Source organism: Ananas comosus, linkage group 15 (assembly GCF_001540865.1).
Source record: "Ananas comosus cultivar F153 linkage group 15, ASM154086v1, whole genome shotgun sequence".
Lineage (NCBI taxonomy): Eukaryota > Viridiplantae > Streptophyta > Magnoliopsida > Poales > Bromeliaceae > Ananas > Ananas comosus.
The window spans coordinates 5,180,095-5,241,616 of NC_033635.1; the positions used below are offsets into that span (position 1 = coordinate 5,180,095).

Genomic DNA, 61,522 nt, shown 5'->3' on the forward strand with positions numbered 1-61,522 from the left:
AAGGGACTGTCGTGCAAGGTGCACCAACTGGTAGGGAGCTGGGTCGAAATTGATCAACTTCGGGGGTTCTTCCGCGAGTTTACTCTACCTTTATATAGGAAGATCTAGGGTTTCGAGAGGAAACCCTAACCCTAATCCGCCCCCAGCTGACCCAGACCACCCTAGCCGCCCCACCTGAGCCCTGCCCTGTCTGTGCACGCGCCCCGGCCGCCGGTGTGCTGCTCCGGCCACCGGAAACCCTCCTGCAGCCTCCTCGGTCCACCCTCTCGGCCACCCTTTTCCCCTCCTTGGCCGAGAGCAGGTGGGGCAACTACACCACCACTGGAAGGAAGCCCCGGCCGTGATCCACCTCCAGCGCGTTTTTCTCCCAGCTCCGGCCATCCCCGGACGTTGCCGGAGCTGCCTGAGGGAGCTGCAGCCAGCCCGGGGTCAGCCCAGGCCGAGCCGGGCCAACCTCGAGCTGCGGGCGCCGCCTCCACCTTCCTTCGGCCGCGCCGTCTCCCAGCCGACCCCGGTGACCTCCTGCGTGCTTCCCCCGTCGTCCCCGCACGCCGCCGGCCGCCGCTGGGAACCTCCGCAGCCACCCAGACCTGTGCGGGCCGATCTTGGAGCCGCGCTGCTCCCAAGTGCTGCCACCGGCCACCGTAGGGTGCACGGCCTTCCTCTCGACCTCCGGCGCCGAACCATCGCCGCCCCGACCTCCTCCGGCGGCGCGGCGGCTGAGAATCGGTTGACGTTCTTTTGCAGTCAGGAGACAGGCGCGACAGTTGTACAGGTGGGTACTTCGATCCGACGTCGGTACAGTGGTGCACGTTCGGTGATGNACGGTCCCCTTCCACGCCGGTCACGCCCCTCTGGTCCCGCGCGCAGCCGGCTGCTGCCCTCCGCCGCCTCCGCCGCCTGCTACTACGGGATCGGCGTGTTGGGCTCCTCTCGAGCCCGAGTAGGGCCAACTGTCCCACGAGGCCGCCGCCCCATCGGCCACCGCCTGCCCACGCCGGCCGGTCCGCCTCGGCTACGAGTGCGGCCGGCCGCCGCCTTCCGCCGCCGCCGCCACGACCCACACCGAGCCGGACGTGTCTGGGACGCGCCGGTGTCCCTCGCCCTCGCCGCCGGGCGCCGGTGCCCTTGCCGACCCCCTCGAAGCCCACTGTCGCTCGCCAGCAGCCTCCGGCCGCCCTCCGCCGAGCCGGCTAGGAGCTAGCCCACCGTCCGGCCGCCGCCGGCCGTCCCGTGCCTTACCTTGCTCCGGTCCGGTTGACGTTCTTTTGCAGTCAGGAGACAAGGGCGACAGTTGTACAGGTGGGTACTTCGATCCGACGTCGGTACAGTGGTGCACGTTCGATGATGGTTTCTTACCCTTGCCCTCTTACTACTATCTGTGTGCATATACATATTGAGCCTTGCACCCATATTATCCATATTTACTCTACTCGGTTGTTTCCATGTTTAGTATCTTGTGTAGGAGTAGAGTAGATTTCATCAGCATATGATATCTGTGACATGATTGGTCGAGTTCATATCCTATATCTGTGACATGATTGGTCGAGTTCATATCCTATATCTGTGACATGATTGGTCGAGCTCATATCTTATACTTGTGACATGATTGGTCGAGTTTCATATCCTATACTTATGACCTATTCGGTCGAGTTGCTACAGTTCTATCTTGACATACGTAGCCGACTAGTTGCTGATGGCCTATACGGTCGGTGTGCCCTGAGGGGCTGGATTGTCGGCTAGTTGCCGATGGAAGATCTTTGAGTATACTATATTGATCGTCACTACAGGTACGCATTTCACGAACACCAGCGGTCTGATCCACCGCAAGAGGGTGTTCTTTTCCGGAAAAGTGGTTGGATTGCCAACCCGTGAGCCCAGGAGCTTTATTGCGAGGGTATATGCTTCTGACCCAGGGGCTTCATTGCGAGGGTCAGGTACTATGCTTCTGACCCAGGGGCTTCATTGCAAGGGTCAGGTACTATGCTTCTGATCCAGGGGCTTCATTGCGAGGGCCAGGTACAGGTTGAGCAGTGTGACATGGGCCTGAGGTCTTCGGACCAATAGGGCAGCGAGATTGGGTACTTTTGAGGTTATCGTCAGTTGATGCATATGTCTATAGTAGCAGTCGTTGCATGCATATTTACAGTTCTTACTTTATAGTTGTCATGCTACTATAGTAGATATTCATGTATGCTTTCGATTTCAGTTACAGTAGCGGTAGCCGTTATTCAGTCTAGTTCCTACTTTCTTTCAATTTGTTGCTACTGTATTCGGTATATCTGCTCATTACCTTACATATCTCTTTCGTTTATTGTTGTTGCTACTATATTTCCACTGACCCGTATTGTTGTATAGCTCTTCCTGATCCGGTGAGTACTCCTCGCCTTCTTCGGTTTGCGGTACCCACTGGGAGGGGAGACATATTTACATGTTCTCACCTCCCCCACTATTTTTCAGGTATCGCGGGCGGTGAGGGTTGAGTCGAGACGTGAGATACGTGGCGGTCGATAGAGCTTCCGACTCAGGTTATTTCGGTTTAGTTATTACCCCTATTATTGCTGTTGTTGCAGAGTTTAGTTGGTTTATGTAGTTCAGTATTTCATTACGTTAAAATAAAAGGATTTCTGAATTTTGTAAAATAAAAGGTTTTCTACCCCTCGTGGTAGCGTTTTAAAAAGATAAAAGTTCCTGTGTAGGGAACAGTTTTCAATAGGTTTTCTGTGGATTTTGCATCTTAGTATTTCAAAACCTGTTTCTGTTGTTGGAAATATTTTAACTGATAGATGTGGATTGATGTTTAAAATATCGAATGTATAAATGTGGATCTGTGGTGAATGGTGTATGAATATATATCTGTTGGTCATTTGTATGTTCATCTATTGTGGTTGTACAATGTTCGAACTCTTGTACTTGTGCGACGCCGTGCAAATACAGGGGAGACTCTATCCGTGTGAACAGTGGATTCCCTGTATTTGTGGCGGATCTGGCATTCTCTGGGGTCAGGTTTTCAAAAAAAAAATTTCAGACGCTTTTCCGCTATCTTTTAAACTAAAATCCACAGGTCCCAGGATCGAAACCTGGCTCTAATACCAAATGTAAAGACCCAGCCCACTAGCAATAATAACTCGTTGGGCCCAGTCAACAGCCCAAAATGCTTAAGCCCAGTTATTATTACTAGTGTCTAAGTCTCTTATAAACCCAATGACAACCCCATTCCCATCCGATGTGGGACTATTGGGGTGTCACAGACTCCCCCCGTTAAGGCCCTGACGTCCTCGTCAGTCCAATCACACATAGCCCAAGATCACCAGGCGATGTGAGACTCGTCTCGCTAGCCCGTCATCCAGACACTGGCTCAGCCGAGACTCGCCACACATGTCCAGCTGGTGAACCGGCTCTGATACCAAATGTAACGACCCAGCCCACTGGCAATAATAACTCGTTGGGCCTAGCCAACAGCCCAAAATGCTTAAGCCCAGTTATTATTACTAGTGTCTAAGTCTCTTATAAACCCAATGACAACCCCATTCCCATCCGATGTGGGACTATTGGGGTGTCACACTGGGCCGCATACATGCGCCGGCTAGGTGCCTGTCGCGACCCCTCGAACTGTTGTGGGACAGGCGGTCGCCCAGTCTAGTAGTGGGTAGGTGGAGTCCCCCTACTTTGACCCGATGAAGCCGGTGCCAATACAAATGACGGTACTGGGGAAGAACCTCTCAGGCACTCCGATCGAAAGTAACCCTCCTAGCTACACTGGAAATACTTACCCCCATGCTGTGGGCACTGTAGTGGGAAATGAGAACCACCACAGATTACGCAACGCGGTGGCCAGTGGCGATCAGGTGCTTCACGTGACGAAAAAGAGCCATGTCCTCGCGATTGGCTCCTCGGATGCTTTGGCGGTCTCCTAGAGTTAAGCTTACTGCTTCCCTCGGCAGCTTGCCTCTTGCACTTACCCTGTCAAAAACTTCCCTTTCTTTCTTAACAATCTCCGCACCCTTTTCCACGACTAAGGCGCGATCCACAACCTCTTGGTAGGTCTACAAATTCGCTGATTGGACTAACCTGAAGATCGATGGTCGAAGGCCTATCTCAAAGATACGAGCCTTATCCTCATCATCCCTTGCCACGAACGGCACACAATGCAGCAAACGAGAGAACTCTCGTTCGTACTCCGCCGCCATCTCATCACCTTGGCGTAAGTTGCATAAATCCCTTTCCATCTGTCGCTTGACACTCTAAGGGAAGTATGTCAACAACAGTAGCTTCTTGAACTTTTTCCAAGTAATGACTGCCAAATCGGTGTTAGGATCATCACGAATATCTGCACACCATTGATATGCCTCGCCGTCCACACCTTGTCCTGCTCCTCCACGAAAGTATCATGAAACAACTTTTCCAGGTGAAGAACCCGCTTCTCCACAATCCAATGGTCCGCTTTTTTGCCATAAAAAATTCGAGAATTACACTTTCGAATTTTACTTAAGCGGTCCATAAGTCGATCCCGCTATGCTCCTAACACCATTATCGATAAAACCGTCCCTGTCGTTGGTGCTTGAACCGACGGTGTCATTACCACCTCCTCCCTGGGCTCGGTACTTGGGGCTGCACGAGAAGTGTCCGGCACTGGTGACTGTGCCCCCGTGATTGCACTTTCCTACCGACGCTGGCAGTAAAGAATCTTGGGTAATCCTGGTAGAAGCCTGTCGAAGTAGCAAGTCCTCCAACCGCTTCATCCTCGCCTTTTGTCGACGCGCTGTATCCGCTTGCTGCTGGGCCGCAGCTAATTGTTGCACCACCAAGTCCGTCAACAAAGCTAACTGGTCTCTCAACTCACGGACCTCGCTAGATTCATAAGTAGCAGAGGTCTCCACCTCCTCAGCATCAGTTGTCGCGGCCGCCCCAGCTAACGTACAACGAGTCGTCGGCATCTCAAGCTACAACAAACATAGCATACGTAAGTTAATACAACCCACGCCATCACAACCCCACCTATAAAAGCAAAATCCCAATCATACGAAAGTAGTGACGTGAGCCCCTCTAACTAATCCCCGATGTCATGTTGTTGTTGGCCGCCAACGTGACCTTCAAAGGAGTTAGAAATTGCACACTTCGATCAAACTCCAATCACTCGGAGTTAAAGATACAACCCAATCATGGTACTTTCACCCAAAAGTCATAAAAGATCCTGTTTCTCACGTTCCTAATTCTTATTATTCGACCGACCTAAGGTATACTAGGTCCACTAAGACTCAACCCTAGGTTCTGATAACAATATAATATGTCATGTCCGGATCCCAGCATAAGCTTACCCAGTATGTGCACAGACCCGCCGTGTACACAAGGCACCCCTGGTGCACACAAGGTATCTACCACAAATAATCAATAAATCGAGGAAGGTAATACAATCTTAACATGGTGATCAGAGCATAAGTACCAAACTATAAAACAAGTCAATATTAACTATAAGAAATAACAAGTTACTACAATAAGGATAAATCCATTACAAGATATACAATAGGTCGAAACAAAAGGGTACATCTCATGAATCTAGGATAAACTCTACACAAAATAATCTAATACACCTTTCATAACTAAAATAAAAGAAAGGTGCCCTGGGTCCACCTAAGCAACTCCCACGAGGCTTTAGCTAGTCGCAACCCCCTTACCGCGATCCCTAACCTCTCCTGCAACGGAAGGCTCTGAAATAAAATCAACAAATATATGGGGGTGAGAACTATTAAACAGTAGTTTTCAGTGGGTAAACCGCCGAGAAAAGCGAATTACACCACTAGGTCAACTGAGGCAAAAATAGAAATAGCTAATAATAAAGCATGAATAGAGTGAAGAATTAAAGATCTAATACTACTATACCTCTAAATAACTATATTATTTAACATGTATGAAATCTACACTATCACATGTATAAGTATACAATGACTAATAATTATGTCAAAATGTCATGCACTAGCTAGTTGTGATGTAAAATATTAAATTTAATTACAATTACCCAATCATCGGGGACTTATACAAGGTATTGTCTCAACTTGTGCCGTGCCTAATGGCCCCGTGATAGTCAATATTTTTTCTCTAGGAATGAGCCTCGTCCACGACAATCCATTTTGGCATCCAATCCCACACAGGCGAGCATGATGTCACAAAGGCTAACTCCGGAGTGTCGGCTTGTAAGGAGCGACCCTCACAAACTTGTGCGAATGAGCACAATGGCCAATGAAATACACAGGAATCTCATTCATCATGTCTATAATATGGAATATCAACTAACGACCTAAAGGTCAAGTATAATGTCATAATGTCATCTCTAGTTATTCACTTTAGTTAAGTACAATATACTTAGCTCTACAATTAACCCCTTACATGTCATATGTCATGTTTTCCTTTATCTATAGCAAGTATAAATTATTGCCATGTAAGTTCAAGTCCAATAGTCCCACTAGTCATATAGTGTCTCATATGATACTACTACTCATCTCTAACATATATATATATGTATATATATATATATATATATATATATATTAAATCAAAAGAGTAATACCATTCATATACCATGATATGCATGTTATTTATCACAAGCCCTCTACTACATAGAGAATGCACAATTTTGTATATATCATTTAATATGTTATGTGTCCAAAATTTCTATGATATCATGAATGGCATCAAAATGCATATATTAAATCTTATAATAAGATAGGAGACATAGGAGGAGTTCACCCATTTTGGTGATGAGGTCAAATCCACCGGATACCATTCGAAACTTGATCGTTTCTCCGATCGAAGTTGTCCACTAGACTTCTAACACCCTAAGAAAAATTTTCAAGGGGTTACAAGTTTTTAAAAAGTTTACCACGAAATTTATCAAAAATCAAAGAGAAAATAAGTGAAATTTATCTTTGAGCAAGTAAAACTTATCCAAGATCCAAACCAAAGTGAAGGATCTTCAAATCCAACCAAAAAGAGTGTTTCTATACCCATTAATTAAGCCCTAAAAGCTTAAAATAAAAAAATCTCAAAATAAACCCTAGTTTCCTCAAAACTAAAGTTTTCTACTAAAAATTCTTACAAAACTCACAATTAGAGAGAAAAAGAAGATCATTAACCTCAAATAAGCTCCAAACCAAGTTTCAAGATGTTAGGGTTAATCCATATTAATCTTACTCCTTCCTTCAATTCCAAGCTTCCTTCAAGGTCCTAGATGCAAGCTTCAAAGAGGAGGATAAAGAAAAGAGATCAATCCCAAGGATTTGAGGAGTGGGAAGGAGAAATCTAAATGAAAGAGAGCAAGAACCCACCTCTGCTTCTCTCTAACCTCAGCACAAAGAGAGTAAATGAGAGAGATGAAGAGTTATATCACATGATGTAACAATATCTCCCTAAGCCCCTCAAGAACCCAGAATTTACATTCTGCACGAATACAGCCTCTGTAGCATTGAGTACCAGTATACGAATTGGAGTACCGATACTCGACAGTTCTGGTACCAGGGGTCCAGTTCTGCAAAACCCGAATATTGGAAATTCTGATTTCTACTGCATTTCGTTACCCGCCCGATACAGTACCGGTACTCACTATCTGGTTTCGCAAAATCCGAGAGCAGCCAAATTCTGCACTCTATTGAGTTCCGATACCTCAAGCCAGTATCAGTACTCAACACTAAAACTGCAGTTTGCAAATTTTGATGACAAAAATCTGTTCTGGAGCTCATTTAGCTCCGAAAACATATCAACACACTCCAGACAACCATTGAAACTTCTAGAATAAATCCAAACGCTATTTTTACACTGGAACCTTACAATTTGCTAAAATTCAGTGTGCTACCTTTACTTACAAAGAAAAAAGAATTATATACTCACCTACAGGCATTCTGATCATTTTGAGATGGTTGGATATTCGGACTCTGATTTTTACTGGATGTATGGATTCTAGAAAGTTCACATCAGAATATATTTTCTTTCTTACTCAAGATGCTATATATTGGAGAAGTACTAAGCAAAATACAGTTGCTACATCCACTATGGAGGCAGAGTTCATCGCTTGTTATGAGGCTTCGTCATAAACTTTATGGCTGAGAATTTTATCTTAGCTTTAAGAGTTGTCAATTCTATCTCAAAGCCAATTAAGATTTATTGTGATAATTCTGCTGTAGTGTTTTTTGCCAAGAATACTCGAATTATAGATTGCAGCAAATATATCGATATAAAATATCTTGTTGCGAAAGAATATGATAAGAAGAATATGAATATCCAACACATTGGGAGCGAGATAATGATTGTTGATCCTATGACTAAAGTATTGCTGACAAACAAGTTCAAGAATCATGTTCATCGTATGAGTATTTTGAGTTCATTTACAATTTCAGTATTTTTTTTTCTTATATAAAGACTTTAAAGACTATTCTTATTTGAGTAAGAACACATTTTAGTTTTTGCGTATATGCGTATAAAGTTATCTTTTGTATATTAAAGTATTATTGTGCACTAAAATGGAATGTACTCTAAGTTGAACTTACAATAAATTCATATGGTTGTAACTTATAGGGTGCGTTTGGTTCACGCTATCTTTTTAAGATTCCTAGTAATCCAATAGCAATAAAAAAATATGACGGTATTTCGCTAAACGCACTAAGTAATCTAATTGGTAATATAGATTTATTTGGGAATAAGATGCATCCCAAAGTACTAATCTTATTCCTTTGAGGGAAGGTGGTTATTCTTATATTAATGGATTGGAGTAATTATAATATGTCTAATCTCTTTCTTTCTCCCTACCCGCCGGATAGTTAGTATTATTTTCTTTACACTCTAACTTCGTATCTCTCTCTGAACTTTTTTTTTCTCTCTCTAAACTTCAACTCTTTTTCTCTCTCTAAATTAAGCTATTTCTTTCTCTCTTTTTCTAAAATCCCAACCCTCTCATTCTCTCTAACCTCGACTCTATTTCTCTTCCTATTTCTTTAATTATGCTCTATTTCTAACCTATATTCTCTATCTTTTTTCTGTTAAAAGATGTTGAAATTTTTTATAGTATTATTTAAAATTAATTAAATAAATAAATAAATAAATTGTAATTTTTTGTAATTTTAAATAATATGACTAAATAATATGACCGTACAAACCAAACACCGAAATACTACATTCTTAGTAATAGGATGAATAGGAATAAGATTCTCGAATATCTTTTTACTCCTAATAATCTTTCATAGTGCGAACCAAACGCGCCGATAAAATTATTTGATTAAGAAATACGTGCTTTTGATACATGGAAGGAAGTGTTCATCTTATGGAATATAACCGCTATAATAAAAGTATTGTGATTGCTTGGTCGAGTGGAAGACTTTGACTGTATAATTTAGTTTGTACCTAATAAAATTTTGTATCACCTATACGGTAATGAATATATCATTAGGCCAAGTAAAAAAATATTGGATGTGACCTAGGCAATTTATTCGAGGCGATTTATAAAGATTCGATAGATCTAATGATTAGGATGTATCATGATACGTTCTTGATAGATGGACGTGATTTAACATTCTTACATCAAGTTATATATAAATATATAACATACAGGAGTCCCGATCTAATCCTTATCATATTTTCTGTGACGGCTCCATCTCCGGAGAGAAGGGAATCAGACTCGAAAAGTCTCGCTCTCTTACAGATCGTGAACGAGGATGAACCACAAGTAAGGATCGTCGTTTACAATCTAGGTATAGAAATTAAAATCATAACAGAAGATATGATCTCAACTTTTATAAAGTTTAACAAGAGGATCTTGATAATAGCTTTTCTTCAAGTTTCGTTATTTTTCTTACAGTATTTATATGATTTTAGTAATACTTGCCTCAATGCTTATAAGCTTGATTTAGTTTAGTCTGTGTTTAGTCTGTGTTTAGGTTTGGGACCGCTCTTGATAATTTCTCCTTTTCTTTTATTTAGTTACGTGAGGAGACCGTTATCTTTTTTTATTGTTTTTTTTAAGTTTAAGTTTGGCATTTAGTTTCATTGTTTTCATTCCATTTCTTTGACATGAGATGTTCTCAGGCCATTAATTGTTTGCTTTGAAATCAAGCTCTATATTTTAAATGAAAATTCGCGTGATTTTTTTGTTAAGACACATCCAATTCTCCTGATTTGAGGTCAAATTTGTCAGAAATTCTTTTGTTACTGGTTATACAGTAGTAGTCCCAAAATTTTCCTCCTCAAACTCAGATATAACATCTTTATTTCCATACAACAAGGAAGAAATAAAATTGAGTTGAACTCATATATAGACTTTATTTAAAATTATGAACAGATTGCTATTGCATATGATGAGAAGTTACGATAAGAATTTACTTTTGGTTCGATATATTTAGCATTATATTTCACGATGAGCCAGTTATAATATACTTTCTACAGTCTCAACAAAAAACTGAAAAGTATATATCCTTGTATACTTTCGCTCTGATTTAATTTTTGCATATTAAAGTTAGATAATTCTCAATACCAAGCAGACCCTTAATCCATAGAAAAACTTTATTTCTAAAAATATTCAAACTAAATTTCAACGAATTCTACTAAGATTTGTCACCGAGCGGAGTGTTAATGTAATATGTAATAAAACAGACGATTCCTTTTTTTGCTGTAATTAAAACAACATAATTAGATGTTCATTTTTTCAACAAATTTTAAATTTTCAAAAGAGTTTAATTACATTGAAGCTGAAAGAGCCGATTGGCAGTTGGGAAAGCTGAAAGAGCCGATTGGCAGTTGGGAGTAGTACAGGGACCATCCGTATATTTTACCCAAAAAGGAGGAAAAAAAAATTCCCAGAGTCATGCTGTCGCCTGGGAGGACCTTCCCTTGCGTATGACCCAAGCATTCATTCTTTACTCGCCCCTCTCACCACCGAAACCCTTCCGTTAGAAGAACAACTTACGCAGCAGCTCTAACCCCACAGCTTTACTTTACCACATATATATATATATATATATAGAGTGAACTAGAATACTATCGATAGCAAATCGGTTTTTTTGCCACCTATTTGTTTTCGATAATGGAGCCTCCAAATTGATGATCGGCACCGTTGAACATGATCTATACCATTTGAAGTATTTAGAAATCAAATTTTATATATTTTCGATATTGTTCTCTTATCCATCGAGTGGACACAAGAATGAACAGCTGAAAATAAATATTCTTAAAAAAATGATGATAGGAGTCTTGTAATCAAGATCAAGAATATAGATCTTGTTTTAAATAGTTTAAAAAATTTTCTAACAAAAATTCAATTGATGTGGATATCTTTACGCCGTTAAACGAAAAAACGCTTCATATCGACCTTTAAAATTACAAATTTTGAAACCCTTTGATCATTAGGCAAATGATGTCGAAAAGATTTGAAATTTGATTTCTAAACACTGCAAGTGGTATAGATCATATTCAATGGTGCCGATCGTCGATTTGGAAGCTTCATCATCGAAAACAAATGGGTGGCAAAAGAGCCCGTTTGCTACCGATAGTATTCTAGCTCAACTATATATATATAGTAGAGCTACTATACTATTAGAAACATAAAGTAGTTGGTGCTTCCGATTTTTTAACCCTTAGATCAATCACATTGATCATTTCTAACTGTTGGGTTAATATTATTAACCAATGGGGACCACTCAACTCTAGGGGGACATCTCAATCCTAAAAAAACTGCTATCATCCTAACCGTAGAATTTTTAATATAAGGGCTAAAAAATAGGAAGTACGAATTACTTTATGCTTCCATAGTATAGTAGCGCTCTCTCTCTCTATATATATATATATATATATATATATATATATATATATTTTAAGAGATTAATTTTTTCCTTTTTGAATACTATTGGAGCAAATGGTATTGTGCCACGTGGCAGATCAGCCCTGTTCAGCGCAGCGGTTCCCGGCCCAATAAGCTTCTTCAGTAGGAGAGAAAGTAGCTGGCCTGCTCAACGCCATCCCGTTTGTCCCCACCCCCCACAATCTCTGGATCGCTCGCCGATATCTCGTCCCGATTATCTCATCTCGAGGCTGAAATGACTTTATTGCCCTCCTGCCTGCTCAGCGTCGAGCGTCGACGAAAAGCTCGGGAGGGCATATTAGTCAATAGGTGCGCCGTAACCTGATGGTAACGTGGAACGTCAGATAGCATGCCTTATCGAAGCAAAAAAACCAGCGCGTGCACCTGGTCCACCACGTCATCATGTACTCTTCTCATATATGAGAATTATGGAACCGTATAACTTGTCTGTAGTTGCTATTACATGAGAGATTAAATTAAATTAAAGCTTTTTTTTCTTGAATTGTGATATTGACACTCAGTTATTATATCTAAAATTATATGGGGACGTTCTACTGTAGTAGATAAAACTATGCCTACATCAGTTATGGTTTTAATTACAATAATTAATAGTAAATTTAAATAAAAGATAAACTTATCTATCTAATTATTTCTTAAAGAAAAAGAAGAAATTTAATTCTCCAATTTTCACTGGTATAATATCACAATTCCATATATAAAATAACAAAATTTACAAATATAATAATGTAATTGCAAACAATCAAAATAAATTATTTACATATGCAATACTTTCGAATATATTTAATTCACTACATATAATCAAAAAAATTATTCTATATCTACTGTACTTTTTATTACTATCACTGTAATAATACATGTGTCTAGCTCCACACTTATATTCGTAACTACTTCTAATGAGTCACACAAAAACAAAAAACAAAAAAAACCAAATGTATATAACTGACCTGGATGGTCCACGGTGACGTGGTGGACTAGATTCAAGAAATAGTTTCTCAGGTGGGTCCCGTGTTAGATCGAACGGTGGAGAGCCACGCAGCAGGTGAGATGGGGTGTGCGCCCGTTGGACGATATCGTGTCGCGCGTGGTGTCGGGGGAATATGGGGCGAGGACTAGGAGTGAAACAAGGCGATATAAAAAGAAGGGGGACAGGGACAGGACGAACCCCAGTAATGCGCCTCCCTTTCTCTCTCTCTCTCTCGATCTTGGGCCACCTCCACAGTAGAGATCGAAGAGAGAGAGAGAGAGAGAGAGAGAGAGAGGTGTCGCTCTCTCTGCTTCGTCCCTCACGAGAACCCCGCCATTGCCGCCTCTGAGGAGCCCGGATTCCTCCTTCCCTGTTGATCGGATCGGATCGGAGAGCTCGAACTCTTCTCTTCTCTAGTTCTCCTAGGCGGGGAAGAAGACGCGGATCGGCTCCGCACTCGCTCGATCGCTTTCGAATGAGGTAGAAATCGTCGTTTTTGGTCTCGCATTGACGTGTTTTCTTGGTTATTTTCTTAAATGGATCAGAAAATCTTCGGTCGATCGCTCTTTCGAGTGGTCCGTGAGCTAATTTTGCTGAAGAATTCGGTTATTTTGATGTTGTAATGAGCTAATTTTGGTTAAATCTGTTGCAGGATCGGGACGAAGGTGGATGCGGATGGTTGAAGATAACGCCAGATAAGGTGATTTGGTGGTTTTCTTTAAAAGATGTTTCTTGTGTTGATGGTATACTAGTTTTAGTCACATTTTTGGGCAAATGCAGGAGAAATTTGAAGAGAATGACGATTACTGTGTCATCTACCTGAAGCTTTGGGCTTCGATCAACTTCGTCTAGTAAGTTACTGGTAAGAGAGATAAACTTTCTGGTGTATTCTGAGCTGGTAATGGACTGATTCAGCAACAGCATGAAAGAACATTTAACATGATTTGCGAGATTATTTATGTGCAAGATTTATCCTAATTTGTGATATTATGTATTCTTTTAATCTGCTCAAAATAAGAATTATAGATACATAAAATGTGGCTCGTTAAAACTGATGTTATGTGTAGCCACCAGCTCACGAGTTGATATTGCTTCTGCAGAATTCATAATCACTGAAAAGATCTGTTATATGTCCTGTTAAAGAAGAAAGTAGGTTGGAGATCTGATGATAAAAGGTACATTTGAGACGGGTCACTCTAATTAGTTCATTTATGTTTTAGCAAACCAAATTCATTCTTGATATGAAATGATATTTGTATGTCATACATGTTATGTTTACAATTAACAATGGTTTGTTTTTTGACAGGTTAGAGAATTATTTTTTATTAGAAAATGAATGGGAACAGGCCGATGGAGGTTCATTATATAAACACCGGATTTCCTTACAGTGTCACTGAAAGCTTTATGGATCTGTTTGAAGGCCTTACATATGCTCAGGCCGATGTTGCTCTCGCAGAAGCTTTGCAGGATCAGGTAGCTAAAAGATCAGCACATTGATCTTGTTCATCTCATTAAGGAATTTGAATTTTTACTACTTTTAACTATCAAATCATGTTAGACATCTATTTTCTCGTTGATACAACATTTCCTAGCTGACTAGCTTTATAGCTTTTGGAGATGGTGAGTGCCTTAATAATAATACAAAACTTTTAGGTCCTGGGTCTTTCTTTGGACTCATTGTTTGATCTTTTATTAGTTATTAATGAAAGATTCTTTGAAAATAAATAATTTTGATTACTTGTAAATCGATTTGATATGCTAGCTGTATAACACTCCCCCAATGAGTAGGAAGGTTCACAAGGGCCTTCTAATATGAAGACTAGTTTTATAACGTAGAAACTGTGTTTTTATGCTGCTCTTTGGTCTGCTAATGCTAATATTTTGTCAAGTAAGGCCATTAGAACATTCTCCCAATGCAGAAAAATATTTAATTTCTTCACTGGAATGAATAATTCTTGCTTTAGTTGTAGTCATGCTTTGATTCTTTGTTTTTAACAGTATCATGAAATCTAGTAGCTGGTAACTCAAAACGTATCAAACCCTGGATTAATGTGCTGAGAAATTTGTTTTCCCTGTTATTATCACCTTCAAAATATGCTTTTCACAATCTTTAGATGACTAAATGCTAATAGATGTTTATTTTGGTGATCCATATGTTCTGTTGTTTATAACCAGGGCAATCCATACTGGCCAATGATGCACGCTGGTTCATACAAATATAGTTTTACTCCCTCAGGAAGTAGTTCTTATTATAGTTTTAGCCATTTGTACGACATACATGATTACATACATAGATCTGATGGAGGAAGGAGGGTGTGGGACAACCCTGCAGCTTTAAGCACTGTAGATGCTCCGCAGGTAGTTGTGCATAGTGGTGAAGGTCCTAATAATAGTACGACCTCTCGCACTGAAGAATGTAAGTTTGTCCTACTATTCTTTTATTATTACTAATTACAACATCTTATGTGCTTCGTAGAAACTCAAGTTAAAACTTGGATGGAGTTTGAGAATAGTCGTTCTTTCTAAAGCACTGTCTATCATACTCATTTATGAAGGCATTTAGGTATTGCATGTACTTAAGTGTCAAACAATAGACCTTACAGTTACATTATGGCTATAAATGATGCTTGATAATGTATTTTGACCAATTTAATAAACTTGCTTGACTTGAATAGGTTGTTGGAGATTTTTTTCCTTTTATGATTTGTTGTTGGATTCTGTCTTGGCATTCAATTCTATTTTACTATTTCATAAGTAGGGTCATTTGAGTTTTCAACCAGCCATCTGAAAGTTGTTAGATTATATTTATGTTACTATTTCAAGCAATTGTAGATGGAATTGACTTATCAATAGTGGGCTGCCTACCCTATAGGATAAACGTCTGAATTTGTCATAAATATTCTAACTTTGAGATATGGAAAACAAAAGGATGCTAATCAAGAATTTAAGTGCCCATCAACATGGGCCATATCCACCATGCTGTATTGTGCCAACAAGATATTGGTATGATACAGCCTCTGTACCAATGGCATAACTCAAAACTCTCTTTTCTTTGAATTAGTGAGTAATTTTCTCAATAAAGTTCAAAGGAATTGATAAAGATACATAATAAGCAATTAGAATATTTTATTGCTAAAGAAAATAAATATTTCATGCTATTATGTTTAGGCATATATGTCCTTTTTATGACCTGCATGCATCGGCACGGCCCAACATGCATCGTGTCATATCGTGCCAGTAAGTTTTCGGCTCGATACCGTGCCACGACACTTAAATCCTTCATGCTAATCCAAATTCAGCATCAAATTGAGAGATCAGTCTCTATTATGGTCGTGAAATAATATGTGCCCAACATCCACTATTGCAATATATGGCACATTTGGAGTTGTCAGAACTACATGGTTCAACTAGGTAATATGCCAGTGCAAGCGTGCATATATCGAAAAGTACTCAAACAAGCAAGATAGGCATATTTCACTAGACCATTGTGGGTAGATCTTACTAAATTTAATATTACTTCCAATTCTGTAGATTTAGTTATCTAGACTCAACCAATTTGTATGATGACAAACTAATTTGATCAAATAATTTAAAAGGTTAATTGGGCTGCTTAATCAAGTTAACAGATTGGTTGTCAGTTGACTCAGTTCAGTTAAGTCTAGCTTAGACAACTTAATGAGTTGATTATGTCAGATAACTGGATCGAATTTGTATAAAATGGAAGAATACGACAGGTCAATTTGTTTAGATCCAATAAAATCAAACCTAGATCGGTTTTGGCTCACTAAAATGTACTCAGGCTTAGACTAAGTGAATAGGTTTAGGCTAGCTGGAACCTTTATATCAACTCGAAATTTTTTCCTATTGTTAAGCAGAGATGGCTTAAGGATTTCAATGAATTGGTTTACTTAATATTGACTCATTGACTGGATCAAGATAGCTAGATTATATCCAGTTATCCAATCAAATAGAACCCAGCTAATCTATCCAGTATGTACATGCTCTGTTCTCTGTTTAATCACCCCAAACAAATGTTGTTACGTCATTGACTCCTTCCCACTATCTGTTGGCAGCTTGCTAACATGGTATTGGGCTCCTACATCCTTGTGTCTGCATGTGAAGTTATGCCAAGTTATGCATGCACCATCTGTGTCTCTCTGTGCTGCAGATGTCCTGCTCAGTGCTGCCATATGCCTCCAAACAAGAGGCTTCTATGCTGCAGCTGCATTCTGCTTTTTGGCAAGTGCATGCCATGGCAAGTAAATCTTCAGCTATCAACGTAATCGATTTTGCCATCTTCATCTGTCTCTATCACTCAACTCCTTATACCCACTTTTCCTGGTATCTATATTGCCTTTATAAGTGACGGAAGTAAAGAGTCCTTGCTAGATCTCTCTTTTGAATGATTAGTATGGAAAGACTAAGATGTTGGGCTACAAACGATGAGGCCAAGTATTTCACAGGCAAAGTTGATGTTGAAGTGGCCAATTTCCTAACAGCTGTACGTTGGTGAGGAAATGATTAGATAATGTACCATTCAATGCAAGATAAAATAACCTTTTATTATGTGGGATTAGATTGGGGCCAATTTTCTTTATAAAGTGGGCATGCTTGCCTTTTGCAGTAGCAGATTTGAACTCCCTGTTAATATAAATCTTGGTGCTGCTACCTGTCTACTTACTGGAACGAGGGAGTTACTCCCTTCCTAGATTTCTTTCGCAGAGTCTATTTCTTTGTGGTATTAAATTTGATAAGCTAACTTCATAGGAAAAGGATTATTACCATTTAGCAGAATCACAAAACCATTCTATTATTTCTCTTTGAAAAGGAAAATTCAAGTATTTTACACATCTTGTGATGCAAGAAAGAAACAAGCAAGTAGGCATACATTGTTCCCTTGTTCCTTCATAGTTGCTTATTTCTTCTTCCTGATGAGTGATGATTTATTTTGGTAGCTTTTGATAGTTATTTGACTATCCATACTCTATTAAAATGACTTTCCATACTCTATTAAAGTGAAATATGCGTTGTTCATTTATTTTTCTTACTTGCAGGCATTAGAGTACCCCAAAATACAACGAGTTCTCAGGTGTGTGGATCTCTCAAAAGTACATCCTGATTATAATTATCAATGCTTGCGCATTATCTAATGAGATTATATAGCTACTTTTTAAATTCTAGATTGCTTAAACTGAAGTCTATGCTTCTTCTTGCCATTATTGAACTCTTTTGTACTAAATAATGATACTTTACTTTCTTAAATTGTTAATAATATGCAATTTCTACATAGCTCTTATGTGTCTGTTGGTTCTAAACCAAGGATTAAAGTGCTGCGGTATGGAGGTATGCCGTTGTTTTTCTAGCACAATACGGCACAGGAACGCTTCCGTACCAATACATGGCACACATGCGTGCCGATGAGTACGCATGACCTCCTAATGGCACACTTTAGGATGGGTTAATTTTAGTATTTTTGGTCCTAATCAGCTCAAATAATGTTATTTTGTAAGGTTTAGTCAAATAGTTATAAATATTGACTATATATAGGTTATTATACTCACCAATTAAATAGTGGTAAGCTTTTTTATATATAAAGTACAGCTATGTCATATAGAGAATCAAAATTAAAACATAATAATAAAATTTACAAGTACAATAATTATATAAATTTACATCTTTACAAAGAGATGGCTGTTTAATTCCAAATAGATTGTCGCTGTGGATTGTAAAAATTTGTTAGTTCTATCCATAAAAATTTAGTAATAAATTATATGACAAATAAATTAAATAAATTAAGTATCAATTGATTTAATTTAGCTTTTAGTTTTATCAATATTTTTAATTTTCTAACTCTAAAAATAGAATTTTATGTTAGATGTGCCTCGAAATTTAGTTATTGAGTTCGATTTTGTGCCGCCGAAAGCTTCCGGTGCGACAAATTTTGGAAAACAATTTGTGAATAAAAAGTGGATGTCTATATGGGGGGCTCTGCCCCCTGCAGTATGGATCTGGATCTGAAAATTAAAAATTTGACCATATAATAATTAAATGAAGATCTATTTTTAACTTTTTGTAAACTATATACTAAAAAATTGCCTAATTTTATATTTCTTCAAAAAATGAGCTTTACAAATTAGAAATATTCAAAATGTATAACAAAAATTTAAATTATAACTCTTGTACTTAATAAGTAGATTTTCGATTTGCAATTTCTTTGCCTCTTTTTTAAGCAACGGAAGGAAAGATAACACAAAAGTCCACCGAAAGAAAAAGAAAAACTACCCACGGTGTGAGACTAAGATAGTCCTATATATAATATATAATAGGGCTAAGACTCTTAACCCAGCTTAAGCATTTTTGATAATGGTTAGGCCCAAGAGGTTAAGAGAGTTAAGCGTATTAGGACGGCAGTTGTCCTAGGATAGAAGACCCCCTGGAAAGTTGGGGTGTCACACAGGCATCACTGTTGGGAGATGATGTCACAAATTAGAGGTAGTCTCTTTTGAACTTGAAAGCTGTGAAGTTACAGAGAAAGTGAAAACAAAAAAAAAATCCAAAAGCAGGTTAATTTGTAGTTATGGTTAACCAGTTGATGATAAGCGATTGACTGAGTGGAACTTAGTTTGTTTGTAGTCTGTACCATACAACAGGGTAGGCATAGACATGGCAGCTTTGACTAAGCCAGTACAATTGTCTGGTTTTCCAGTGCAACCATTGGGTTCAACAGGCTTAAGCAGTTTATTAACCAATAGTGGGTTTGTGGGTGGATCATTATATCGATTTGATCATATGACCTTTTCATAGTTCAGCAGACATTATTAGTGAGGTTTCTTTTTTATGATTTTGTTTTGTCTTTTACATGCTTATCTGTATTTTTATCCCTTTTTTTTTTTTCAAATTGCATTTGGAGAGAGTATTGGGCTGCACAAATCTGTATTCTTGTCTATAATTTGACATATACATGTACCAAAATAATATATCTTATAGAACCTTCGATTTTCATGCAGGTTATCTGGCAAGACAACATTGATCCTGATAATATGACCTACGAGGTTTTAAAACTAAACATTTCCTTGTACAATACCTTCTGTATGCCTTTTTTTGATGTATCATTCTAGTGATATATATATATATATATATATATATATATATATATATATAGAGAGAGAGAGAGAGCAGAGAGAGAGGAGAGAGAGATCCGGCTGCTATGCTATCGATTAGCACCCCAAGCACTTGGTGCTATCAAGTTTTATGCCATTAGATTAACCCCTTTGATATTTCTATCCGTTAGATTATACTATTCAACAATCAACCATTCAACCTTAGGGGCCCACATCATCCTAACCGCACATTTCTCATCCAAGGGCTAAAAAACTAATAGCACCAACAACTTGGTGCTATTAATAGTATACCAGCCTAGTTCTATATATAATATATATAATATATATATATATATATATATGGACTACGCTATAGTAAGGTTTTAAGTGCCGTCGCACGGGTCGTATCCACCGTGCTGTACGTGCCAACAAGATACCGCAGCGATACAGATCCCGTCGATGGCATAGCTCAAAATCCTCTATTCTTTAAATTAAGTAGTAATTTCCTCAATAAAGTTCAAAAGATGTGATAAAAAGGTATAATAAATAGTTAGAATATTTTGTTGCTAAAAGAAATAAATATTTCATGCTATTACGTGCGGCAACCACAAATTTTTTTGACGGCGGACCTTGCACGGCTCGCACGCACCGGCAGTACGTGCCGGCAAGTTTCCAGTACGATCCCGTGCCACGGCACTTAAATCCTGGGCTATAGTGCTACAATAGCACCAAGTACTTGGTGTTACCAAGTTTTCCGCTATAGATCTACTCCTTTGGCCATTTCCACCCTTAGATTATAACTATTTCACCAACACTCACTAAACTTTAGGGGACCACTATCATCCTAACTGCACATCCTTAATCCAAGGCCAAAACCTAATTGCACCAATGACTTGGTGCTATTAATAGTATAGTAGCCTAATTCCTCTCTCTCTCTCTCTCTCTCTCTATATATAATATATATATATATATATATATATATATATATATATATAGGCTAGGGCTACTATACTCTTATGAGTAGGCCTCTTTTGTACTCATAAGTTTTCGCCATTGGATGAACAGATGTACGGTCAGGATGATAGTGTCCCAGTTTCGGTTAATAGTGGTCCCCTAGGGTTGATGGGGGGTTGGTTGAGTAGTATGATCTAACGGGTAGAAATGATCAAAGTAGATCTAATGGTAAAAAATTTATGAGTACAAAATGACTATACTCATAAGAGTATATAGCCGACTTTATTATATATATATATATATATATATATATATATATATATATATATATGTGTGACTTAAGAGGTAGCAGAAATTAGTAGATAACTACCAATCTTGCCATGGAAAAATTGAAAAGTGGATTTCTACTTACCAGATCCTAATATTCATTGGAATCGACATCTTGTCATTCAGTGGTAACTGGATTAGCTGAACTACATTATAGGAGTTATTTTTGCTCTGACATGTAAATGAGCACATTAAAAAGTTTGAAAATTTTAAGGATATGAAGCTCATCAAGTACATCAAACTCTCCCAACCTTAAGATTCATTTCGTCCTTGCATTCCAATCATTGCAAAGAAATAGTGGTAATTTTTTGTCAGATACTTGCCATATTTTATATTTTTGTCAAATTTTACAAACATTATATGACCATTCGATCCTATCGATAGTTAAATTCCCTTCATGTCAAGGACCAATATGAAGCTTATTTTCTCCTTTGCCGACCACCATGGGTTTCTATAATTCACAGACTAAACACAGAAGTAAGTCTCTTGAAGTCAGTCTATGTTTCTTGAAGTCTGACTCTATACATATTTATTGTTTTCTGAATAACCTAATTAGATTTTTTTTTGCTAATACAAAAATTTATATGATTGTTCTCTCTGCAATGTACCTCCTAATGCATTTGATCTAACTGCTTTTTGTTGTCTAATCACCTTACTCACAATGCACCAAAATAGTCAGTTGATTTGACTTCCAAGAAACTATTATTATACCTTCTGTTATTAATATGGTTTGCATGTCAAACATCAGAGGAACAGACTAACAGTAAAGATGCAAGGGAGAGACTTAGGTTTCTCATGGACCGACACTTTCCGTATAGTTTATAATGTCTTTAACATTGCATGAAGTGATGCACGTTGTTTGTGAACCAAGGAACAATACTCTCACTTAACCCACTATTTGAAGTAGAATAGTTTTTAGGTAAGAATGTATGGAACTTACCTGAACTATGACCTAATTTAATCCAACTATCTAACATTTAAATTTTTTTATTTACTAACTAACCTTTTAATTCATTTTGAAGTAAGCCGTTTAATGGCTCTTGCACATTGAAATTTGAATGTATCATTTACTTTTACGGGCTTCTTTGGCATGTTTTACATAATTCATGTGACTACAATTCCCTAAACTTAGGTAATGGGACTAAATTTTGTAGTGGAAGAACTATCAGATGCTTAAATCAAATAAATCAAGGTTGGGTACCAAAATCAAAATTTTAAAAGGTGGTTGAATCAAAACGGACCAAAAGTTCAGGTATACATTTTTACCTAGTTTTTATATCAACATCAAGAAATCCAGCTATTCAAAAAAGGTTAGTTTTTACCTCTTAAAATAAAGACAAGTCAGTTGTTAAGTTGTATGCTTCTAAGTTGTCTTTTTTACTGCTTGGAGCCTTGTTGATCCCCTAGAACTGATATTTGTCAACAGGAATTGCTGGATTTGGGTGAGGCAGTTGGGAGTCAAAGCCGTGGTCTTTCTCAAGAACGTATTTCTATGCTTCCAGTCTCAAAGTACAAGTGCAGCTTATTTTCAAGGAAAAAAAACCGTCGTGAGAGGTGAAGTCCTATTCCAATTTCATCAGCAAGTTTGTATTCTTTTTTATTTGTTCTATACTCTTAACTACTGTAATGATAATTCTACCTCTGTTTCCTGTTTAGCTTCCTTACATATTCTTCTTTATTTATGCAATTATACATGACTGGTGAAGTACCTTCACCATGTCTTGGTCCAAGTTGATGTTTGCTTTCAAGACGCGCTTATAAAAATTGAAGGGTTACTATAACCTACAATTATATCACTGAAATACAATAGTTGAGGAATAATCAGAAAGTAATCCTACACAAAAGAATTTGTAACCATTTTTAGGAAAAGTTGTGTTAGAACAGTGTAATGTCCATTATATTGTAGCTAGAGATCGCACCAATGTTTAAAATTTGTAAACAGTTCATTGGTAATAAAGCATGCATATGATGGATTGAACACCATTAGTTTTTTCCTTGAGCAAGAGCTAAATAAAATCATGGTCAATTTGCATAAAAAATCCACTGGTTTATTGAAACTCTAGCTTTCACTTTTCAATGGTAAACAAATTGGAAATTCTTGATTGGATTTGAACATCTTTACCGCTGTACGTAATATCAATTTCTCAACTATATATATAACATCTTGCAGGATTAAACTTTTTTTATGTCAGCATGCTAGAAAATCGAGCTGTCAGTATATAAAATCTGTAATGCTTATCAGCATTCCATATGTAGGTGTACATGTATGTTCATCGTTGTACCCTTTTGTATCCTTGTTTTTGAAGATTTGCTATGTTGGTGCATCTATATCTTTTCGTCCCTATCCCTATAGTGCGCCCATTTCATTGGCATTATCTGTTGTTTGCCTTCAGTAATATTGTTTACATGTATGCTGTGGTTTATTTTATATTTACACTATGGATAGTTGGACATATCAGAGTGCTAGAAAACATGAATTAAAAGGTTGTGATTCTCATGTAACAGGTGTGTCATATGCCAGATGGAGTACAAGAGAGGAGATCGACAGATGACTCTTCCATGCAAGCATGTCTACCATGCTGGCTGTGTGGCGAGATGGCTAATCATAAACAAGGTCAGATGAGATTTAATATGTTTTAATTCCGGCTAAATGGAGGACAAATCCCTATAAATGCCCTAGGTTTCTTTTTTTTTCCTTCACTACCCTCAAACTCTAGAATTTATGGATTACCCCTTAGACCATAAATTTTTCATCATTGTTTACAGCGATATCTGGCATTTCAGCCATTCCTTTGTGAAAATTTTCATGTCAAGGATAGGTATTAAAAGTATAGTTGACCATAATTGTTCCTTCACAGGCTTGCCCCGTTTGCTTTGCGGAGGTAGTTGTTGAAGAATCTCAACGGCAATGAATTCTAAATTTCTAATGACGATGTGCCTAGACAATTATCAGCTATTTGTACACTTCAAGCTTAAGATTTTTCCAGCACATTCAACTTTACAGTCGTGGAGATTACTCCTGATGGCTCCCATGGTTCTTGTTCTCTTTCTTGTGAGTAGAAAGACGATCGTAGGTTATAATAAGTACAGGTGATGAGACAACTTTGATGAGGTTTTGCTTGGCTATATGACCTATGAATCATTTATGTTATTTTCAGTTGTTTAACTTCTTGCTGAAGATGATACTACCCTCTCTGCTCTTGTATACGAGAAGAACATTTCATTAGAACATTTCATTGACTTTGTTTTGTTTCTATGTTTTTTCTTCCTGGCATTGCACGAGCTTTAAATTATAATGTTCTACTAAACATTCTTAAGGTGCATATTGGTAAAGATGCCTAAGATACTAGCATATTGGTAAACTAATTTCAAAATTATGGTATGCTAAGAAATTATATTGTTAAGAGCTTAGAAATGATATCATAAAATGCTATGACTCGAAAGGGTCACTTGATGGCTTTGCCTTGTATTCATATCTCGATGCAAAGAGATTCACATTCCAGTTTTCTAATTAACATAATTTTCATAGTAAGATGGACAAAAGTTTAGAATGTAGCAGCATTGACAAAATGTACTTGAAAACATAGTATTCAATGCAAATTGCACTGCATACACTAATTTTACATGAACAACTTAGGAAACATGGGAGCTGATTGCAGCATGTGATTTTGAAGCCTATTGCTAAGAGAAAATGTGGAATCTGTTATATCTAATCAATGTTGTGGTGGAGGCAGTGGCGAACAGTAGTATGGAGGAGGTAGTGGTAGCTTGCAATGTAAGGAGGGGCATGTGATTATGATGGCGGAGGTTAGTTGTAGTGATATAGAGTAGGCGGAAATGGAAGCGGTGGTGGAGGCGAATTATAACGATGAGGTGGTGGCAGAGAGGGTGATGGTAGAGATGGTGGCTTTGTTATTGTACTGTGAAGGTCGACATGGCAGGGGAGGAGGTGGAAACTCATAAAAAAATGGAGGCGAAGATGATGACCATTGTGGCGGCGGCAATTTATGTTGGTATGGTGATGGAGGAGGTGAAGGCAGAGGTGGTGACTTAAAATAGTGGTGGAGGTGAAGACAAAGGTGGGGGTGGTGACAGAAAAGGCAGAGGAGGAGAAGATGAGGGTAGTGAAGGTGAAGATGTAGGCGGGGGTAGTGACGTAAAAGGCAGAGGAGGTGAAGATAACAATGGTGGAGGCAACGATGGAGGCAGATGAGAGTAGTGGAGGTGAAGATAACAATGGCTGAGGAGAAGATGAGGGTGGGGGAGGTGAAGAGAAGGTGGGGGACATAAAATTAAATGGTAGTAGAGGGGAAGATGAGCTTGGTGGAGGAGGTGAAGACAGATGGTTGTGGTGACTGAAAAGGTGGGGAGGAGGTGAAGATACTTGCAAGGAAGGTTCAAATAAAGGCAGGGGAGGTGATGTAAACAATGATGGAGAGAAGAAGGGTGATGGAGGGAAAGACAAAAATGGAGTTGGTGACAACGTAAAAGGTGGTGGAGGAGGTGAAGATGAAAGTGGGGGTGGTGAATTAAATGGCGGCAAACGAGAAGATGGGGGTGCTGGAGAAGACTCATTCTAAACCACATCAATCTGAACTTCCATGAAGGTGGTGTGGAAGCAAACCACGGTTACAACCACACCTTTAAAATAGCTATCATTTATATATACAATGACTTGCAACTCTAGCTATATTAATTGCAACAAATAAGAATTGAGTTTCTTATCTCAATTCATGACTTTGTGGATATGGATGGTTTATCAAGTGGTATAAATTTCTAGAGAGTTTTCTCAGGAATGGTGTAAGTTGTTTAAGAAAAATATTGTACATTTTTTTGGTAAATTGCACTCATGGTCCCTAAACTTTGAGTCAAGTTTTATTATAGTTATGTTGGATGGTTGTGGAGATCCTGAATGTTCAATAATATTTCAAGTTTAGTACTTATCTTCCCCCACAAGCCCATAATTTACAAAATTATCAGTTCAAATTCCCAATATACAAAAGATTGTACCTTAATGGGTGATAGAATCAAAACATGAGACAAAATAAGGTTTGACAAACTCATGGTGCATTGATTTGGTAAATATGTAAAAGAATTAAAGTAAAACTCTTTCTACAAATTTACAGGTCTTTAATGTGGAATTTGAAAATTTAAGTACCAATCACTTTGGACTAAAGGTTGGGGGTTAGTGGTGGGATTCAATCTTTATCTTTTTCAATGCAATTTAAAAAGGAAAAAAAAGTTAAATACCGATGTATCCTTCTAAAGTTTAAAAATACGTTATATAGTCCTCCAAGATTTAACTCAAATTATATATTCCTCCAAACTTCTAACACCTTATTAAAAAACTCTTCTAATTAAACATTTATCAATTTTCGTTAAATTTTCTTTAGTTTTTAATCCTGCTGACGAAAATAATAATTCCAAACAAGAAGATCATCTTCTATCAAATTACATCTCTCATTTCCGTTAGATTTTAAATTATTCTGCATTAAGAAGAGAATCTTTCGTGACAATTTAAATTCTTTGTTGTTAAAAAAAGTTGTATTATATATTAATTGCTAAGACTATGAAAGAAATAAAATAAAGTCTGCTAAAAATAAAATAAAATAAAATAATTTTCTAGATGAAGAAAAAAAAGAGAGAGAAGAGAGAGGAGAGAGAAAACTAACAAGAATTTAATAGATATTAATGGAATTTTAACTGGAAGATATATTTGTTTTTTTTTCTCTTTTTTTTGAGAGAGATATGAAACACGCTACCCGCTTCGTTATTTATTTAGAAATAAACTTAGCTGCAAATGTGAATCAACTAAGATTCGACCTTGGGTCTCGAGTACCAACCACCAAGCCCTTTGCTACTTGCTCTAGGGACGGTCGGTGGAAGATATATTTGTTAGGTATTATAAGTTTAGAGGTATATGCAAGTTGACTTAAAATTTAGAGAGATTTATAAGTTATTTTTAAATTTTGGAAGGGTACACATGTATATAATTAATCTAAGGAGAAAAAAAGAAAAAAAGGAGCGATGGGAGAATATAAATAAGAAATTTATTTGTCCCATGTTAATTTCAAAAAAATAAAAATGGTTATTGATAAAATGTAAATATGTATTAATTTATAGAAAATCAAAAAGATTAACATAAATATTTTCTTGCAATGCTTCTGGTAGTAGCTCATATTCGGGTTCATTTCAGTTCTCCTTCTCCGGCGGAGCTGGAGGCGAAGGAGGCGATGCCGCTCTGTTTATCGTCACCGAAGACCGCAGGCGCTGGCGGAGGAGGGGATGGAGGAAGGATGTGGCGCGGCCCTCATTACCGTCACCGAAGGCTGCGAAGGCAGTGGAGAAGACGATGAGGATTTAAGATGGTGAAAAAAAGTTACAAGAAAAATAAAAAATTAGAGAGAAAAGAAGAAGATGATGAAATTACACTATTTTAAAAGAACGCTGCACTGTTTAAAAAAAAAAAAATTGCACTATTCGAGAAAAAAATTAAACTTTTTTGAATAAAAGTTGTACTCTTTGAACGAAACTTATACTATTTGGACGAAAATTATATTATTTCTCCTCTCCCTCCTCATTTCTCTTTGTTTTTATATGGATGAAGAAAAATAGTATAATTTTTACTCAAAGAGTGTAAGTTTCATTCAAAGAGTGTAACTTTTATTCAGAAAAGTATAATTTTTCTTTAAAACAGTGCAATTTTATTCTAAAATAGTGGATCTTCATCATCTTTCTTCTTTTCTCTCTAATTTTTATTTTTCTTATAGAAAAAGTATATTTTTTTATATTTTATTCTTTATTTTTTTATTTTATTTATTTTTTATATTTTTTTCTTTGGCTTCGCTCTCACCCGCGCTCACTTCGAGTTCTCCTTCTCCGGCGCCAGTGTCTGCGCCTGCACCAGCAAAGGCGAAGTAAAAGGATGTGGCGATGTTTTCATTACTATCGTGGAGGATCGCGGAGGCGATGAAGAGGGGGTCGAAGAAAAAAAAAAATAAGAGAAAAAAAGGAGAGGAAGAGGATGCGGTCTTACCCTCTTTACTATCGTAAAAGACGGGAGAGGCGATGGAGGGAGGTGGGAGAGAGAAAAAAAAAAAGGTCACGATGTGGCCTCAGCAGTCGAAGGCGATGGAGGGGGGTCGAAGAGAAAAAAAAAAAAAGAGGTTGTGATGCGGCCTCAGCATGATCGAAGGCGAGGAAGGCGGGGGTGCACGTGCGAGGGTGCGCTGGAAAGAGGCGAGGCAGGCCGCCCTCTTGGGAGTGAAAGAAAAAAAAAAAAAAGAACGAGAGAAAAAAGAGGAGAGAGAAAAGAAAACAAGGGTATTTTAATCTATTTATTGAAAATTCGACCTGAATTTGTAAAATCCAAAAAGACGGCCTACTTTTGCAAAAGCTCAAAACTAGTGAATTTTTTATGCAAATTGGCCTTTTTCTTAGAATAGATTAAGTTGCTTTTTAAATAAAAAATATTTTACATGAAACCAAATACTCCGAGAACTTCTTTTCAACTCAAAATTATTTTTCAGCTCATTTTACATATAATCAGACATACCGTTAACTGATGATTAGTTTGAAAATTTATTTATTACCGAAACATGTAATCTCTAATCATAATAGTAAGAATCTCACAATGGACAAAAAATAAATGAAAGAAGAGAACTCTAGATGAAAGTTAGAAAATGAGTTGTTGGATATGATAATCTATTTATTGTGCTATAATAAGCTCGATGCATTCAAAATGTTTCTTCACCCTTAAATTTTCAAAACAATATGTAAGCAGCAAAAAAAACTGGTTACTCATCGTCTTTGTGCACAAACCGAATGTGACTGCAACACTTGAGGCAGGCACCTCAACCTTCACCTTCACCTGCACCACCTCCTCCTCCTCCTCTTGCTCTAATGACGCCCCGTCCTCTTCTTCCGACAATCTAGCAACTCGGTGAGCTTTAAATCTTGGTCCATTCTTTCAAGCTTCATCGAGTAAATTTTGGCCAACCTTTTCATCGAGTCTGAAATCAAACCTCACGCGGATGGGATACTGATTCCGATCAGTTTATATGAGACCTACACGCTAGTAATAATAACTGGGCTTAAGCATTTTGGGCCGATGGTTGGGCCCAACGAGTTATTGTTGCTAGCGGGTCGGGTCGTTACATTTGGTATCAGAGACGAATACCAGCCAGAAGTGTGAGAACTAAGTGCTATGCGGGACAAAGTGCTACACCAACGGATTTGGTGGGAGCCACCTCTTGAACCCGTAGGAGCACCTCTAGAATTTCACACCGCCCGGTAATGGTCCTGGTCTGTTTGTGATCTGGTTTGGACCCGACGAGGACATCAGGGTCTAAAACAGGGGGAGTTTGTAAAGCCCCAATAGTCCCACATCGGATGGGATACTGATTTCGATCAGTTTATATGAGGCCTACACGCTAATAATAATAACTGGGCTTAAGCATTTGGGCCGGTTGTTGGGCCCAACGAGTTATTGTTGCTGGTGGGCTGGGTCGTTACAACGCGTATCTTCCAATTTCGCAAATAGGCTACTTATTGAACCACATGCTAAAGTAAGCTACTGCCCAAATTTGAGATAATTTTGTAAGGCAAAACGCATCTAGGGAAGGTTTATTTTTTACGAATTGACCCATTATTGCTTGCTCGTTTGTTTTTGCTAACTTCTCCAGGTTATCTCATTGCCCAAATCTGGAGCGCAAGTACTCAACTTTCAGCTTTTTCTGTTCGAAGCCCAACAATTGGACCTTACTCTTTTAGCTCCGCCTTTTTATCATCACCCTCCGTTAGATCTAGCTACTCTTTTAGCTGGTCGAGAGACTGACTAATATCCATGTTCTTATCCAAATCACGCACGTAAAAATTTCTACCTCATCAGCAATGCTTTTCATGCCGATGTGCATCTTTGCCGTTCTATGAACATCCTGAAAAGTGCTCCTGCCATTATTCTACTGCAACAATTAAATTGTAAAGTCCAATATCAAGCCAATTAACAAAAATTGGCAAAGAAAAAAAAATAAAAGACTATGGTTTGGATTTCTTTATCTAATAAAACTTTTTTTTTTTACTTACAAACAGATGGCAAGTAAAATAACCACCATCAAACTATTTTTGGAATAGATAATAAAAGATTAATGTCCAATATGCAAAATATAAGATAAATAAACAAATTAATCGAAATAGAACCAAATCGAACAAATATATACCAAGTAAATAAAATTACTTGTCTAATAGTAATACCTAAATTAAAGATTATGAATGATAACACATAATCAAAGAAGGTTTTACTTAACCATTCTTTATATGAGAAGAGCATTAATGATATCTAACAAATTAAACAAAATTTTAATCAACCATTTAAAACCATCCGTCACTTCTTGAATAAAAAGAATATGAATGATTGCACCAAATAGAAGCATATGTGAGGTTATCCTACGAATTAAAAGAGAAATTGATAACTCATATTGAGATTTCAATCGTTATGTAATTGTATACTATCTCCTCTATTTGGCAGTGTGAGAATAAGCCCAAAATTGTTGGCTAGGAAATGTTTAGTTACATGTAAAACTATTTAAAATAATTGCATGTAAAAGTAAACTGATGTTTATTAGTGTTTGTATTGAAGTAATTAAAAATAATCTTCAATTGTTCATGTTTAGCTTGAATGGGAAAAAAAAGGAGAATAAGGAGAACGGCGTTTCCAATTTTCAATTTATGTTTTTCTAGCAAAAAAATCCGGAATCAAAATATGATATTTTTCTTAAAATGGATTAAGTTGTTTTATAAATAAAAAATATTTTACATGAAACCAAGTAACTGGAGAACTTTTTTTCTCCAGTTTATTTTAAATACAATCAGACATACTCTTAACCAATGATTAGTTTGAAAATCAATTGCTTAAACATATAATCACTAATCATAATAGTAAGAATCTTATAATAGACAAAAGGTAAATGAAAGAAGAAAACTTTGCGGTGAAAGTTACAAAATGAGTTGTTGGATACGCTAATCTATTTATTGTGCTATAGTAAGATCGAAGCATATTCAAAATGTCTCTTGACCCTCAAAATTTTGAAACAAGATGTAAGCAGCAAAAAACTGGTTGTTTCTTGTCGTCTTTGTACATAAACCGAATGTGACTACAACCACTTGAGCGGGTACCTCAACTTTCACCTGCGCCACCTCCTCCTGGTCTAATGAGGCCTCGTCCTCTTTCTCCGACATGTACTCATGTATGTCTAAAAACTTGGTGAGTTTTGAATCTTGGTCCATTTATTGTTTCGAGCTTCATCGAGTAAACTTTGGCCAACCTTTTCATCGAGTCTGAAACCAAACCTGACATGTATCTTCCAATTTTGCAAACAGGCTTCTCATTGAACCACAAGTTAAAGTAAGCTACTGCCCAAATTTGAGATAATTTCATGAGTCAAAATGCGTCTCGCGAAGGTTTATTTTCTAGAAATTGACCTATTATTGCTTGCGCCTCTGTCTTTAATTGCTACCTTCTCCAAGTTATCTCATTGTGCAAATATGAAGCACAAGTACTCAACTTTCAGCTTCTTCTATTCGAAGCCCAACAATCGGACGTTACTCTTTGATTCGGTCTTTTTATCATCACGTTCCATTAGATCTAGCTCTTCCTTCAGCTGAGCGAGAGACTAACTAATATCCATGTTTTTATCCAATACACATAGATAAAAATTTTTTGCTTCATTACTAATATTTTTTTTGTGGATGCGCATCTCCACTGTTATGTGAACATCCAGAAAATTGACTTTTGCCATTGTTCTACTGTAACAGGTAAATTGCAAAGTAAAATATCAAGCCAATTAACAAAAATTAGCAAAGAAAAAAGAAGACTATCGTTTGGATGTTAAAATAAGTTATGGAATAAAAACCTTTTTTACTAACAAGATATAGTAAATAAAATAACTACCATCAAGGTATTTCTTGAACAGATAATTAAAGATTAATGTCTAATTTGCATAACAAAATAAGATAAATAAACAAATTAATCAAAATGCAACCAAATCGAACAAATATGTACATGAAGCAACCAAATAAATTAATTAATTATCTTATACATACTACCTACATTAAAGAATCTATTAACCTATATGAATTCCCAATAATTTTGCCACATGGCAAGTTTTCCTCCATCCTCACTAACCCTCTTTTTTTAATTGATCTTTAATTTGGCTTTTCCCCTCCCCTCCCCTCCTCTCTATTTAATAACCTATAATTAATGTGCTTTTTAATATATACATTTACTTTTTAGCCATTTACTCTTCCTCAAATAATTTTTAACATGCAAAATTAAAAGAGAAGAAGATAAATAGTTACTACATTCAAATATAAAGATTGGAGAAGAGCAAGAGAGTCCTCCAAGCTTTCGGATTTAGGGGTATGTTTGGGAAACGAAAATCCTAAACCTATTTTTCTTTTTCTTTATTTTAATCGCAAATTCTTACTAAGTATCAATTTAGAATTAATTTATTTACATTATTTTTTATATAGTGGTTGTATCAATCAAGGATTTAATTTATGTGCATTATTTCGATTAATTTAGATGTTAGTTTTGATTTTATAATTGATGTGGTAGTTCTGACCCGCAACTTCTGATCATTCCATATCTAAAAGAGTACAAAATCCTGCAAATTTTTATGAGATTTTCATCACCATTGTCGTCATCATCGCAACATTATCATCTCTATCTTCATATGACCTTTTGTAAGTTTTTTTTTAATGATGATTCTAGACATTTATCGATTTTTAATGGTCATATTGGTTAGCTCAATTCATATATTTTTCTATCCAAAAAATAAAACACACTTGAAATTTTATTTTCCAAACTCTTTTCTTCTTCCTCTTCAATATTTTTTATTTTTTCTTCTATTATTTATCCGCCGCATCACACGGGTTACTACACTAGTATGAATAATGACACAAAATCAAGAAAAATAATGACACAAAATCAAAGAAGGTTTTACTCAACAATTTATCACTTTTGAATATAAAGAATATTAATGATTACTTACAAATCAAAAAAGATTTCACTCAACCATTTATACCTCCTTGAATAGAAAGAATATGAATGATGGAATAAAATTGAAGCACTTGCAAAATTTTTCTCCAAATTAAAAGAGAAATTAATAACTCAGACTAAGATTCCAATTGTAATATAATTGCATGCCATCCCTTCTATTTGGCACTGTGACGATAAGTCCAAGATGGTTGGCTAGGGAAATGTTTGGTTATACGTAAACCTATTTAAAATAATTTTATGGAAACGTAAATTAATGTTTATTAGTGTTCGTATTGAAGTAAATGAAAATAATTTTCAATAATTCGTATTCAGTTTGGCGTGTTAAAAAAAGAAACAAGAAGAGCGAGAAGAAAGCAATTTCAATTTGCAATTTATATTTTTCTGCCAAAGAAATTTGGAATCAAAAAAATTTTCTTAAAATGGATTAAGTTGTTTTTTCAATAAAAATATATTTTATATGAAACCAAATATTTAGAGAACTTCTTTTCAATTCAAAATTTATTTGTTAGGTTATTTTACATACAATCAGACATATCCTTAACTGAGGATTAGTTTAAAATTTATTCCCAAAACATGTTCCGCTTTTATACTTTTATTAGAAACTAAATAAAAAAGAAAAAGGGAAAAGTCCCAAAGTGCCTTGAGAAGCTAAATATTTATTTAGAAGCTAAATAAAAAATATTTTACACAAAATCAAATTCCTTGAGAACTTTTTGCAACTCAAAATTTACTTCTCAGGTTATTTTACATACATTATGATACTTATAAGGCCTGTGGGCCATTAATTTAAAAATTATAGGCCTGGCAAAGCCAAGCCTATATAAGCTAGGCCTAAACAGCTGCCCTTTAGGGCCTTTACCTAAGTGACCAAGTTCAACCGTCCAAGGGTTTGGCAGACCCTTGGACAGTGGGCCCAACAGCTCAGTAGCCGTTGGGTGCTATTTTTTTCGAAAAATACCTTTTTATTATTATTTTTTATAAAAAAAAGGTTCAACATTAAAAAATATATTTCTTTGATCAAAATGACCATAATGCCCTCACTAACATTCAAAAATTTGATTGTTAGAGAGGGCAGTTTGGTCAAAAATTAAAAATTATTTTTATATGTTTTAACAAATTAAAATTGTTTTACACCTATAAATACTACTACAAGTATCCAAATTCATCACAACAAATAACTCTTTATTCATTTTCTTCTACAAACACTAATTCTTCCTACTCTTAAACTTTCAATCTAATTTTTTTTTACTCTTAACTCTTAAGTTTACTTTGCAAATATTTTTAATTTTTTTCAATAAATTTTTTTTTTTACAAAGTCTCTCCAAAATCTCACCACACAAAATTTAAATTTCAATACAATAATTAATCTCTTATTTTTTTAGTTTTTTAATTTTTTAAAATATTTTTATTTAATTATTTTTAGTATTATTGTGTTTATTTTTATAATAATATTGGGTGAATTTTCTCATATAGATTTTTCTTGTACTGATTATACTCCTGAATATTATGTTAGTAATCAATGAGAAACTGGAGCCGATGGTTCTACACAAGGTGACGACGGCTTACAACGTAAACCAAATTTAGACGTAAGTTCTAAAAAAGTGACTAAACGAAGAACAAGCGAAGTATTATGTGGGGTTGGTGGAACAAGTCATCTTAACAGATATATTCAGAAATACTAGGTAAAAGAAGATAAAGAGACAAAATAATTACAACTTACCTTTACTTCTAGTGGAGTTAGTACATTTCAATATTCTCATAAATATAATAGAAGAGAACTTGCATTATATATTGTAGAAGCTGAACAACTATATACATTTGCCGAATGTCCATATTTTGAACACTATATGAAAACAATTTTGAATCCCACATATAAAAAAACCTTCTCAAAATACTAGTTGCAAGGATTCAATAAAAACATTTCTTGAATATAGACAAAATTTGATTTCAAATACTAGTCACAAGGACTCAAAAATTTCACTCACTTCCAATATTTGGACATTAAGAAATGAACGTAGTTTTATATGTGTTAATGCACATTGGATTGATTCTAATTGGATATTACAAAAATAAATTATTGATTTTCAAGAACTTGAGTTTTCACGTACTGGTATTCAATTTGCTCAGGCTATTGAAAATGTTTTGCAAATTCATAACATTAGCCAAAAAAAATTTTAATTAGTTTCGATAATGCTAGCAGTAATAGAACTGCAGTTCAAATTTTGAAAAAAAAATTGCATCCCATCTTAAATGAAAAATTATTTCTTAATAAATGTACATGTCATATTATAAATTTCTGCGTACATGAGGGATTAAAAATAATTAGTCCACAAATAAAATAATTAAAAGATTGTTTTTTGTTTATTCACAATTCTAGTCCAAAAAAAAAGATTTTAAAAATTTATGTAGACAATTTGGCCAAAAGTATAAAAAAATTATTTTGATGTTCAACACCGATGGAATTCCACATATAAAATATTACAATATTGTTATGAGTATAGAAATATTTTATCTATTTTTTGTATTGGACAAATTTTTATGACTTTTTTGCAACTATTTTATAAGTTAACCAAACTTTTGTCAAGTATGTATTATCCTATTTCATATCATTTTCTTAATCAAATTTTACTTATAAGTAGTCATTTTACTAAATATAGGAATTCTCCTCTTTTAGGTCAAATTATTTTTATGATAGAATCTAAATTTAAAGAATATTGGAAAGAAATTCCTATTGTATCTCTTTTGGCCTCTGTAACGAATCATAAAATTAAATTAAATAGAGTAGAAATTGCTCTTACACAATATAATGATTTTTAGAAATTATTCAATTAGAAAAAATATTTTTCAAATAATAAATAGTACTTTATATGAAATTTATAGTATTTATGCAACTATTTCGGATAGTAGGCGACCATATTCTTCACAGTTACAAAACAGTAACAGTAGTAGCAATGGTAAAACTAGTAAAAATATAATTTTATCTTTAATAGGAAAACAAAAACAAACGAATTTTAGTGCATCTTCTTTTAATGAACTTCAGTTTTACTTGCAAGCTAATTTTTCAAATCTTTTTAATGAAGATGAATCAGATAAATTAGATATTTTAGCCTAGTGGAAAACACATATAAGTATATATCCTGTGCTTTCTGCTATAGCACGTGATCTACTAACTGTGTAGCTTTCAACAGTGGCATCCGAGTCTACTTTTAGTACAGGAGGAAGAATATTGGATGATTATAGAACCCAGCTTAAGAAGGATGCGGTCGAGGTTTTAGTCTATTTAAAAAATTGGCAAACTGCAAAATTAAAAATACAAGATAAAGGAGGTCATGAATCTACATCTTTAAATGAAACAGAATTAACTATCTAAAAATATACCAACACTTGTGGCATGGTAGAGTGCAATCGCCCCGATCTCCTCGCTATTGCCTATTAGTTGTTCCACTGCTTTTTTTTTTTTTGGTACCTCTCTTTGGTAGGTGCCTTTTTCTTAAGTAAAAAAATGATGTAATGAAGAAAAAAATTATATTGAATTTTTTTCTCTATTGTTTGCTAATTGGTTGTATAAACAATAACATTTTATTTTAAATATATTTTTATTTTTTAAAATTTTTGTACTTTTCTCCAATGTAATTATATAATATGCTTAATTCAAATTTTATATACTTTTTATATTTTTTTTCAAATATCAATTTCTCCTCAGATAATCAAAATTATGAAAAAAACTAATATTAATTTTATATTAAAAAGTTAAATTTATTGTTTGTGTTTTAGTTTTTTTTTTTAAATAATAAAATTTTTAAAAGAGTTTTAATAAAGTTGGATATAATTGTATAAATTAAAAACTACAGGTCAAAAAGTTATAATTTAAACTCTTTTACTTGAAAATATAATTTTAAAAAAATACAAAAATGGGCGATTGGGAATAAATAGGGGAAGAAAACCTATTAAGCCATTACCGGGCTGGCACGAAGCCCGGCCCGGGCGGGCTAGGGGCCAGACCGGGCCTTCCCCTCCAAGAAAACAAGCCTGCACGGCCCGGCCGGGATTTGTAAGCGGGCCGGACTAGGCCGACCCTTCGCCCGAATCAGCCCAGGTAATGTGGGCCATGCACACCCCTACTGTTAGGCAGAAGGGAACAGACGGGAGAAATATCGGAGGAAACTTTCTGTGCAAAAAGGGTGAAGATACAAGAAGATCCCACTCAAGAGTGAAGCTGGCTCAGAGAAGACATGTTGCAACAAACATGAAAAGACAGGTAACAGAGGGAGCGAAAGCAACAGAAAAGCAGAGGAAAAGTCGGGACGGAGTGGCACTGACAAGCCCACGCTTAGGGGGCATTTGTTGGATTGATAAATCTATAGTTCCAATGTAATTTAAGTGCAATGATGTTTGAAGTTTTCTGAAGTGTGATTAATTTTTTGTTGTTTGTTTTAACGTAACTCGTCCAGTCTGAAAGTTAAATTCAATTACTTCTTCTATTTGTTTTGATATAACTTGATGCTTATGAAATTAATTTTTTAAATTTCATTATTTATTTTGCTGTAAGTAAGTGGATCTCGTTATATCCTGAATATAGTGATAAACTTTCCGCTATAAAATTTAACCTATTAAATAATTAATTTTTTTATTAGTATTATAAATAAGGTAATCCTAATTTATGATAAATAAGATAATTCTAACCTATTATAAAAGAGGTAAAGTTTTGGTTTTACTATTTAATAATTTTTTTAAAGAAGATTGAGTGTGACAGAAGTCGAGTTCGACACTTTAAAAGAAAAAGTCGAGAGTAGGTGAAGTGGATGTCTAACGTAACGTGAGTTATACTATATTTTTTGCATCGGATGTATTGAAACTTGAGTTCCACCCCTCCAAAACAAACGCCCCTTAATGTATTTGTCTAGACAAGATAATACAAACAAGGGGGCACAATAAACACTCCGTTCCAAGCCAAACTCAGGGACTGCCGAACCACAATAAACACTCCATTCCAAGCCAAATTTAGGTACCGCCGAGCCTCCCCGCAAAGAGAGCCGCTGTTTACACGATATGCAGTCATATAAATCTAAAATAGCCACACCATGTCACGCCGAACCTCCCCGCTGGCCATAAATTTCACAATGAGACCAAAAAAAAAAAAAAAAAAAAAAAAAAAAAAAAAAAAGAGAAAAAGAATGGTAAATGCATCATAAGTATAGCATTAAAAGTCATCCGTTAACACAGATATCATCGCATCGTATCAAATCATACCATGAGAAGCAAACCATCTTCACATTCAGAGAAGTTTAATGAATTGATACATTTAAATCTTTGTCCTGCTACAGTGAAAAGTTTAATGCCAAACTTAGAAAACACCTGCGGCCGTAAAACACTTCCCAAAGCTAAATATAGGACATACAAAAGGAGGGGCCTTCCACGAGTTCCTACACCCCAAATCACAATGAAACCTATTTGTATAACAAAATGATGTGGATAATAAATAGCTTATCAAGTTCTGCCCTAATTCTGCCAGCAATAATTTAGGTTACACCAAACTTGCAATTCCTCTAATATGTTTTAGTACTCTATTCTTTCTTCACTCGGTTCCGTGCTGCTTTGGCAGAGCTCGAGCGCTCGGACTGGGAAAACCGGATAAAAACTTGCATAAGTACGGTTACCAGTAATAGCCCAGCCGTCGAGAATGCAACTCCTTTCCATGTGGACAAGAGTGCAGTCCAAACGAAGAATCTGTACGCAGCATATGATAGCAGAGACGACCAGAACAGGACCACCTGTAACCCCGCAAAGGATATGTTAATAATACATCCTTTATCACAACATTATACGATCTTAACATCTTATCCTATTGTAAAACTTCTTTTACCAGTAAGGACTTCATGGGCCGACCAATTGGTCTAAGCTCAGCACCAAAAGTATCCTCCGCTATATGCTTATCCAGTAGGGCATCCTGTTAATGAAACCATATTGGTAAACAAGAGCATAAAAAGTAAGAGAGATATCCACAAAGGAATCAAGAATAGTCGCTCGATGTATGACACATTTTGCGATGCAATTTGATCAAGAGTGTTCACAGAAATCAACATTGTAACAGTGAATTGTTATGATAACATGCCTTCGCCACAAATATGTCCTTACACCACTGCGAAACTGCATCATCAGTCTTTGGCAGATCGCTCATTGCGTGTCGTTTGATGTGGACATGTACCTGAATAGACCAGATTATAAGTAGATGAATAACTGATAAAATTAAGCACTGTTTGGCTAGGCTTGCCTTTTTTGTTTCTATTCAACTCAACTCCAATATGATCAAATGTGCTAGTGGATGGCCTTTTTATTCTTATTATTGTTGGACAGCTTGCAAATTCATCTTCTCAAAAAGACAAAAGTGAAAAAAGCTACTAGTTATGTATGGCTTTGAAAAAAAAAAAAAAAAAAAAAAAAAAAAAAAAAAAAAAAAAAAAAAAACCATTGTCAAACAAAATAAATATTGATTGCAAACAAGCCGCCATCTGCTAATGCATTCAAGAAACTATATTACATTCGTTTCTTATGTTAATTCATCCTACTCATTCACTGATAAATAGAATAATTGGCACACAGGAGAAAGCTTATGTAAAACGTCTATTTAAAAGATATGCACAAATTGGGCTGCAATCAGGTTAATGATAAATAAACTTAAAAGGCATGAACCAAAATCCCTTTGGATTTGCCAGCAATCAAATTGTATAGATTCCTTGATATACAAAATGCCACGCAAACACTACACCTTTTCAATCACATTATTTTTGAGTCTAATTGTGATAAGCTAATGTGACTTGCCATGAAGCCTGCATTGGTGGGCTTGCATTTGAACACTCACTTAGAATTATTTACACAATAGCTGTTGCGGTACACATAACTGTCCAAAATAGTCTAATACGGTCAATATCTTTCAAAGAATGCATTGTTACGCTCGCATCATTTCCAATAATTTAGAGAATGCTCTTGATGTTGCTTACCAGGCATGCTACCATGTACTAGCTAGTGTGGTAGGCATGCTCCAGGTACTATTCAGCCAATAACGAATATAATTCAACAAGAGAGCAGATGCTCCAGGTGAAGAGGCAGGAAGAATCAGAGGGACGATATATATTGACTAGCTTTTCTTTTCTTTCGTGCAAAATGTGATTCTAACAAGGATTGGAAAACATAGAAGTACAAAGAACATCACGAAGGCTCCTCATGCAATGCCAGAAATAATTATGAGTCTCATACCACAGAGAAGAAAGTGATGTAAGAAAATGACAATACTCTCTTTTCTCTTTTTCTCAATCTACTCTTTGCAACCCATGTCACTTAGTTTGGCATAATGGCAAGCCAATTCATGTCAATTAGTAGTTTAGTACACATAGCCAACAACTTTAAGGGCATGTTTGGTATCTAGAATTGGACTGGACAGGATAATAATAGAGGATTCAATAGGATTGGGATTGGATTGGAAAAATATAATCCAACCCAACATTTGGTGTTTTTAGGATAACACCTAGGATTGGATCATTAAATAAAAGTTTAAATTAAAACTTAAAATCAAATTCAAATTTTGATTTACAACCTGAATAAAAATATTTAATTTTGAATTCAAAATTTTCTTTTGAAATCGAACTTCAAAAACTGAAAATGAAACTCAAATTCAAACAGCTTTAAATTCGAATTATAAATTTGCATAAATTTCGAATCTTAATTGAAATTCAAAATTTAGATTTGAATTCAAAATTTCGAATTTGAACATTAATTTTGAATTCAAAATCTAAAAATTTGAATTCGAAGAAATTTTAGTTTGAATTTGAAACTTCAATTTTGATTTAAAATTGAATTAGAAATTTGAATTGAAATTCAAACTTCAAATTTGAATCCAAATTTTGCATTTCAAATTTCATATTCAAAATTCGGATTTGAATTTGAATTTGATTTCAAGATCCGAATGTAAATATGAATTTTAAATTCAAAATCTAAATTTAAATTTTAAACTGAAAGTCTGAATTTAAATTTAAATTTTAAATTCAAAATCTAAAATATATATTTAAAATTGAGTTCAAAATTTGTGTTTGATTTTAAAATGTATGTTCAAAATTTAAATTCTAATTTTAAATTAGAAATTTGAAGGGGAGAGGTTTTTCCTTTCATGAATGATAATGAGATACGAAGAGAGGAACCAACTTTGAACTGGGAGTCGTCGATGCCCGATTCCCATCCTATGCAATCCTGACCCAGCACACAGGATTCATAGTCCCGTCTGAGGATTAACTGGCTCAACAGGCCTCGCTTAATCCTGTCCGGTTCGAGTCCAAACATGGAATTAGCAACCGACAGGACTAAAATGATCCAATCCGCCTCTAATCCGGGATGCCAAACATGCCCTAAGAGGCAATGCATATCATAATAAGACAATCCTTTGGTTTGACAACGATAAACATGATCGATGAAAGAAGACTTGACAATGTATGATTAAGCATGATTACTGCTCATTCTCTCCCCAATAAATGCCCTTCCGTCTCAACTTCATTCTATAAACAAACTAGAAACTAGTTATCTAGAACTCTCAGACCAAGCTTTTTTCCGCTGCATCCAATTAATTAGATTATATAAGAATGTATGCGCCTACACGCATGTATGCACATTTGCAGTTCAATTGCACCAAGAATTACTTGCTCTGTTCAACATATGAGCAACTTCTACCATAATAATCATCATAAAAAGTTACGAAAGAACAAGAAATCTCTTTTCGTTTTCCAATTTCTTTCCCTCCCTTTGCTATGTTATCAGTTCAACAAATATCTCATGGATCATATACATAAATATTGAATATTGACAACTTGTAGCTGAGGACACAGTAAAACAAATGCCTCAATAGTGCACCAAGTCGAAGGAGGAGAAATAAAAAAGTTAAAATAAATCAAATATAAGTACAAAAGGACCTTATAAACAATAAATTAGCAAATGCTAGTAATCTTACCACTGAAGATTGCCTTTTCAAAATCCCAAGCATTGTAGGTGGACGTTGATCTTTGGGAATAGCTACAGTTACATCATATATAGCTGGGACAAAAGAACGCATAATGCTTACAGCTGAAACAAATCCCTGAAAATTTTTGTAGAAAATGAGCAAAGCGTCAGTACATATCTCTAAATTTTGTTGTAAAAAGAATTTAAGCTGAAAATTGAAAATTTTGTAGCAAGAAATATCGATAATCTGAAATGACTGCATTCTGTCATTTGACCTCATAGTCATGTCTATCACACTAATGTTTATGTTTACATCGCACTTTATTTAGCTCTAGCAAACAAGCACTTCTAATAGAATTTAGAACAATAAAGTACTTTTTAAGTACTCCCTTATGTGTCCTGCCATCTGAGAATCACAAATTCCAGGGCAGCTTTCTGTACCCATGTAATGACTCAAATGATTCTAAGTACGTAAAAGCCACAGCTCTATCAAAACGACAACCCATTCAGTTCATCATATTTTCAATGACAGAACTTGTATATCAACATTCATGTATGTAGCCCTAAACTGTAAAAGAAAAGAAAAGAAAAGAGACCTGTTCTCCTGTGATTAGTTACTTCAATATGTCATGGTAGACACGTAAAAAGTTCTAAAGACAACAATGGCCATTGCAGGTTGGAAATTTTACTGCATAAACTGTTGCTCATCAACGCATTCCCATATGCTTCCAGGAGGAAATTAGTAGTTTTAGCCCTCACACTCACTAACAGCTAGTTGAGCTTTTGCTGAATCATCAGTTTTGCATGTTGACACGTTCAAAGAGCCACTTAATTAGTTAGGATCATTAAATAATAAAAACATGCTTCTGGAGCCACTTAATTAGTTAGGATCATTAAATAATAAAAACATGCTTCTGCTATCAAGTCTTAATCAAGAGTCTTCATTGTATCTTCCAGAGTAGCAAAATTGGTGCTCTTATTGGAAGTAAAGACATGCACAGAAACAATATAGTTTGACAGTTCATGATATTGAGCCTATAACAATGACATGACATAAGTAGGGCGTACACAATCATACGTCAGTAACATCCCACGAGAATGTTCATCTTGGTGTTGCCATGAGACATGAGCATGTTTTTTATACGCATCTACAGAAATGGAAATATATAGTGACTTGAGGTCATAGGTAACTTCATTTCATTCCTACCATTGAAAGTGATACAATTTTACATTCTTCACTGCATAAGTGTGGATCTGCTCACATGATAATTCTATCATGGACAAAAAAGAGAAAGTAGAAACCCACAGCACAATGCCAGACCATATATGAAACCTTTAATTTTGTCAATTTTGACTCCCTCATTTGGCTCTATAATCTATATGGATTTAGGCAGGATTCTTTCTGAACAAGTTTCTTGGCTGGATCTTTGTATAGAGTATATGACATCAGCATTCATTTAACTATAGGATACTCATAGCGAGCTCCCTACCTCAACCTTCTCAAAGCTCAATTGACTACTAAGCAAAAGTCACCAGCCAAAGTTCTTAAAAGAATACTTCTAACTAAATCAACAACATACTACAATACCATATTTGTGCATTAGATGAAGTGAGTAGTCAAGCACAAACAAAAGAAGAGCAAGAAGAAAAATAACCATTCTGTACTGATCGATTATATGGCAACATATTCAACCTTAGTACGAGGAATCAGCACATTTCTAGGGATCGGTAATCCCTGTGAAGCAGCATATTCTTGAGCTGCCAAAAGTTTTGCTGGTGTAAAGCGAGTTCCCTCAACAAAAAGAGCAAGCCAAAATGGTATGGGGAAATCGTTCAACCGTTGCAGACCCAACTGCATGTTAGTCATTTGAACAATTAAGACCAAATGACCAAGAAAATAGATTCACTATAAGCATCTAGATCAGAAATTATATACAAACAAAAAAAAAAAGAAAAACCTTCAGTGTGTTTTCATCTTTTGCCCAGCTTCGCTCTAAAAAGAGATACTCGGTAAACCACATGGACCAGCCTATAACCTGCAGAAATTTGATCACATCAAGGATGAACAGAAATCAGAATGTAAAATCTTTCAACTAATACAGCAGAATTTAGAAATTTAACATTTTAAAAACTATGTTGAAGAAAACAGATGAACTCATCCAAGTGACTGACTGAGTACTTACTTTCAGCTTATTCCAGAAAAGAAATTAAGGCCCATTATTTTCAAAACTTCGTGAAAAAGATAAAATAAAATAATCCGGTAAAGACCATGTTTCATTCCATTTTTCAAAGTTGTCAAGTCAACAAGTCATGCATTGTCTTTGTGCACCAAAGTTGTACATTAAGAGAGACAAATAAGAAAGAAGCTTCTAAGCCTAAGGATATAACCTTATGACAGACTTCAACAACCCTTAATATCCAGCCTCTCTAAATCCTTTTGATATTTAATAGTTAAGTAGGTTGTTTAGTCACCATGACCTCAACAAAACTGATCATAAAACAAATATTTTCACTTTCCGTTCAACAGAATCAAAACTGTGAAGAAATATCAGAATAAGTATGAATTATGAAATGATTAATAGTACTAATGAGAATTACAACAGGAGAGCCATCTGGAGAGAAGAACAAAAGTATATATGTTGGAAAACTCACTGGAAGGAACTTTGACGATTTCTTCATGACAGCTAACGTGCTGCCGAGGCAGCCTGAACGCTGACAAAAGCATATTGACACCAAGTAAGTGATGAAAGATAAGCATGAATCAACTATTATCTACATTACAAGCCAACAAATGTACGAAAAAAAAAATCATCAAGATAAAAGACAAGCACCTCAGCTAAGATCCATCCAACAAGCCAATCAATATCACTTCTGTGGTTAGAAATGAGAAGTGCATGCTCTTTACCTACAATTTCCTTCACATTAGTGCAGGCAGAGAATGCAATATGCAGTAATATAAAATATATGATAGATAATTCATTCTACAAACAAACATATTCTGCATAAGAAAAAAAAAAGTCCAAAATTTTAGTCCTTACCCATTGACTGGAAAGTTTCAGAATCTGCATACAATTGGACCTGCAATAGGGAACAATATCATATATATCTCCAAGCTCTTGGAAAGGAACTAACATTACATATGACCTTAAACTTCCAATGACGTAACTAAATGGCTATATCATCAAATCAACATTGGTAATTCGTGTGAGAAAAATAAATAAATGCTATGTTCAAAGTCAAAGTGAATGAATAAAGTCATTAAAAAAAAAAAAAAAAAAAAAAGGTATATCCACTGATTCAAGAACTTGTTTCCATTTACCTAGCTCATCAAATTTATGACAGTTTAAATGATTCATATAAATTTAGAAGTATCAATAACCAGAAACACTAACTTCAGTAAGAGCCTTGACATAACAGAATAATTAGAAAGTTTAGTACCCAACAAATGCAAGAAAAGGAACTCGAAACATAATAATAAGACACTCTCACATACAAGTACTGTTTGCACTGGCTTTCAATTTTCCATTCTACACACATGGGAATAGGTCAGTTTCCAAATGAGGCTTCTGTTACAGCCAACACGGTCTATGCCATATCCGAAACATATTAGGAACCATATCACATAAGAAAAGCACCCAAACTCCTTTGCATCACACTATTACTTACATTTTGAGGAAAAAGCATGTAAATTGTATCTTGGTTAATAACATAACTTTTAGACCAAAAATGGAATGAACTCACAAACAGAAGAAAAATAAATATCAGTAAGATAGGACTTGATTCATGATAGACCTTATGAAGAGTGGAGATGCAAACAAAGAGAACAACTGTTGGCCAAACAAAGAGGATGAAAGAAATCATATCTAAATAATTCAGGGGCAAACCAACGAAAGGAAGAAAGGGTTCACTATCTATAACACCCCAATAGTCCCATATTGGATATAAAAGGAAGTGTGAATTGTGTTTGAATATATAGGACTATAGACTCTACCGATGGTAATTGGGCTTAAGCATTTCGGGTTGGTAGTTTGGACCCACCTAGTAGCTAGTGCAAGTGGGCTGGGTCGTTAAACTATCTACGATGTAGAAGTTGAACAAAGAATACCATAACATACTCAGCAACATCAAACTACTGTCATTACCAATTATAAAACAAGAAGAGTAAAATAAGCTGTTCCCCATCAACAATGGGATGCAGATATTATTACTATCACTCACCCACTGAGACCGTTAAACAAAGTGTACTAAATTCAGAAGCAAACATTTCTTGACCCTATATTTGGAAGTATAACTATTTGGTGCTGAATTCCTTCTCATATGGTGACATGTGTAAAAATAAAATGAAATGACTTTTATACGGAATCCAAGCCAAGAGAAAGCGTTTGAGCAGTAAGCCGGTAACAGTCAATGAAAATATACCTAGAAGTATGGAATATAAATTCCACTTTTACTTGAACATCTAGACAAATGCAGCACAATTACCTTCTCTCTTTCCTCATTTTAAACAGTTCCTTCTTCAGTTACATTTTAAAGCAGAAGGTTTAAAATTAAAAAAAAAAAAGAAATAAAGGCCAGAGCATGTAGCTAGCCCATTAGTTACAACCCTCACATCCTTGCGTGCCCTAATGCCTCACTCACAAATTACACTTAACAAGACAATTAAAATACCATAGAAAGCAGGGGTAGCCATGCAAGCATAAATAACTGCACTTCATCAGAGATAGGCATGAACATGAAACTAAAATGTGCCTCGCACTTGGGAGACTAACAGAGCCAATTAAGTCTCTATATGAATGTAATAATAAATCACATAATTAGATGAGGCACCCATGAAACAATTTTTTACTTTACGGACCTTTCGTAATAAAAGTTATGTCAGCGGAGCAGGCAAGCGTTTAAAAGAGAACCCGAAAAAGAGGTGATGAGCATGTATGAAATAAATCAGATTATCATCCACAAGGGCAAGAGATCTAGGCTTGGTTGGACATCTTGTTTGGCACATCTCTTTTGCTTTGCTCGAGAAGCTTGCAGTATTTGGTAATAAAGGAGTGTGATTGAATGTCTAGAAAGGGAAGCTAAATCGACTTCTAAAGTAATTTTCTTGGGATAAGGTAAATCACTTCGTAGGTAAAATACACTATTCTAACAAATCATGGCTACCAAGACCTTGCAATGGGTTAAATCAAACTCTTAGCACACAATCCCAAAAGAAAATCCATGTAGCCTTGTTTATGAATATCTTGTTCAGCATATCTCCTTGATTTACTGAAGAAACTTATAGTATTTGGTAGATGAGAAGTGGCATCAAATGTCTAGAATGGCATTCCATATTCGGCTTTCAAGTCATTTTTTAAAAATAAGATAAACCACCTCGTAAGTGAAATATACAATCCTACCAAATCATGAATGTCAAGACCTTTCAAAGAACAAAAATCAAACTCCTAACTTTCAATCACAAAAGAAAATCCTCAAATTGAACAAGTTATGACTTGATAATCTATTCCAACATCCAAACAGGGTCGTCGCCCACAGGTTACCACCAGATAACTTATTCTAACATGCAAACAGGCCCTTCTAGTCACCCACTAAAAGGTACACTTATGAAGCATCTTCCACTTCAGGCAACCGAGATTGAATAATATGCTCATCTTGGAATAACTTGCTCAACGTAATTACAAGAAGATCAAAAACTAGCATGATCTCTGATAGCCAAAGCAGGAATGGTAAATCAAAACCAAATTTCTTTTTTTTTTTTTCTCTTATAAGACATTACCTTAACACCTGCCCACCAATCAACAAGCCACACAAGCTGAAGCCACAACAACTCGGCCAAAAATTTGTTGATCCTCCTGTATAGACTTTTTGAGAAAGGCCTAATCAAAGCAAAAAATATGGCCTGCAAAAAATGATAAAAATGGAAATAAAATGGCAAGTAAATCTACCTAAACTTGTACAAATCTGAAGACTCAAAATATAAACACTATTTCTTTCAATATCAATTCTAACCCGAAGATTAAAAAGATCAGAGAAATCATGAGGAAAATAGAAGAAAAAAACGAGTTAAAACCATAAATTCACAAATCCAAATCACAAAAAATCCCTAAAATCCAAGAATCTAATACACTCCCACACAACAAAACCCTAATCGAAATTAAAAAATAAAAAAAAAAAACACGACACTCCGCACCTGGATGAGATTAACGATGAGCCCCGAGAGGAGAAAGAGGAGGCCGAGAGGAACCACCACGAGCGCCAGCGCGATCGCCATGAATCTACACCCTGTTCTCCTTTTTTTTTTTACACCCCAAAAATACTAAAACGAAAAACGAGATAAAAAAAATTTTTCTTTTTTCTTTTTTTTTTTCCGACGAGGTCGTTCGTTCGAGTTTCTTCAGGGAGTCTTTTTCTTCAGGGAGTCTTTTTCGTTCGCTTTAAATAAATATAAATAAATAAAATAAATAGAGCTTAAAAATAAAATTGCCCTTTTCGGGTAAAGAGATTTACGAAGCAACGGCAAAGTAGGCGAGCCTCTCACACAAACACTCTCTCTCTCTCTCTCTCTCTCTCTCTCTGTGTTTTCGACGACGCGATTATTGATGATTAAATGGGCAAATTGTTACATTGGTCCCTGAACTTTTAGATAGCCCTCATTTCGTACTCAAACTTTCAATTCTGAGTTTCCCATGCTATACAAGAGTTTTATTTTAGTTTGGCTAAAAATTTTTAGCTAAATTACAGAAAATTTTCTGTCAAAATTTAATTTTTTACTTTTCTTTCTGTCATTTAAAAATCTATACTTTGTCTCTTTATATAATAAAAAATATTCACTTCACTCCCTGCCATTAATAATCTGTTAGGATTTCGTTTATAAAATAATATTATATATTTTTATGCCAAAAATACCCTCAGTCTTCTCTCCTATTGCCTCGCCATTCTCCGCCTCGCTGCCTCGCCCTCCTCCACTGCCTCGCCCTCGCCCACATCTCCGTCCGCGCATACAAACACCCCCTCGCCCTTCTCCACCGCTTCGCCTTCGCATTCACCCTTGTCCTTGCCCGTCTCGATTTCCTCCCACCTCAATTTCCTCGCTATTGTCGCCGAAATGGAGAGACGACGAGGGGGTAGGAGGAGAAGGGAGCATGCGAGGAAGAAAATGATGACGAACTCCGGCCGATCGAGGCACGAAAAATGAAAAGAGGAGGTGGCAGATGAGGGAGATAAGGGAGGAGACGAAAATGGTGAAAGGCAAATTGATCATTTTGTCATCACAGTTCACATCGTACCCTCTGAAAATATTTTTCATTTTACAAGAAAAAAAAGTGTAAGTTTTAAATGACGGAAAGGAAAAGTGAAGAAACGGGTATTGACGAGAAAGTTTTATGTAATTTAACCAAAATTTGTTATAAATATTTATTTTTTATTTTTTTTAATTATTAAAATTTATATTTTATCTCATCAATATTTGAAGTTGTTGTATTTAACCCCTCTCTGTTAGGATTCCATCACTATTCCATCCAGATATTAATTTAATCAAAAATACATTAAAAATAATTAAAATTTATTAAAATTTATTTTTTTATATAGAAAAAGTAAAGGTAGTTTGATTATTTTGCTCTAATAACGTATTGTCAAAAAAAAATTAAAATTTTAAAATAACAAAATATAAATTAAAAATCAGAAAAAAAAGTGAAAAAAAATATTTATCGGAAGATATTTTGTTATTAACCTTTTCTATTTTCATACCTATTTCCTAGCAAATTATATCAGTGTTTAGGCATGTCTCATTTACTTTCTTGTATTAAAAGCTAAGACTTTTATTATCCTAATTTAAATTAATCTAAAATCTAAGATAATTATTAAATCCAACAATAAAATCTATATACAAATATGTCTGCAGATATTATTTTTTAGAAGCAATTGCTTAAATACCCCTGAAAAATTCCCGACTTTTTGATTTACCCAAGGCTAATATTGAAAATATCCTTTCTACATTCCAACCTATTTCTAATATACCCCTAGAGTTAAAATCTGTTAATAAACTCTGTTATCTCTGTAAAATTATTATTTTATCTTTTCAAATATACTCTTTCACCATTACTGACTTTCTAATTTGCCTTTAAAGTCAGGGACATAAAAAGTATTTTGACTTTTGATCTTTTTCAATATATCCCTCTACCATCACCAACATTTCTTATTTGCCCTTAAGTTAAGGACAAAATTGGTATTTTTTTTAACTGTGGTAGATATTTAACTCACGTTTAACTCAGGTTAACTTAATAGGAGATAACTGCGACGGTATTTTACAATAATGGTGGAACATATGAGGGGTATTTTAGAAAGAAAAAAAGTAGAAATAAATCGGATATTTTCATACATATGAGGGGTATATAGATAATTATCCCTATTTCTTAACTCGTTTAAGTAAAATTTGTTTTTTCTAGCTTATTTTTGTAAAGTTTGGCATTTGATAATTGTGCAATTTACTCATGAGACCGCCTGAAGGAAAATTTCATACATTTATCTTGTGCTTTATTATTTTTTTATTTTAATAATGTCTGATTTTAATTGTATCACTTAAATATTCTATAATTTGTAGAAAAAACTTCAAATACCATCCTTCTCATATTAGTACTCTGTGTTTTAAAGTATATCAATTTAGTATCCTATGATTTTATTTATATTTTTTTATTATCGATTCCATTAATTTTTTTCGTTAAATCAGAGACAGAGTTAAAACTTAAAAAAGTACTAAAGTGAATATTCGGTAAATATAGGTGGAATATCTGAAGTTTTTTGTATATAATATAACGAAATATTAACGGAAAAGCTAACGAAAAGATAAAAATAAAACCAGGTGACACTAGCTTGACACACTTTAAAGCATGGGATACCAAAATGAGAAATGCGAAACTACAGGTGTGATATCTGAAGTTTACCATTTTTATATTGGATTTTCATTATACTCAGCTTTTTTTGGTTAAACAGTCACGTGTCAGCGCTTGTATCGTGTAATTCGTGGCTTTTTACTAGTTAGTCCGCTTGCCTTAACGGATCCTATTCTTTTTTGTATCTACTGTTATGAATCATCACCAATGCATGTGCGTAATAAATGATGTATTAAATGAAAACGTTACTAGAGAATGTAAGAAAAATGAAAATATAAATCATAGAATGATTAAATAATTTAGCTTAAATCATAGAATAATAAAGTAAAAAAGCGTAAACTAAAGCACCGACAATTTGCATAAAAAATCTACAAGTTTTGAGCTTTTGCAAAAATAGGTGTCTTTTTCGATTTTGAAGATTCGGTCCAAAATTTTCAGCAAATTGACTATAAAACCTTTATTTCTTTTTCTCTCTCCTTTTTTTTTCTCTCGTTTTTTTTTTTTTTTCTCTCCAAAGAGGCAGCGGAGGCAAAGGCGATCCACCTCTGTCCTGCGCACTCTCGCCCTCGATCGCGCCCGCACTCGCCGCCCTCCTCGCCTCCGGCCCTGCCGAGGAAGCGCCGCTACCTTCTTCTTTTTTTTTCTCTCCGACCCTCCACCCTCCATCCTACTGCAGCAGATTTTGCACCCACCAAATCCACTTCTGGGAACCCGCCATCCACACCACCGCCGCCGACGACAAAAAGGAAGTACTTCTCGACGCCGAGAAGCTCGCCGGTGAGTGAGAGGGCATGCGGCCCACCCGTCTACCCCAGAGGGTGGCTGCAAGCGCGGCCTCGGCGATGTTGGAGGCGAGGAGTGCGAGGAATGTATGTGAGCATCTTTGGATTAGCACTTTTATTTATTTAAAACAAAAAAATAATTAACTAAAGACCAAAAATTAGAGAATAATAAAGAAAATCAAAGAAGAATGAAGAAAAATATGAAATTGCACTGTTAAGATAAAATTGTACTGTTTTAAAAGAACGTTGCACTATTATGTACGTAAGTTGTACTATTTAAAATATAAACTGCACCCTTTAAGATGAAAGTTACAACACTCTTTAAACGAAAATTATATTTTTTGGGAGAAATTTATACTGTTTCTTCTCTTATTGCACTTTTTGATATGTAAATTGTATCCTTTAAGATAAAAGTTGCACTCTTTAAACAAAAGTTGTATTTTTTTAGAGATATTTACACTATTTTTTCTCTTAAAGGGTGCAGTTCACATCTCAAAGAATGTAATAAGAAAAGAAACTATATAAATATCTCCCAAAGAATGCAATTTTCGTTTAAAGAGTGCAACTTTCATCTTAAAGGGTATAGTTTATATCTCAAATAGTACAACTTACGTATATAATAGTGCAATGTTCTTTTAAAACAGTGCAATTTCACATTTGTCTTCCTTTCTCTATGGTTTTCTTCATTATTCTCTATTTTTGGCCTTTAGTTAATTTTTTTTGTTTTAAACAAACAAAAGTGCTAATCCAGATATGCTTATGTGCACCCTTCGCCCTCTTCACCTCCGACACCACCGAGGTCGCGCTTGCCGCCACCCTCTGGGGTAGGCAGGTGGGTCATGTGCCCCCTCCCTCGTTAGCGAGCTTTTTGGCGCCAAAAAGTGCTTCCTCTTTATCGACGGCGGCGGCGGCGGAGGTGGCGGGGACGCGTGTTTCCAGAAATAGGTTTGATGGGTGCAGAATTTGCTGCAGTAGAGATGGAGGGCGAAGGTGGAAGAAGAGAAAGCGTTGTGTCCTCGTTACCATCAGGAAGAACCGTGGAAGCGGTGGAGGAGGGTCGGAAAGAAAAAAAAAAGAAAAAAAAGAAGGAAGCGGCGCAACCTCGGCAGGGTCGGAAGCGAGGAGGGTAAGGAGTGTGGGCGCCGTCGAGGGTAAGGGTGTACCGGACAGAGGCGAGGCGAGTCGCCTCCGCCTTCGCTGCCTCTTCGAGAAAAAAAAAAAAAAGAGAAAAAAAGGAGAGAGAAAAAGAAATAAGAATATTTTGGTTAATTTATTGAAAATTCGGACCAAATCTGCAAAATCGAAAAGTGCGGCCCAATTTTGTGAAAGCTCAAAACTTGCGGATTTTTTATACAAATTGGCCCTAAAGAAGGGGTATATAAAGTTTTTTTCTTTTTAATGATATTTTAATAGTTCGTTAAGTAAAAAAAACCTAAATTCCGTAGTTTATTAGTTATTAGTCTCTAATTGATCTAATTTCATTTACTAAAAAATAATTAATATTATTTAATTTGATAAATTCGTTGATGAATTTGATAAAATCTATAGTATGTATGACTAAAATTATTTAATTTAAAAATATTAAAAGTTGGAAAGGGTATAAATAAAAAAAAGTAAAAATAAAATTGAGAGGAAAATTTCAGAATGCCCCATGGACAATATGTGAGAAAGTCAAATCTAACGGAGCCGATCGTCAATTTAGAAGTTATGAAATTTAGTTTCTAAATACTTTTAATAGTGTAGATCAAGTCTAACGGAGTCGATCGTCAATTTGGAAGCCGTATCATCGAAAACAACTTGATAGCATGGAGCCCTCTGTGCTACCGATAGTATAGTAGCCTTCTTCTATATATATATATATATATATATATATATATATAGAGTGAGGCTACTATGCTATCGAAGCACGGAGCATTCCGTGCTTCCACTCGTTTCGATGTTGCGACTTTCGAATCGTCGATCGGCTCCGTTAAACTTGATCTAGAGTATATTGAAGTACCTAGAAAATAAATTTATGATTTTACGATATTATTTGCCTAGTGAACGAAGGGGCTCAAAATCAACGTGGAAATAAAATATTACAAAAGTAATAATATGACATTAAATTTTAAATCAAAGATATTGATTTGTTTTATATAGTATAAAGAATTTTCTATCAAAATTTCATGATATTGGATATTTCTACACCGTTAAACTTGCAAACGGCTCACTAACGGCCATTGAATTTGTTGATTTTGAGCCCATTCGATCACTAGCAAATGATATCGAAAAATAATAAAATTTATTTTCTAGGTATTCCAAATAACTCTAGATCAAGTTTAACGGAGCCAGATCGACGATTCGAAAGTCGCAACATCGAAACGAGGTGGAAGCACGGAAGGCTCCGTGCTTCCGATAGCATAGTAGCCTCACTCTATATATATATATATAGAGTGAGAGAGAGAGAGAGAGAGAGAGAGAGAGAGAGAGTAGGGCTAGAATACTTGTAAAAGTATCATGGGGGTGATCTTGTGTGTTTTTAGGCCCTTGGATGGAGAGATGTGAGGTTGAGAATGATGGTGGTGGTGAATAGTGTTTAATCCAATGACTATTAATAATCAAAAAGTAGATCCAATGGCTTAAAACCTAATAGCATCATGTGGTGATACTTGTAAAGAAGTATCCTAGCTCAACTATATATATATATATATATATATATATATATATATATATATATATATAAAATTGAGCTAGAATACTTTTAAAAGTATCACCCCATTAGTGCTTTTAGGTTTTTAGCTCTTGGATCTACTCCTTCATTACTAATAGTCCTTGGATCAAACACACTATTCCACCTATCACCACCTACCACAATCATCACAACCTTACATTCCTCCATCCAATAGTTAAAAATTCAAAAGCACCACCTCATTGGTGCTTTTGAATGTATTCTAGCTCAACAATATATATAATTGAGCTAGAGTACTTTTAAAAGTATCACCCCATTGGTGCTTTTAGATTTCTAGCCCTTGGATCTACTCCATTACTAATAGCCTTTGAATCAAACACTATTCTACCTACCACAACCTACCACCATCATCACAACCATACGTTCCTCCATCCAATGGTTAAAAACTAAAAGCACCACCTCATTGGTGCTTTTGAGAGTATTCTAGCTCAACTCCAATATATGTATATATATGGAACAATTGAAGATGTATCCCTACAAAATTAGCATATTTCACATTTATTCCTCCAAACTTCAAACTACGGCGTATATTTGTACAAATTGAAAATTTTTTAAAGACTAAACTACATAAAACTCTCGTCAATATCCTCTTTTTCACTTTTTCCTCATGTCATTTAAAATCTACACTTTGCCCTCTTATAAAATGAAAAATATTTACAGGGGAAACGGTGTGAACTGTGATGACGAAATGATCAATTTGCCTCTCATCATTTTTGTCTCCTCCCTCATCTGGCTCATCCGGCGCCTCTTCTCTTCCATTTCTCGCGCCTCGATCGGTCGCAGTTCTTCTTTACCTACTCTCTTTCTCCTCCTGCACTCTCGTCGCCCCTCCATTTCGGCGATAATAGGGAAGAAATCGAGGTGGGCATAGATAGAGAGGTGAGCAAGGGCAACGGGAGCGAACGCGAGGCGGCGGAGGAGGACTAGGGGGTGTTTGTCGGCATAGACGGAGATGTGGGAAATGACGAGGCAGCAGAGGGCATGGCGGCGAGGAAAGGAGAATGAGGTTATTTTTGGTATAAAAAATATATAATAACATTTTATAAACGAAATCCTAACACAGCACTAACGACAGGGGATGAAGCGTGAACATTTTTTACAATGGAACAAATTGTAGGTTGTTAAATAATATGAAAAAGTGAAAAAACTGATATCGATGGGAAAAATTTCTGTAATTTAGCCATTTTTAAATATATCACTTGACTAGTTAAAAGACACCAAATTTTGGTTAAAAGAATGTTTTATCCTTCTACTTCATCATTTTCGTTAATTTAAAAATTAAAAATATTATAGAAAGATCCAAAACAGATGAAATAATTCTAATGTACTAATAAAAAACAATAATATTTAAAGACATCACTGCTGATCATGATATGGGTATGTTAAGACATGGTATATTTTAAATAGTTCCAAGATATAATGCAAGCTTCTGAAAGTATACAAAAAATAAAAATAAAATAGTTTAAGTTAAGAGAATCAACTAGGATAACTGATCGTTCCTAGAGTAAATGGCAAAGAGCTTGATAGTTGGTATTTGAGACCCAAGTTCGAATTCTAGTTAATTTTTATTTTCAGCCAAGTTTATTTCTAAATGAAATAAACGGAGTGGGTAGCGTGCTACCTATTTCTCAAAAAAAAAAAAAAGTTAAGAGGATTAAATATGCAATATTTTTATTTCGTCGGCAAAGAATTCAAATCTTCAGTCGTCAAATCAAATTGAAACAAACCAAAATATTTCGTTGGATTATAAGTTTAGTTTTTCCATGCTATTGGTTTGATTTTGGTTTTAAATTATTTTTTTCAAATGGATTTTGATCTATTCAGTTTTATTTTATTTTGGAGAGAGAGAGAAATGAAGCATACTATTCACTTCGTTAATATTTTAAAGAAATAAACTTAGCTTGAAATAAAAAAAATAATTAGGCTCAAACTTCGAGATATTGAATACCAATTATCTAATTTTTTATCCAAAAATTCACCACTATGATCGTACAAATGCAAGATAAATATACAATAAACTTTTTCTTTGAACTAAAAATTAGAAGTAAAATTAAAATAGAAAAAACTCCAAATACAAATTCTTTAGTTTTGCACATATACTTTAGTATCCTGTAGTTTAAAATGTATCGCTTTTCTACTCTGTGATTTTTTTTTTCTTTTTATTATCCCCTTAACTAATTTTTTTATTAAATCAGTGACAAAGTTAAAACTAAAGAGTACTAAAGTGAATATTTTGATAAACTGTAGATGTGGTATCTGAAATTTTTTATATATAATTTAACAAAAAGTTAATGTTAGGACTGACAAAAAGAAGAAAATAAAATCACAGGATATTAAATTAATACACTTTAAACCACGGGTACTAAAATAAGAACGCACGAAACCATAAGGGCGGTATTTGAAGTTTACCCATTAAAATAACACAAAGTTTAAGTAACCGAATCTCAAACTTAAGACTTTTGAGGAGGAGAGTGAAAACTAGTAGTGCAATGTACCCTACGATATAAAAGAGAATTAAATTTTGGATGCACTCACCTTGGGTGAGGAAACAATGCCTAGTACAAGAAACATATGTGTGTCAATAAATTGTGCCAACTACTTTTGCAGGTGGATTGGTTTGGTAAGCTGCACTTCAGGATGCTGTTTTTAATGAATTGATATATTATGATAGGTGGTTTACCAAACTTTGTATCAGAATCACAGGATCAATATTACAAAATTTAATATATTATCTCGAGTGAGGCTACTGTGCTATCGGAAGCACGGAGCCTTCCGTGCTTCCAGCTCATTTTCGATGTTGCGGCTTTCGAATCGTCGATCGACTCCGTTAAACTTGATCTAGAGTATTTGAAATACCTAGAAAATAAATTTTATGATTTTACGATATCATATGCCTAGTGAACGAAGGGGCTCAAAATCAACGGCTGAAAATAAAAATCTTACAAAATATAATAATATGACATTAAAATTTTAAATCAAAGATATTGATCTTGTTTTATATAGTATAAAGAATTTTCTATCAAAATTTTACGTGATTTAGATATTTTTACACCGTTAAACTTGCAAACGGCTCACTACGGTCATTGAAATTTGTTGATTTTGAGCCCATTCGATCACTAGGCAAATGATATCGAAAAATAATAAAATTTATTTTCTAATTACTCTAAATACTCTAGATCAAGTTTAATGGTGCCGATCAACGATTCAAAAATCGCAACATCGAAAATGAGTTGGAAGCACGGATGGCTCCGTGCTTCGGCAGCCTCACTCATATTATCTCTATCATATGTAGAGCTAAAAACCTTCGAAGGAAAAATGTGGGATCATTGTATTTGGTGGGACCCAGTTATTAATACTACAGTAGTAAATGCACGCAGTAAAACTTGGTTTGGTTATAACCACATCAGAGCTGTCTAGCACCACGCGTTTGAAAGTACTCTAGTAAATACGTGCAAAAATACAAAGAAAAGGGCTTTTGGTTGAGCAATTAATGCTATTCATACATTAAAAAATAGATTGCATGTTTAACATCCGATCCATCTAATAGGTCGAGTATTTTTACTAGTCACATCAAATAACTAATAAGTGATTCTTAATTATTATATAGGTGGAGTGTAATATATACGCCACAACTGGAATATATAAATTGTTATTACCTTTTGATTTTCAATAAAATATGGCTTTTCATATTCTGTTGATGTGATAGTATTTAGAGTGTGTTCGGTTCGATGTCGGAATCGGTATCAGAATCGGAATAAGAATAAGCTGAAAACGGTTATCTCATTCCGTGTGGTTTGCCACCTGAATCGAAATCGGAATAAACCATTTCATCGGAATAAACCATTTCCGTACGTTATCGGCATTTGGTTCAGATAGATATCAGAAACGTAATCAAATTAATTTATCAATTTTATCTTTATAATATATTAGTTTATGTCACGCCTCAGATTACCATATTTTTTCGGGCACGCCCACAGACCCGCCGTATATATAGAAATTTTCGATATATACGAAGCGATAGCTGTACCTGTAAACAAATCATAGCTACAACCATAAGTATAGAGCTGCTAAACTGAAACATGTATATATAAAATATAAGGTTCATAGTACATACAAAAACTTCGAACCAAAACTAACATCTCGCCCCAGCGAGTAAACCGGACATAAGGTATATACATGAACAAAACCCACTACCTCTGACAGTTACTCCTCTAGCACAGCAACCAATGGTAGGAAGAATTTAGCTCGCGACTCCCTTTCCACGGTCGGAATCAGCAACAGCAGCAACCACAGCCAAAGGCTCTGCAAAAAGGGTCAACAACTGGGTATAAGAACTACTGCAAAATAGAGTAGTTCTCAGTGGGTACCGCCACCGACCTCAATGGTCCACCCACTAAGTTTATAGAAATATGCGCGAAGGATAGTAAGGAAAGTTGGAAGAACTCTACAGTTACATGCCACTATACTATCGCTAACCAATATAATCTATCTGTAGATATAAATAGGCATCACAATAACCCAATCTCACTAGGGCTGCCCAAACGGACCCACCCTGTCTGTAACCAAGCTACACCGTACACCACCCACGGGGATGGCTAGTCCAAGAAAACGGTCCAAACAGGACGGCTGCGACATCAACGCAAGTAAAGCCTCACTCCGGAGCGGCACTCGTCGGCGCGACCCAACCGAATATGCAAGCGTGTCTCTGCCGAGCTCAATCAGGCTCTCACAGGCTGTAGTCAATGCAAATAGGTCTAATTTGTCTAACAACTAAAGCTCACATGCCCTTAGCACAATCTGATGCAAATCTGGGTCCACCGTCAACCACGACGGTACCCGACAGTACGAAACAGTCTACACACTACTATAAAAGGAGTTCGGCCTCCCAGCACGAGCGTAAACTCATTCTACACTAATCTGAATATCCAATACACACTAATAGCGAGGGTACAAAAGAACCACAGCTCTTAAAGATAAATCTGGTAACTTTTCAGGAAAATGACAGTGTAGGTTGCTAGTTTTCTCCTAGGCCAATTTCAAGTTCAGCATATAAATTTGGTTAAATTTCTATATCATGCTCCAAAACTTAGTTTTTATCTAACATGCCAAATCCTGAATTTGAGCTATTAACATGAAAAATCAAAGCAAAACTACATGCTGACAATTTAGAAGGAAATCCGACGATTTCGGTAAACATCAACCCACCTCGATCACTCGTCCAACGTCGGTAAGAAGTCGCTGGGAGAACCTCGCGCTCGCTTGCCCTCCAATGGTCTCAACCGGATGACTCACACACACCAACGGCCCACCTCGCAAGCGAGAAATCCACATGAGCTCGACCCACAACTTCACCACAAGCAACGTCCACAAACTAGAGAGAGATAGAGAAGAATAAGCTCTTTCAATTCCCAAGCTTCATAGGTAAATAACCATGCTGGGGGGTAGGTGGCTATATAATCCACCAACAAAAAGATCAAATTACCCCTCACCAACTCACTTTACAACTGGAGTACCGGTACCCAACTTGAATATCGGTACTCAGGCCCTCAAACTGCAATCTCGCGCACTGGGTACCGGTACTAGCCCGATGCAGTACCGGTACCCAAGCTCGATACCGATACTCGACAACAGGTAGCGGTACTCAGCATCAGACTTAAGCAAACCCGAGAGTATCAAGTTCTGAAATCTCATTGGAGTACCGGTACTTCTCCACAGGTACTAATACTCAACATTGAAATCCTACACTTTACAGATTTCAGTGTCAGAACTCCACTCTTGCATCGCGCTGAGTCCGTTTTGTGTACATTTCGCGTCAAAACGACTCCGACTTGTCTCGACACTTTCTAGACGTGTAGACAAGGCTCAGATGCTGAAATCACACATGCATCCAAACACCAGGGACACTACAGTTTAAATTCAAACTGAAAATTAAATCTTAAAAATATAGGTCAAAATTTTAAAATGATGTCAAAATTTTAAATATTTTTTTTAAAAAATTAAAATTTCAGATTGAACGGATAATTCAAAATATAAAACTAAATTTTGATATTCAAATTCAAACTTAAAATTAAAATTTCAATTTCAATTTGAATCCATAAATTTAATTTAAATTTTAAATAAAATTTGAATAAAACTTTAGATTTTAAATTAAATTTAAATTTAAATTCAAATTTATAAATTAGATTCGAAATGCTTGATTGAAATTTAATTTTTAATTTAAATTCAAATTTAAATTTATAAATATAATTTTTAAACTTAAATTTTTGTCTTAATGAAAAAATAAACTTAAAAAAAATTAAATTTAATCGGAACAAATCTACTCCACCCGAATTCATTTTTCAATTCGGCGTTCTATGCCGGATTGAAAAAAAAGGGTAATTGGGGAGATTCTCATTTACCTAGAAATCAGAATAGGAATGAAAATCCCCGCATGCCAAACACAGAAAGATAGTCGTAGAGTGAAAAAAGGCGAATCAAATACGCCCTTATTGTCTAGGAGCATTGACTCATACAAGCACTTCAGAAAGCGTTTGGATTATGTTATCTCAGATTTCGAGGAATTGAAAGATTACGGAGAATTTAATTCATAGTAATGAGATAATTGGAAATTATATAATTCATATATCTGGTTCGCACATTTATCCCATTGAAGATTTACTACAATTATAAAATTATTACTACTGTAGGAACCCACGCGATACGGCGGATAAAAATTATAATAAATTATAAATTAAATATACAAATAAAAAGATAAAAGTATAGTAAAAAAAAATTAATATTTGATTGGTTAATAATATAAAAAATATATTAAAAATTTTTTTAGAATAAAAATATAATCTAATGGAGAACAAAGAAAGAAAACAAAAAATAAACTATAATTTAATG

General features: G+C 35.6%; 3 protein-coding genes across 5 annotated transcripts; 1 reads left to right on the forward strand and 2 right to left on the reverse strand.

Annotated features, from left to right (window-relative positions):
* LOC109721765 (E3 ubiquitin ligase BIG BROTHER-like) lies at nt 12,982-24,458 on the forward strand. Of its 3 annotated transcripts, XM_020249542.1 has the most exons (12): nt 12,982-13,301; nt 13,474-13,521; nt 13,602-13,683; nt 13,922-13,996; nt 14,128-14,294; nt 14,997-15,237; nt 17,876-17,910; nt 19,829-19,873; nt 21,587-21,679; nt 22,629-22,756; nt 23,708-23,816; nt 24,061-24,458. In XM_020249542.1, the coding sequence occupies exons 5-12, from the start codon at nt 14,154-14,156 to the stop codon at nt 24,112-24,114; spliced, it is 846 nt and encodes a 281-aa protein (XP_020105131.1). In that variant the 5' UTR covers nt 12,982-13,301; nt 13,474-13,521; nt 13,602-13,683; nt 13,922-13,996; nt 14,128-14,153; the 3' UTR covers nt 24,115-24,458. The 3 variants fall into 3 exon arrangements, with proteins under 3 accessions (XP_020105131.1, XP_020105133.1, XP_020105132.1); XM_020249543.1 differs by lacking the exon at nt 21,587-21,679 and having other exon boundaries at nt 12,987-13,301; XM_020249544.1 differs by lacking the exons at nt 19,829-19,873; nt 21,587-21,679 and having other exon boundaries at nt 12,984-13,301.
* On the reverse strand, nt 38,515-48,803 carry LOC109721506 (1-acyl-sn-glycerol-3-phosphate acyltransferase PLS1). Its single transcript, XM_020249156.1, has 11 exons — nt 48,430-48,803; nt 48,016-48,138; nt 45,281-45,320; nt 45,074-45,147; nt 44,895-44,954; nt 44,201-44,278; nt 43,936-44,094; nt 42,253-42,378; nt 39,373-39,465; nt 39,124-39,207; nt 38,515-39,031 (listed from the first exon to the last, which is right to left on the reverse strand). The coding sequence occupies exons 1-11, from the start codon at nt 48,508-48,510 to the stop codon at nt 38,825-38,827; spliced, it is 1,125 nt and encodes a 374-aa protein (XP_020104745.1). The 5' UTR covers nt 48,511-48,803; the 3' UTR covers nt 38,515-38,824.
* Nucleotides 58,750-60,328, reverse strand: LOC109721544. Its single transcript, XM_020249202.1, has 3 exons — nt 60,234-60,328; nt 59,843-60,008; nt 58,750-58,939 (listed from the first exon to the last, which is right to left on the reverse strand). The coding sequence occupies exons 1-3, from the start codon at nt 60,326-60,328 to the stop codon at nt 58,841-58,843; spliced, it is 360 nt and encodes a 119-aa protein (XP_020104791.1). The 3' UTR covers nt 58,750-58,840.

Excerpts from the sequence above, each read along its gene's own strand:
- LOC109721506 (XM_020249156.1), bottom strand. The coding sequence starts at position 48,510 with ATGGCGATCGCGCTGGCGCTCGTGGTGGTTCCTCTCGGCCTCCTCTTT. Across the intron at positions 45,148-45,280 it reads TGAAACTTTCCAGTCAATGG|GTAAAGAGCATGCACTTCTC; the intron begins GTAAGGACTAAA and ends AGGAAATTGTAG. Across the intron at positions 42,379-43,935 it reads TGCTGATTCCTCGTACTAAG|GGATTTGTTTCAGCTGTAAG; the intron begins GTTGAATATGTT and ends AAAAATTTTCAG.
- LOC109721544 (XM_020249202.1), bottom strand. The coding sequence starts at position 60,328 with ATGAGATTTCAGAACTTGATACTCTCGGGTTTGCTTAAGTCTGATGCT. Across the intron at positions 60,009-60,233 it reads GGTATCGAGCTTGGGTACCG|TTTGTGGACGTTGCTTGTGG; the intron begins GTACTGCATCGG and ends ATCTCTCTCTAG. Across the intron at positions 58,940-59,842 it reads ACGTTGGACGAGTGATCGAG|AGCCTTTGGCTGTGGTTGCT; the intron begins GTGGGTTGATGT and ends CCCTTTTTGCAG.
- LOC109721765 (XM_020249542.1), top strand. The coding sequence starts at position 14,154 with ATGAATGGGAACAGGCCGATGGAGGTTCATTATATAAACACCGGATTT. Across the intron at positions 19,874-21,586 it reads CTGATAATATGACCTACGAG|TTAAATTCCCTTCATGTCAA; the intron begins GTTTTAAAACTA and ends TCCTATCGATAG. Across the intron at positions 23,817-24,060 it reads GATGGCTAATCATAAACAAG|GCTTGCCCCGTTTGCTTTGC; the intron begins GTCAGATGAGAT and ends GTTCCTTCACAG.